Genomic DNA, 72,089 nt, shown 5'->3' on the forward strand with positions numbered 1-72,089 from the left:
CAATACATGTTTCTTAAATTAACTCAAATTGAATTGACTCACACCTAACAATTTGCATTCTAAATTTAAGAGCCAAAACCAGTCATTTTAACCCCTCTTTCACATGATCCTCCCATTAGAATCTGGTTTCCAGCATCTGCCACAAAATTGAGACACCATGGAGACTCTTCTCAAAAAGACTCAGAGGACAAAGTTATATAACATGAGAACACCAAAGGATAATGATTCATCACACCTTCCAATGCACAAAGAATTATTTAGTCTCTCTGGTAGAGGATAGAAAAGGATGAGCCAGAGCATAACTGTGAAACATTCTTCATCTTATTGCAGAGAGACAGGAGTTAAAATGTTTAAAAGGTTATAATAAGTGTCTCCTTTCCTCTTAAAGGAGTAAAAAAGAGGCTGTGTTTATGTAGGTGAACAAAGTTCAAGACTCATTGAACAATGCAGCTGGGCTGAGCCAAGTTGTTTGACAAATCAGCAAAATGACTTTCTGGCGTAACTAGGCTAACCAGAGTGAGTGGACAAGTTAATCCACCTGCAGAAGCAGCCAGTGGTAGTTGAACCCTGACCACTCTTCTCCTGGAAAACCAAGTAAGAAGAAAGCCTTTGGGGCACCTGGGTGGCTCAGTCGGTGAAGCGTCCGACTTCAGCTCAGGTCATGATCTCCCGATTCATGAGTTTGAGCCCTGCATTGGGTTCTGTGCTGACAGCTCAGAGCCTGGAGCCTGCTTCAATTCTGTGTCTCCCTCTCCCTTTGCCCCTCCCCCACTCACGCTCAGTCTCTGTCTCTCAAAGATGAATACACATTTTAAAAAATGAAAATAAAAAAGGAAGAAAGCCTTCCATTTTTGAGAGCCTTCTGAGACAGGCCGCATCCACGGCTTAATAATATTCATAAGGACCACAAACTCCCTTATGCCTCTGTACACAGGTCAAGGAAAACATGCCCCCAGGAGTAATTTTTCACAGAGAAATTCTGCCACTGCAAAATTAATGACCCAGTCTCCCTGAGTACATACAGATTCTGTAATTTTATCTTTAAATAATAATGTCTTTAGTGCTGTTTTAGAAACTACAGATTCAAAAAAATTTAACGTGCCATCAGCCAGTCATGACATGGTTTTAATATATTTGAGGAAATAACTACATGCCAGAAGAATGAAGATCAATGGTTATTTTCATTTTATTCTACAAATAGCTGTTTAATCCACTTAACCTGCTTACGGGATCATCCTATGTTCCAAATGTGGATTTCTCATGAGAGTCCAAATTCTATCCAGACTTTAAATCCTCTAATCTTGTCTGATTTCCCGATAAACTCTAGGCTGCAGAATTTGACTTTTGACATAATGCCTACCACATCCAGATATTCAGGACACTTTCATGAAACAAATTAGAAGTGTTTTCTTTTTACAAGCTCCAAAGGAACCTAATAATGAAACCACTCAATCTCTACTTCTTTGTTACTCCTCTCTCAGGATATTTTAAAATTCATTTTCTTGTGACTCTGTCCTTAATTGGCTTTTTCCCTGCTCAACCTCTCCTTTAAATGGTAGGCAAATGTAGGCAAATAGGTTCTACTTACATAAATGGGTTAGAAAAACAGCTTTGGCAAAAAGCCGCCACCAGGGGGCAAAAGCACCTGAGGTGAGCTAGCAAGATGCTGTAATGGGATCACCAGTAACTTGTTACATCACCTGCAGGAAATTACTTTCCATCTGATGCCAATACACTATTGTGCTTGAATCACAAACTCCACTTGCCCCCCAGACCCTTTGCTTCTTACACCCACAAGTTAGTGATTACTTTGTTTTCTCCACATTCATGTGTGTAAGATCTTGTTTTCTTCACGTTTACCACGTGGATAATATCTAGTGATCTCAATAAATATGGACATGAGAGCTCTGTTGGGGGCTCTTGTCTCCTCCCAGACATTAACCTCTCTCATATTCAATTCTGTTCCCGCTCTCTTGCTGGACAAGAAAGAACTCCAGGCTCATAGTCTGCAATAGGCAAATGGGGAAGACCTCCATTTTGTATTGGATTCATCCTTTCTCCACCAAATGTCCAAATATATAGTATACTGTGTGCTGAAAATGCCAACATAAAGGAGACGCAAGCACTGACACAAAAACTTGAAGTCCAGGTGGAGACACATACAGAGAAACATAAAATTTGCATTGGCAACTACAGCAGGCGAGGGTCTCCATACTCTGCATTTGGGAAAGCTAGATGGACCACAGAAAGGAGTGGTGTTCTCTATTTTTCTTCTGTTAGCAACCAATCTAAAGTAAAATTCTATTTCTAGTTCAAACTTGAAGATCAAGTCAACTATTGGACACCGATGATTAGACATCCCACAGGTATATCAAACTCGAACCATCCTTGCATTTACAAAACTGATCTTCTCAATTTTACTTTCTTTTTATTCTCTAGATTGCTCCCATGTTACCTCCCTCATTTCTTTCACTGCAATAGTTTCCTGACTTGTGTATCTCCAGTCTATCATTTATTGCCAATGTCTTCTACATTGAAATAAAAATTGATTTCTGACACACGAAGCTGATCACACCCTTCCTCATAAAACCTTCCAATAATCTCTCATTGTTCACATGAAGAATGAAAAAGCATACAACGTTTATGTGCCAAAAACATGCCAAGGATACCTACTCTGTGGTAAGTATTTACTGAATAAGCCAATACCTCCCTACTTAACTGTATCCTGACAATTCTCGTGTGCTAAGTAGAGCGATGGGCTCCAAAGATGTCTATGTACTAATTCCCAGATTGTATTCATGTATTTTTGCATGGCAAGGGAGAATTAAGGTTGCTGAATAGCTGAACTTAAAACAGGGGCAGTTACCCTGGATTGTGTGTATGGGCCCTTTGGTCCTTTTAAGTGAAAGAAAGGCAAGAGAGTCAGTGTCAGAGGGACACAGCCTGAGAAACACTATGGCTGTTGTTCCTTTGAAGGTGGAAAGAGGCCAGGGAATGTGAGCTATAAATGCCGGAAAAGGGAAGGAAATATATTCTCCCCTATGACTTTCAGGGAAACTCAGCCCTGCCAGTATCTTGATTGTAGCCCACAGGGACGATTCTGGACTTTGAAACTAGAAGATAATCAACATGTGTTGTCTTAAGCTATTAAATTTGTGGTAACTGGTAACAGCAACAATAGAAAGGTGATGTACCTCATTACAGAGCATGAACCATTGCCCTGTCCTCAAGTGTTCACATATGATAAGTCCATCTTGGACAAGAAGGCGAACTCATTCATTGTTGTCTGGACTGAAAACTGAGTCAGCTCTACAGAGTAGAACCTTAATAAAATTGTATTGGATGAAATAAATTTGCCAGGGAGGTTTTTTTGAAAAAAAAAAAAACATTTTCAACATTTTCAACATTTCAACATTTTCAGAAATTCTTAAGGATCTGATGTCAACTAAACTTCCACAAATATTGAATATAAATTTCTTATAAACATTCAAATTGCTTTTGTTCTCACTTAACTCAATTTGCCATCGTATATTCTATGTAATTTTTTCGAGCTGTATATTTTCTTTTCTTTATACATTTTCAGACTTTCATGTTTCCCTTCTTCCAGAAAGTCATAATGGGATTTAGCTCATCTTTATTCTCTTAATTCTAAGGGTCATAAGGCTCTTGACTTAATTCTACCTGTTCTGTCTTTGAACATAATCCTAGTCAACTAATTCCAACTCTCTTTTGTTGTGAATGATTTAAAGAGAGTGTGCTGTTGACTTTCTCTCCTGCTCTAGATTTTCATCTTGACCTTTGTTAAGAACATGTAGGTAAGATACAGGACACGACACACTCACTTTATCCTGGATCAGTTCCCTGAAGCTCTTACTATTCACATTGACCACATCCTCTATTTTTGCCTTGTGAATACCATTCTAGTATTCCTATTATCAGCACTTAGACTGACCCCTGTACTCTGCACCTTCTCTGCATCCTTTTGTAAGGTTTCCTTTTTGACCTTCAAAAATCTTTCCTTCTCTTTCCCATAGTATTTCAGTTGGTGTTGTCCAAATTTAAAGTTTACCCCCCGCCTGGTTTTGTTTTTGTTTTTGTTTTTAATCTGCTGATTGTGTTAAAGGTTGAACACAAATGACAACTAAACAGAGAATTACACTCAGCTCCCTTCTTGGTACTAAAATGTGAGCTTCCTCCTTGTTTGCTCTGTTATCCTGTAGCACCATGAAAAGTGTCACCATCAGTGAAATGGTGTATCTAATGGTTGGATCTAAGCACCACTGATATATAGGTAAGTTGGCAAAGGAATCTCATTGATAAGTCTTGTCTATTTGCCAATGATAAATATAGTCCTATACGTACCTTTTAATATTTTCCCCATTTCTGAACTGCTTTGTACCTTTTGAAGTAAATACCAGTCACTCTTACTGGATCATTCTCTACTTTTTATCTTCAGTTCCATTCATTTTTCCTTTTGTCTCTATTTTATATGAATTTTTACTTTGTTTCCTGTTCCAAGGATAATTTTCATAACTTTCAAATGTTGACACTTCTTTTGTTACTGCCAGAATGAAATCATTTTGAAGTAAAGCAGGGCTCAGACTATTGACATTCATTTTGATCTTTATTTGTTGCAACTCTTCAGTTTAAAATTAGGTTTCATTAGAGAAACAGATTCTCCAAGACCATACATTCACTGACCAACTGTGAGAAATATTTTCTTACTCCCATTGCCTTTCTTATTTCCTTCTCCCATTTCCACATAAAACTGTAAATTACCTTGGTTTATATGTCTTTATATATATTGGTGGTTATTTCAGTATATACTAAATTTGCCTATTTGGCAGTATGATTGAGTGAGATATCAATTTGGTCTCTGTTTTCACTGCTGTGGTGTCATTGCTTCCCCCAGTAAAAGACTGTGGCGAAGCTTTATGATGTGGCGTACAAACAGCTTGGATCTTTGAGTTGAGGTAAGAGGATGATAAATTTTATACTACAGATTATGGTGGTTTAGATCCTCCAAAATGCAGACAGCAAGACGGATTTATAAGTCCAAGTTTATCTTATAAAGCATAAAGGAGAGAGGTATTAGGCATAAATTGGAGAGCTGCAAAATGTGTTTCTCGTCTGAAGAAAGGGATGATGGAGGACTGGATAAGAACAGCCTCTGACCACAGTATAGATCATAGAATGTCTTACCTAGGCCAATGGGGCATCTTAGAACAAATAATGCCTACCAGAGAAGTCCAGCATTGGGCAGGAAGGGCCCAGATCTCGTATCCCTGCCATGCTGAGTCATTGGCAAGGAGCAGCCTGAGGAACATGGGACTCTGGTGTGAACATGGGACTGACTGGATTCTGATGGTGTGGCAGCTGAAGACTATACCCCAACCTTGCATAAGGTTCTTTATTGAAGGGAGATATGAGTGGCATTTTCCCATGGCTGACACATAGGACCCCAAGCAGAATCTACTGGCCATGCAATAGACAGTCATCCCCCAACATTTGGAAGGTGGAGAAAAGTCTAAGATGAAATATAAGCTAACCCGAGAGGGAGTGTGAAATGCACTGGGATCTGTTCTCTTACTACCAGATTCCAGGAAATGGTGACACAGGGACCTATCCTATTTCGCTCCTACATCCTAAGTGAGGGGTGACGATAAGACAGTACAGAGGTTGGACCCCATGCCAATAGATTAGCAGCACAGATATGTAACCTAGAGAGGAGTCCGCAGCCAATCCTTGGACCAGGATATCTGAGCATCTGCAGAGCAGACTCTTTCACCAGAGCTTAAGAACCAGGGTCTAAGAGCAACATCAGGTAGCAAAAGGAGAAACCAAAAGATAGTTGACCTCAACGGACACCATTTTTGTGATAGAACATAAGGCTGAGTTTATTTAAGACCTTGTGGAAGGATACACTACAAAGAAGTGCCTGGAATTGAATTTGGCACCACCCAGTATGGCAGGAGGACTCAGAACAGGTTAGACGGAAGGTACAAGGAAAGACCAGCACTGGGGGACGAAAGCGGTAGTGGTTGTGTGGGCAGGTAGTGTGGGATGTGGTCTCGCAGCAGATGCGAGGCTGCCTGGTGTTCTGCACTCTCTGCTCTGTTGACTGCTGCTGCTGGGTTGCTCCACAGTTACCTTCCTAAATCCCTGGCAACCTCTCCTAAACCACTCATTTTCCATCATTTTCCATGCTAGTGTGCTGTCTGCACTGCCGCCGACCTCATACAAATCCCTACTGTGCAGTCGTCTTCTCCCTTTCTGCCAGAAGGGTCTTGACTGTGCCTGGTGACTACCTGTTCCAGGAGGGTGTACCTCAGGAGAACCTTCAGATGTCTTGTGACACCATTTTTCTTGTTTTTGTTCTGTTTGTTTACACGATAGCTTGTCGTTCCCAGATCGCACAAACAGTCCAGGATGAGAAGCTTGCAGAATTGAGTAGGTGGCTAGTCAGGTGCAGCTTCAGACTGCAAGTGAACCATGTCAGTTACCACGTTACTGCCTCTCAACTCCAAGACCCACCTCTTGTTGCTCTAGTTTGTGATTCTGGACCTCAGACAGCCAATTACATTTCCTCTGCCAGATGGGTCAATGCTAGGCTTTGTCAACAGGGGCCGCCAGAGGGAGAGTGCCTGCCTGGAGGAGGGAAAACGGGTATTTTGTGCATGGCAATGAATGGTCATCATGAGTTGGTCCCAGCAGATGTCAAGAAAGCAGGGGTGGCTTTCACACTTCTGCACCAAGAGGACCCCAACCAGTTTCTTCTTCCCTAGAGGGGCAGATGGCATATTTCTGCACCAGCAGCCATACCTTCTGCTGAGCGGTCTCATGGTGGGAGGGCCCTCTCCTCCCTAAGTTTACTTTTCTCACAGTCCCATGGGTAGTAGCTGCTTTCTGCACCTGCCACCTTTATTACACCTTACAATTCTTTTCCACCTTTTTAAAGGTAACCATCTTTTACATAGTTAGTACTTCTTGACAGTAAGCTTTCCCTGTTCAAGTTCCTGGTATAGTTTCTATGAGCCTAAGTAACTCATGGACACACTAGACCCTTCAACACTCTGAGCTCAGCCAGCCGACCCAAAGTCTAACATTTGCCTTTTCCACCCTGTGTCCTTTTTCTCTCTCTCTTCAATCCAACTTCCTTTAAAGATCCACAGGGCATAAAACAAGTATGTATGTCTCTGAATTCCAAATGGTGGGCAGAGTTCAAAGGCATTAGGTACCATGCAAATTAGTTCATCTGTGCAACTTCTTATTTGTCATTAAACAATCCTTTATAAGTAAGTAATCTCTTAAGTAAATAAGACAAACTAACCAGCTCAAGTCCGTGAAAACCAGAATATTACGTTAAGCTCTATAAACAATGGAAATTTACTAAGAGGATATTACAGATGACTTTGCACCAATAAATTTGAAAAGTTAGGTTACATAAACGAATTACCAGAAAGATTATAGAACTCATGAAAACCAACTCGAGAAACAAAAATACTTAAAATGTCTTCTTAACTGTTAAAAATTGAGTCAGAAGAACATACTGTATAAGAAAGCTCCAAATTCAAGTGTCTTCACACTGAATACTTAAACACACCCAAAAAACAAATATTTTAATCTTACTGAAATAATTCCAGAGTACAGAAGAAGTAAGATCTCTTCCAATTCGTTTTTGAGGATAGCAATTTGAGGCTAATTGTTTGAGATGATACTTGTGAGGCAACAAGGAAACCACAGCCAATAGAGAAGAAAGATGGTACCCCAGAATAGAGAGACTGCAGAACAACAGTGTCATGCATGTAGTTTGCAGAATCTGAGCTCCAGTATCACAAAACAGAGCAAGGAAGAGGAGTTTCTGGAACGAAAAGGCAGAAATCTGACAAGGACAGTATAAGGCTTATACCTCCTAAGCACAATGATGAAAAAACCATAAACAGTGCTAAATCAAAACCAATAAGGTATAAAACAGATCATTCTTTATGATCACATAAGAATTGTCCCAGAAATGCATGATTGTGATTTAATATCAAAAATAGTTTAAATTCTTCATGTTAACAGATTAAAGAAAAAAAACCATATAATTTCAATAGATGCCCAAAAAGCATTTGATAAAAACAAAGATTGATAATGTTTTTAAAACACCCTAAGCAAGTAAAAAGTTGAAGGAACTACCTTTAATTAAGGCTATCTACAAAAACCTGCAGGAAAACATACTTAAATGGTGAAAATTGAACATTTTCCCTTTCAAAACAGAAACAGGCCAAGAAGGCCTATCACTGCCTCAGCTATTCAACATTGTACAGGAATGCCTAGCCCAGGAGCACACTAGGAGTTGTTTCTCAAAATGTATATAATTCTGTTCTCCAAGTGCAATGACCCACTTCCGCTGGGGGCCTCCCACCACTGACACTCTCAACGCCATGCTGCTTCTAGAACCCAAACCATCCACCAGGCATCATGCTTCCTGGAACCTGACAGAGATGGAGCACCTGACTTTGGGAAACCAAGTGACTGTGTAGCTGGAACTGGCCATCACGAATTGGATCCTATTGAACCAACAAGGTCAAAAAGTGGGACAGGCCCATGCAAATCCATCTTACTTTGGAAAGGGTACATCTTAGATCAAGCAGGAACAACACCACTGGTCTATACCCCAATGGCACCCATCACTGTTTCTCCAGCTTATTCCTATGGCTATATGGGGCATCCCAAACAACCAGCTGAAGGAGGAACAAAAAATCCAAGACCAATTTACAAGCACGTAAGCTTGATAGGTAAGTGCTAGACTCAGGGATGGATTTGAAAGACAATGATGAGAAAAAAACACCCTCTCGCTGGGTATAGCTTTTAGGGGTATATCTAGTCATCTACTTTATGTGGAAAGAGAAAATGGCCTCAGGTTGGAATATAATAACTCAGGGGCAGTGGCAAATAGCTTGGCCTGCTGGTGAGGGGCCTATAAGGAAAAACAAAAAGATGTGGAACAAGGGGGTCTGCGGTAGATGCCTCTGGAGAGACAAATATGTTTCAGAAGAAAATGTGACGGTTTCTCTATGACATGTTAATGCCTACCACAAAGCACTGACCATGGAAAAGGCACTAAGTGGTCAAGTAGACAAAATATTTCAGCCAGTTGATGTCATCCAGCCTCGATCACTGGCAACACCAGCGATGGTACAATAACCAAATGAACAAAGTAGTCATGGCAGCAGAGACGGATATTACACATGGGCCCAAGAGCTTATCCAGTCTTGTTTAGTTATTACTGCTGCCTAACATCCAACCTGCAAACCACACATACTAACACGGAGTCTTCAGTATGGTACCATTCCTCAAGGAGAACAATGAACCAGTCTGTGGCCACTTGGTGGTCCATTCCATGCTTGAAAAAGCTAGCACTTCATTCTCAAAAGAGAAAAATGAATTAATTTTGGGTATAGGTTTGTCTTTTTCTGCCCTCTGTGTATCAGCCAGTAGCACAGTCCTAAGGCTTATGGAATGTTTACCCACTGACATGGCATCCCAAATAACATTATAGCAGACCAGAGGGCCCACTTCACAGCAAAGGGAGGTCCAAGAGGGAGCCCGTAATCCTAGGATTCACTGGTTGTATCACCTACAGAACCACCCAGAAACTGTCAGCCATCGTTGTGACCTCCTGCAGCAGTGCCATTCTGGAGGCAACATTCTGAAAGATGAGAACCATCTCCAACATGCAGTATAGGCAAGTCAAGGACCTTTCCATCATGCTGTGTCTTCAACAGAAAGAAATTGTGGCTTCAGAAATGAAGGGATACAACCAACAGCTGCCCGAGGTCTTTTTAGTTTTTATGACTGGCAATGTCTTGCAAAAACTGAAGTGCAATTACAGCAGCAAAATTAAATTAGAGTAACAAGAACAGCCAAAAATTAATTTACTTTTATTTAAAATTACAGGGGCGACTGGGTGGCTCAGTCGGTTGAGCGTCCGATTTTGGCTCAGGTCATGATCTCACAGTCTGTGGGTTCAAGCCCCGCGTCAGGCTCTGTGCTGACATCTCAGAGCCTGGAGCCTGTTTCCAATCCTGTGTCTCCCTCTCTCTCTGCCCCTCCCCCACTCTCACTTTGTCTCACTCTGTCTCTCAAAAATAAATAAATATAAAAAAATTTAAAAAATAAATAAAAAATAAATAAAATTATAAAGAAAATAACATTTTTGACATTTGTGCTGACTACTGAGCCACTCTGTTATACTATATTAGAAAAACTTGGTTCAATACCAAAGTAGAGCCAGCTAATTTATATTTGTCAGAGTCACTGGTGATTTTCCAAAGATAAAAACAGGAAAATAAATGATTTCTCAGCTAACTTTTTCTGAAAGTTCCATTTCCAAAGAAGCATCCTGTAACGCCACTCCAAAATGCTGAGTTCATTCGTCTTGGAACCATATTTATGAGTCTATTATATTTATTCTGTTCTTTCTCATATTTGTTCAAGAATTGATAGGAATGGACCACATTTTAGCTAGGCAAGTCTGAAGTATAGAAACAGGAAGCTGATGATGTTGTGAGTATATATACACTTGTATATGTTTAATAGATATGTATGCATGCATACACATATGTATATGCACCTCATATTCCCACCCCTCCTCTCCTATCTAATCACCCCTCCACTGATGCATGCTGGGCACTCTCACACACTGACTGTGGCCTCCATTGTGCAGTGATATTGGTCTTTTTAGTTCTCTATCTTAACACATGAACTAAAATATCTGTACTCAACATATTTTGTGATAACCACTATTTTTTTTCTTTTGGATGAATGTCAAACTATGTACCATAGAGGCAAACCCAGGTTATTGGCTCTGCCGATTTTCCTAGCCTAGAATGGATTTTTGCTCACCTTCAAAATGGGGCTGATACTCCCTACCTTTAGAGTTGGTGGGGGTTTGGGCTGATATAAATAAGGTACTTCTGGGGGTTAAATGAGATAGTTACAGAAGTGCTTAGTACAGGATCAGGATGAAGTAACTAATACTATTCTTTCATGCCCTCGTGAGAACTGGGATCTCCTAATACTATCAGAAAGCCAGAAGTTCCAGAAACTGTGTAATATTGAATTCCAAGATAATCATGAGCAGTATCCCACAAAACCCCTTACTGCATTAGTCTTTAAAAGCCTTCAACATATTAATATTTTCAAATTTGAAATAAGAGTATATTAAATGCCCATTTATCCTCTGCCTATATTTAAGAGTTATCACTGAAGGGCGCCTGGGTGGCTAAGTCAGTTAAGCATCCAACTTCAGCTCAGGTCATGATCTCATGGTTTGTGAGTTCAGGCCCCATGTCAGACTCTGTGCTGACAGCTCAGAGCCTGGGGCCTCCTTTAGTTTCTGTGTCTCCTTCTCTTTCTAATTCTCCCTCTCTCTCTCTCTCTCTCAAAACTAAATAATAAACATTATTTATTTTTTTTTTTTTTAAAAAGAGAGAATTATCACTGAGATGCCTACGTGGCTCAGTCAGTTCAGCCTCCAACTCTGGATTTCTGCTCAGGTCATGATCTCACAGTTGATGAGATTTAGCCCTGTGTCAGGCTCTGGGCTGACAGTGTGGAGAATGAGTGGGATGCTCTCTCTCTCCCTCTCTCTCTGCCCCTCCCTTGTTTGCTCATGCTCTCTCTCTTTCTCTCTCTCTCAAAAATAAATTAAAAAACATGAAAAAGAATTATCATTTGCCACACTTAATTAATCTTTTCTCTCTTGCTGTGAATTTTCCTTGTTGAAACATTTGAAAATGACTTGCAAACAGCATGATTCCTCATAAACACTCAGCCTGGATTTCCTCAGGACATCTTCATACATAACTGCAGTAACATTGCCACACCAAGGAAAATTAACCATGCTTCCATGACACCATTGTAATATCCATTCTCTCTTCAAACATTCCTTTTTTAATAACAACAAAAAAGTCCAGTTATAGTGGCAAAATGAAGCAAAAATTACTAACAACAAGGGCCACAAATTCAGTGAGATTAAAATAATTTAAATTACAATGACACACAAAATAAACTTTTTTGCTATTTCTGCTATAGAGCCTCTCTGTTACACTGTATTAGGTAAACTGAGGGATTTTTCTTTTCTTCAATACCCAAAGAGATCTATGTAAGGTGGATAAAGTTAATTTATCTTTAAAAAACAAAGGCGGGGGTGCCTGGGTAGCTCAGTTGGTTAAGCTTCTGACTTCAGCTCAGGTCATGATCTTGCAGTTTGTAGGTTCAAGCCCCATATCGGACTCTGTGCTGACAGCTCAGAGCCTGGAGCCTGCTTCAGACATGTGTCTCCTTCTCTCTCTTCACCCCTCCTCCACTCATGCTTTGTCTTTCTCAAAAATAAGTAAATATTTAAAAAAATTGAAAACAAAGAAGAATAACCAACTTCATTGTGTGCCTATAAATTATAAGTGCTCCTTAAGTAATGCAACAGCTCACATCAGGGCACGAAAGCCAACACTCACAGCTTGCTGTCTTCCAAAATGAAGCATTCTGCCTTCAAAATTATAAACAATATTGTGACAAACTGCTCTGAGCGAATACTGGAATTTAAGTCAAGTCAGGAGTGAGGCACAAAACCGAGTCTTTCCTCCTCCATCTCAGAAGCACATTAATGTCCTGGATCACATGCACTTTGGGGTCCCATAGGGCTTCTCCTCAGAAAAGCCAGGCCAAGTTTACAGGCTGTGCCCTAAAGGCTCCGTTAACCCTTACCTCCACATTAGTGCAAATATGAAACCGGGCGCATCAGCAGACACCTGTTGTGATCATCTTGCAGAAGCCCACGGGGCAAGAAGGAGGGGATGTTGATCAGAGTGGTTTTGGTTTTCTCCCTCACCCAAGCACAGTTTTGACTTAATACACTTAAGCAAGATTTGGTGACTGAGATTCCCCAGCAGCACTGAGGCTTCTGTCCCTGCAGATCACAGCACTGCCCGAGGCACCTAGATTTCCTTTTGTTAACCAGACGGAGCAGAGAGCATGCCTCCCCACGTCTAACTAGATTGAAGGGAACGGAAAACAGTGCTGCTCACTAAGTGCTAGTGTTTGGCCTCTGCTGGGGGAGGTGGGAGTTACTGTGGGACTTGTTTCCTTGTTACACATGTAACGGGAACCAATTTCAGGCCACAAACTCAGGTACAAGAAGTCTTTATTTCCCCCCTAGAACTCAAGTTCATATCTGCCTTGAGAGCCCTTTCTCTGGAAATGGCAGGAACGTGGTCTCTGGTGGTTTGAAGGGTTTCTCTTATTTCCTTCCTCTCCCCATTCTGGGGAAAGAATTTTCCTGTCTGGAAGCCTGAAGGAGAAGAGAAGCTCAGTTCTCCAATTCTTGTGGTCTCTCTTTCAAATATTTTGTCTGCTGGAGTTTGGTGGACCCTACCCAAGGTCATCAGGCTTTGGAGGCCAGAAATTGTCTTTTTTTTCCCCCTGTGATTTCATCCTATCAAATCCATGCCCAGGAATGTTAGGCATACAACAGGACACAGATGCTTCAACAAGGGCTAGAGCAAATGGGGGAATGGTTCTGACTCTGCCACTCATCTCTATTCTCCTGTCATCACTGTGTCACTCAGGCTTTTAGACACGAGAACCCTGGCTAATTTAACCTAAAGCAATGTATCACATGAGATAAGTAGCTCACAGGGTCTCCAGGGAGGCTGGGAGAAGCAGACCTGGACTGCAGAAATGTTAGGATTGGCACCCAAACTTTAATAACAGAATTGGTTTCTCCCATGAAGGTACCGTCCCCACTGGGCAGACACCTGTGCTGCTGGACACCTGCCATTACAGCTCCTGGAGTTTGATGTGGCTCCTCAAGCTCCCTCTCCTGCACCCGAATGGCCTCTTCAAATCCTAGCTCCTGAGTCAGAATCCAGGCTGGGTGCCCCTCTAGAGCATCATCTAGAAGCTGGCCTCACCAGAGGACCTGACAACAGGAATGTCCAGGAAAGGTTTTCAGCTTCACTGGGGGGATCAGTGCTGCTTTCCACCATGACCCCAAAGATAGCTAAACCCCTGATGGTGTCTCTGACCCAGTTTATACCACCCCGATGTGCTCAGCACAACCTGTCCCCTGGACTCTGGCCATGTGCCTCACGTCTCTGGCAGACCAGGTGGATAACGGTTCACATTCTTCCTGTGAACACAAAGCAAGCAGTGAGAGACACTGTGCGAAGACCTCAGGCCATCATTGTCTCTGCACATCCCCCTTCTGAGCAGGACTGGGGCCTGGCACTGTCTCAAGAATGCCCAACAAGGAAGAGGACTCAGGAGCTCTGAAAACCAGTCTCCACACTGCCCTCTCCAGGGGATTCCCAGAGGGGCCACATCACACATCCCAGGGTACAAGTTAATGTCTCAGGAGGGAGATTTTGATCAATAAACACTAGGAGGTGGGAAAAATCCAGCTGATAAACTGCCTGCTGCTCTTTTCCTGGAAAACTGCTAAGGATCCGTGACTCCAGGTGTTTCTGGAAATGTCCTGTGGGGCAGAGCCCCCAACAGTGTGCTCTGGAGAAGCCATGGCCAGCTTAATAACACATCTCCTGTATTTTTTGGCTTTTCCTCCTCTCCTGCCTCACCTCTCTGCTGCTCTTGCATCCTTGGGTTTCAATAAAGTTCTAGAGGTGAGCTGTGTCTCAGTCTCTGCTTCCTACAGAATGAGCTAAGGTGCATGGCATGGGGGTGGGGGTCAAAATATCACCGCACCACATGCCCCATAGCTCTTAAAGCAAGGTCCATTTTACAGATGAGAAAACTGAGGGGTTAAATCATCTCTCAATGCTGACACTGCCAGTCAGTGACAAAGTCAGGACTTGAAATCAAATCAAAAGGAGTGTAACTCATGTTCTTTTCACAGCACTGGGTTGCCTGCCTATGCTCAACACCACACAGGCTGGTGAAAAAGGGGTGGGAAATACAGGAAGGGCTCTACATTAAAGCATCTTGAAGGGAGGTCTACGACACCAAAGTGGTTTTGTGCACATCCTGCTCACCAGGGCCTCCGATGGGTCTAAGTGCTTATCTGACCCACTTTCCCAAAGCTCTTCTGCAGGGTGGGAGGGCCATTGCATGGGTGTAGCTTTGAACAAGTAGCACTAGTAGGGAGTTAATAGGACAAGATGCTGAGCAGCTCTTAGGGCAAGACTGAAGGAAAGGAAACACGATTAAGTATAGGGAAAGAGCCTTCAGAGAGAAAGCATCATATAGAGATTTCCCATTTGGAGTGTGGAGTCAGACAGAGGCCCAAATCTTGGCTCTGCCACTAACCAACCAAAGGCAAACTTAATCTCATTGCACCTCCATTTACTCAACTGCAAAGTGGGGCTATGTGTAGTCTCATTCAGCCCATTGCTAAGTACTTGTAAATGTAGACAAAAGAAGGTGATGCTGTCATCGGAGGAAGAGCAGTAAAATGAATTCCTCATCCTTTAAGGACCCTAACCCTCTCTGAGAGACCCATACCCCATTCTGCCCCCTAAGGCAGAGTCCAGAACATTTTGCTCCCTGGAACACTTGCAGGATGAAGGCATGAGATGTGTGTTTCATCTGACATAAACATCTATATAGGACTTCAGTTTGTAAGCGAGTAGCCTAAGGAAAGAAAGAGGCTTTGAGGGGGACCTCCACCTTCTGACACAAGTGACAGGCAACAGTGAAGATGTCCTGGTCTATCTACCATTTGCCACAGCGACGGGTTCCTGGCATCCAGGGAGCAGGGAGGAGGTGGGATGGTGGGCACGTTTGGTCACCATGCCAGTGCTGAAGCGTGGCTCTGAGTATTGATTTTGAAAGCTCAGCTTAGCTTCTAGCCCATTTCTCTGACCCTTCAGTGTATTCCATGCTCACCTAGCACTTTTTTAGAATGTGCTTCTTCCTTCCTGAAAGAGCCAGAGTGTATTGTTTATTTTCAACCAGCAATCCTTGTGGAGACAGTTCAAGATATATTCTCACATCATTAGCATTTTCATTTTACAGGTGAAGAACTGGGGCTTGGTAAGGTGCAATGACAGGAGGTGTGGCAAACCACCTTTTGTCTGGCATGATGAGGCATGATTATGGCACCATCAAATGCCAAATGTTATACTTAGTCAACAATTTCATGGAGAAACCACCATTGCTGTGTGGACTCTTTGTAAGCATCACTTACTAGCAAAGAATTGAGAGGAATGACGGGGGATAAAAAACATCTTTCAGTATGTCTGAAACCTATAGCAAATAGCTAAGTACATTTTTCAGAGAAAATTCATGCCTTGATGAATTTGCCTCTAGGTGGCAAATTCACAAATCAACAAGCAAAGCACAGTGCCTCGAGCTGGAAAACAACTGAAATTCTAATAATGAACAACATAGCTGTTCTATTGTCTCCCCCTTCACTGCCCTTCATGCTAGCAGAATTATCTGCATGCAGGCATGCCCATCTTTATTACATTTTGAGATCCTCAGGGCAAATTGAGCTTTTACTTGTTTTCCAACTTTCTATTAAGGTATTTGTTATGGGAAGTTTCAAACATTTGCAAACAAGTAGAGAAAAAAATACAGTGAAGCCCTACTCACCCATCACCCTTCTCAAACCATCATCAACTCAAAGCCAATTTTGCTTCATCTGTTTTGCTACATCCTTTCCCCTCCTCTGGATTATTTTGGAACAATTCCTGGCAGCCAGTGTCATTTCCCTCCACAAATGTTTGAACACGTATCTTTAAAAGATAATCATCTTTATAAAATATAATCACAATGCCATTATCCCTGCTGGTAATTATATAATTCATTAATTTTATGAGACGTCCAGTTAGTACTCACATTTCTTTGTCTCCAAAACATTTTTTCCTGCATGTTCACTTTAATTGGGATTGTCAAAAGGCCCATAAACTGCAGTTGGTAGATATGCTTCTTTTTTAATCCACAGTTTCTTTTCCTTCCCATTTTTGTTCTTCTCTTTAGATGTTGAAGAAACTGGTTTATCTGTGTTGTGGAGTTTCCCACAGCCAGGCCTTGGCTGACTATAAGACCATATTGTCATATAAAACATCCCTTGACCCCTTGTATTTACTACAAATTAGGTCTAGAAGCTTAGTTGATACAGGTTAGAATTTCTGGCAATACGACTTGAAAGGCAGTAATACCTACTACCTCTATCATGAGATGTGTTTTTCTGGTCCTCTCTGATATTAGCAGTAATTGATGATCACTGCTTAGAATCCTTATTTCATTAGACAATTGTGTTTTTCTGCTAGGACAGCCATAACAAAATAGCATGGACTGAGTGGCTTCAACCACAGAAATTTATTTTCTCGAAGTTCTGGGAGGCAGGAAGTCAAAGAGCAAACTTTCAGCCAGTTTGGTTCCTGGTTAGAGCTCTCTCAGTGGCTTACAGAAGGCTACCTTCTCGCTGTGTTCTCACATAGCAGAGAGAGCTCTAGGGTCTCTTTCTCTTCTTGAAAGGGCACCAGCCCTATCACATTATGGCTCTACCCTATGACCTCATTTAACCTTAATTACCTCTTTATAGGTCCTATCACCAAATAGAGCCACTCTGGGAGTTAGGGCTTCTTCACTGGGGGACACACAATTGAGTTCATAGAAACATGTAAAATGTGACCTTCTGATCCTATCGTTTATGCTGCATTGATTAGCTTGAATCCCCCTCTAAGGAGAAAACTCCTCTCACTGACTATTTGGACACCCTCAGGAATAGTTTATAACAGGAAAGATGAGGATTCTTTCCCTATATTACTGGTTTTCAAAAAATGAGTTTGTGTGTTAGTTGTCTTTGTTTTCCAGTGCTTTTAAGATGTCTGACATACAGCAGGGGCTTAGTAAATGTTTATTGAATTGGGCTGAGCTACTTTCATATTGCTTGTATGGACAATACTAAATTCTTTTAAGTCCCAATTTTCTTGAGAGCAACACTTTCCCTCCCAATTTTCCTGACAGTCCTCAGATTCAGATATTATTATGGTTAGTCTTTGGATAAGATCTACTTCTGCACCTTTTAGAGCAAACATGTCAGTACATGAGGGTACATGATGAAGTTCTCTGAGGTCTCAGTCGGAATGTGGACAACAGATCTCAAGAAATCCCTGTAAAACACAGCCCTGCAACCCATCTACATAAGTTGATCAGCCCTTCACCTGGGCTAGACACAACTCAACATTCAGATTTTCACTTTATAATGTAATATTTGCCAACTTCACATCGTAGAGACTGGAGCCAACTTGTCTGTATGTCAGGCTGGGACTCAGCATGGAGGAGCCAGTAAAAACACAAGCAAATCAAGGACCATGTTTACAATGGCTCTAGTTTCAGTGAAAGAAACCAAGTAAGTAAAGTAACCCAGTAAAGAGGCTGTTCCCCAGTGAAGACAACCAGGAGGCTGGAAATGAGGATACCACCAGATCCTAGCTCTGGGAGTCCAAATGTTCCTTCTCAACTCCCCCGATGTAAACCCAGCCACAGGCACACAAACATACATACGCATTCTCAAATGTATAAATCTTCCAATAGTTTAACTGAGGCCGCATAAGGATTTCCTTTCTTTGTTAAAATTGGCACAGTCAACTATCGGACGCAGACCTGTCTGGCTCCAGAGACAAGCTCTACTGCTACAATGGACTGCACCACCATTCGCTTGTTAATCTCAGCTTCTGCAAGCTACCTCAAATACCTCCACACAATGGGTAGGACAACTGAAATTTATATACATACACATAAAATTCATTTATTTTTTTATTCAATATATACTGTAGATATATACTTGAATCTATATATGTGTCTATGTGTACGTGTGTATATATACATATACATCTATATACATATATAAAATTTTCTAATCTTCTTTGCCACTGGAGCCCATGATTAGCACATTGTAGGTGTGCAATAAATACGTATTAAATTAATGAATCCACTTATACAAACAGACCCCAATGAATTCAAGAGCAAATGAGTGTGCATATAGAAAGAATAAAACCTTGTTACTCAATTTGCCTTCAGAATTACCCACCTGAGGGCTATGTGTTTCAACAATTTTGTTCCTTCCATAAATATTCTGAACAATATGTGGTGAATGAGTGACTGCACGGCTAAAGTATGGCTAAATGACTCACTGTAGCTACAATATCTCATGGATATACAAGTATTCAAACAATTCCCATAAAGCAAACTGAAACAGGAAGCTACAAGCAGAGCATGCATTACAGAAAGCATGGTGTCCCACTGAAGAATGGTACCAAACAGTCCTGGCACCTGATCAAATTATGGGTCCTCGTGCTGTTGTTGTTTTTTTTTCTATTATGAAAGGAAATGCAACATTGGCTTTTTTTTTTTTCCTAAAAATCACTGAGACTTGAGTAACAAAATCTGAATATCTATACAGAGCCATTTGGTTGGTTTGCTTTGGTTTCATTTTATTTGTTTTAAGAATATGTGTTTTGAAGAGGTTTTATTTTCCATTCAAAAGCAAAGAGAAAAAGGGAATTTAGAGAGTATGCATCTGCCATGAATTGGCCACAATAGCAACCAGTTCCTTCCAAACCAACTCTGTCAATATATATTATTATAATCCAAAGTAAGGAAATAGAAACTCAGAGGTGAAGTGGTTTTCTCAAGGTTGAAAAGCAACTTAAGTGGCAAAGCCAAAGCCTGAATCCAGGTCTGTGGGCTTCAAAGCCCAAGGTCTTTCTTTTTTCTTTTTTTTTTTTTTAATTTTTGAGAGAGATGGAATGCAAGTAGGGGAGGGGCAGAGAAAAAGGGAGACAGAATGTGAAGCAGCTCCAGGCTCTGAGCTGTCAGCACAGAGCCCAACTCAGGGCTGGAATTCATACACCACAAGATCATGACCTGAGCTGAAGTCAGACACTCAACCAACTGAGCCACCCAGGCACCCCTCAAAGCCCAGGATCTTTCTAAACATAGCTTGAGACCCCGTCAGGCACAACCACGCTTTATTTCCCATTTGAGGAGCTCCTCAATGTGCTCAGCGTGAGCAGTGAGTATCTCATAACCACCCTGATAGGCTTCAGATCTTTTGCAGAGGCTGACTAAAATAGATATGCAGTTTTGCTCTTCCTGGGAGTGTCCTTCCTAATAACACATGGGGGAGGGGATATGGAAATAGGAACAGAAATAATATAATACAATGCAAAACTTAGAGATGAAAAAATAGAATGATAGCACAAGGAAAATATATATGTTCAAAGATCACTGTGTGTCCTTTTAAGGTCCACAGATTTATACACATGTACTAAGGGCTTTTTCTGATCACCTTAAATAGGTAAGAACACTTACCAAGCCAATCAAATGTGAATGAGTAGTAATACTTTAGCAAAAATCACCATGCCAGCCAGCTACTGACAGAACAAATGGTTTTGCTACCAGTGAAATCCCTATAGAAATAAAGCCATTTGAACTGAATGGGTTTTGTACAATTTATTTCCAAAAATATCTCAACATAATGTAATTATCCTCAGAATTATTCTTCCCCAGTGATGGCACTGTTTAATCATAGGGCACAGCTACTCAAGCTGAAGTGGGCTTTGTTGGTGTTCAAAAATCATTTGGCAGATAGTCAGGCTTTACCCTAGGTTAACTTTCTGTCAGTGAATATGGGAATGTAGGTGTCTCTATTTTCAAAACACTCAGCTCTATGAAGTCAAAAGAAATTTTTATCTTTCTTTTACCTATAGAGTACTTAGAGAATGTTCACTCGTTCATGCAACAAACTGTATCCAGGAGGTTTATTTATGTCACTCTGGCTCTTCCCACAACCCACCAGAGTAAGTACAACAAATTCCATTTGCCCAAAGTCACTGAGTGGCAGGGTCAAGACTTCACTCACATCTGTCTGAATATCAAACTATCACACTACCTACCCTGCCTGCAACAATCTACCTATTATCAAAAGACTGCGTATGAATTTTTTTCAACTAAAAACAAGAAACTAAAATCACTACCACGTAAGTGAAAACACTAAAAAAGGAAATATTATGGAAATGAGGACCCAAAAGAAATTCTAAGAACATTTTAAATTTATGATCTCTCTTTTCTAACAGTTCTTCTTCTGTTTGTTTTTTGGTTTTGGAAACATCCAGATTATAATTAGAGTGGTTAGAACCTTAGGCAGGTTTTAGGGTCCTGATAGCCTGATAGTAATCTAGCGTAACTGATAATCTAGACTAACAGTATGGATGGAGCACCTAGGTGGCTCAGTCGGTTAAGCCTCTGACTTCAGCTCAGGTCATGATCTCATAGTTCGTGAGTTTGAGCCCCACATCAGGCTCTGTGCTGACAGCTTAGAGCCTGGAGCCTGCTTCAGATTCTGTGTCTCCCTCTCTCTTTCTCTGCTCCTCCCCCGCTCATGCTCTGTCTCTCTTTCCCCTTCAAAAATAAATAAAAACATTAGAGTAACAGTACGGAATGCATTAAAGACAGTATTATTCTAGGGGCGCCTGGGTGGCGCAGTCGGTTAAGCGTCCGACTTCAGCCAGGTCACGATCTCGCGGCCCGTGAGTTCGAGCCCCGCGTCAGGCTCTGGGCTGATGGCTCAGAGCCTGGAGCCTGTTTCCGATTCTGTGTCTCCCTCTCTCTCTGCCCCTCCCCCATTCATGCTCTGTCTCTCTCTGTCCCAAAAATAAATAAACATTGAAAAAAAAAATTTTTTTAATAAAAAAGATAGTATTATTCTTTAATCAAACATAGGAAAGAAGCTTTGTAGCAAGATGCCAAAAAATATTTTTGTCCTCAATGATGATTAAAATCTTCACATCATTTTTATCTCCCACCAATATTCAAGAAAGACAAAGTACTTTGTCCCCTTATACCTACTATGCAAAAACCTGGTGTTGCCTGCCATTTTGCAAAAGTACCAGGGAACCAGTTACAAGGGAGAGGGGTGTTACAGACCATCTTATGAATAACAACTGATTTTACCTCCAAAGCAAGTACCAGCTGATTGATAGCAGCTGCCCAGAATGCTGTTCTCAAGGGAAGCACAGACTTTACTGCAGTTCAGGACACAATTAACAACTGTGATTAATTGTGAGAAATTTTGATCTTATTATTCTAAATGCTACCCTGTTTAAGAAGTCTTCCCAGGGGAACCTGGGTGAGTCAGTCAGTTAAGTTTCTGACCCTGAGATTTCAGCTCAGGTCATGATCTCATGGTTTGTGAGTTCAAGCCCCACACTGGGCTCTGGCAGTGCAGAGCCTGCTTGATATTTTCTTTCTCACTCCTCCTCTCTCTGCCCCTCCCTTGCTCCCACTGTCTCTGTCTCTCTGAAAATAAACAAATAAACTTAAATAATTTTTAAGTAAAGAAAGAAAGAAAGAAGTCTTCCCAGGTCAGATTCTTCCAGAACACAAATATCTTATAACTTGTATTGCAACAGCCACCCTATAGAACCTGACATATAGAAGACATTCATAAATAATAAAATAACTACAAGTTTGAAGATGGTAACTTAAAGTCTGCATTTCCTCTTTTTCTACCTTGGAAATCATTCAAAACCAATGATGACAACAAGAAACAAAATCACTAATCCATTTTTTGTGGAAAGGGGAAAAGCAAAAACCCCCTAAGTCAAAATAGGTACACAATCTGTCAAAAACAGTGAAGATCGAGCAGAAGTGTGAGTGGGAAGAGGGCGAGAGAGAGAAAGCCAAGTGGGACCGAAAGAACATGGAAAACAAGCTTGGTAAGGAAAAGGGAGGTGAGGGGAGGGGAAGGAGGTGAGGGAGGACAAGGGAAGGGAAGGGAAGGGAAGGGAAGGGAAGGGAAGGGAAGGGAAGGGAAGGGAAGGGAAGGGAAGGGAGCATGCCCTGAGGTATGAAATGCTTCTGGGATGACAAACTTCTTGTGATGACAGAAATGAGACGAATAAGTGACAGGAGAATCATACAGAAGTCACAGTGGTAGGCACCCATCTGTTTCAGGGACAGAATGGGGGAAAAAGGCTTTTCACTGATTATACAGCTATGTCTATACCTATATCTATATCTATAGATATATAAATATGTATCTATCTCACGGATACTCAGATCCTATATCAACTGACTTGAAAGAAGTACAAACTCACATGCACAAAATCATCAACAACTATCTCAACTAACCCGAAACCGAGTTCTGGGCCTCCTCAGGATGAATTTTAGGCAACTATATGAAAATGTTAGGGTATTTCAAAAATTGATAATCAAAAAGAACTGATACAGGATCTATCTATTCAAACCCACCACAAGAAAATAAGATAGATAGATAGATAGATAGAGAGAGAGAGAGAGAGAGAGAGAGAGAAGGCCAGATAAAGAAAGAACAAAACGCAGGGGGGGGGGGAAATGCCACCATGGAGCAGTTGAAAATTTGACCATACTTACACAAGACTTTTTAAAATTAACAAAATATTACTATTTATAAAGAAAAAGTAAGGTCAAGATTCAAGAGCTGAGATGGAAAGGAGGGAAAACAGAAGGAAAGCAGAGAGAAAAGAAGCAACAGGTGATAAAGCATGCACTGACAAAGCTCAGGAAAATAAAAATAGAAGAAAAAGTTAAACCGTCACAGAAATGAAGGCAGAACTGGGAGAGACAGAATGAAGTATATCAATAATTAAAGCAAAGGAGAAGACAAATAGTATAGAAAAAATAAAAGCATGCAAAATAGAACATAAATGTAACAAGGTTTTGAAAAAAAAATAGGTTCACTTCCACCTAGAACGTAATGGTTGCAAAAGACCATCATTCCTCTGGGGGAAAAATGAGAAAATAGCAGATAAACGGGAGACAATATACTTTTCTTTCAAGTTACTGAAGATCTGTGGAAACAAAGAAGTCTAGGTAAATTCAATCACGAAAAGGAGCCAGCATTCTGCAGGCGAGCAGAGATAAGTGTCACCGTCACCTCTGTGGAGGTATTTGCTGGGGCTGGGAGCACGGAGAAGTCCAGGAGGCTGCAGACCTGTGCAGACCTGAGCAGAAACCACCCTATCTTTCAATAGCTGTATGCTGTCTGGTGCAGTGGGACCAGATTCCCAAGGAGCCCAAATCCAGGGCTGGGCTTTCCTGTTCACCAGTTTCCTTCCACCAGACCTTGGTGAGTAAATACTCGTACAGGGACTTGTCTGGAAGACACAGAAGGATCTGACAGACTTGCACTGCTCAGATCCAAAAGAAATAAGGAATAATGGGGGAGAATTTCCCCAAAAGGATAAAGATGTTAACCACGCAGTCAAGCTTAGCAAATCATAAGCAGGATAAATGAAGGAATCCAGTCGTAGGTACATCAGAGTGAGCATTAAAAGTAAAAGGGAAATCTTATACACAACCAGGAAAAAAAAATGCCACATAAAAACCAGAGCTAGGGGCACCTAGGTGGCTCAGTCGGTTAAGCGTCTGACTTCGGTTCAGGTCATGATCTCACAGTTTGCGAGTTCGAGCCCCACATCAGGCTCTGTGCTGACAGCTCAGAGCCTGGAGCCTGCTTTGGATTCTGTATCTCCCTCTGTCTCTGCCCCTTGCCTGCTCACACTCTGTCTCTCTCTCTCTCTGTCCCAAAAGTGGATAAACATTTTAAAAAAATTTAAATCAGGGTTAAAAAACAAAAAAGAATTACAGCTGACTTCTCATCGAAATAATAGAAGCAATGGCAGAAGGAAGGTAGCTTTAAAATGCTGAAATGAGAAAACTATCAATTTTAAGTTGTAGTGAATGTATCCTTCAAAAATAGGCAAAGATAAAGACATTTTTAGATGAACAGACGTTAAGTGAATTTGTCCTCATCAGATTCATACTACAAAAAACACTAAAGGAAGTTCTTCGTGTTGAAGAGAAGTGATTCCAGATAGAAGTCCAGACCTACGGGAAGATACTAAGGACATTACAAGGAATAAATATATGAGTAAATATAAAAGACTTACTTAGATATTTATAAAAATAATGTTGACCATTTGAACCACAAGTGGCATTTAAGTAAAGAAAGGAAAGATGAATTGTTTGATAAGCAGTTTGGGAACAGATGGTTAGTAACCTGGAAAAAAATTAAGTTGGCTTTGTTTTTCATACCTTAGATTAACATAAATTTCAAATGGGATGAAACATAATGAAACCGTAGGGAACTGGAATAATCTCTGGAGAAAACATTTGTTAATCTGAATATGGGGAAGAACTTTGTAATAGGACTTTAATGCCAGGAGCATAAAGTTTTAAAGTTTGATTAATTCACTCCCAAATTCAAATTTTTATACTTGGTAAAGGCATAAAGTCAAAAGTCATCCAAGAAATTAGAGGGACATTTCTTTCATATAACAGACCAAGAGGTAACCATGGTAAGAAATAAATAAAAGGTATGCTAGAAATCAATAAGACTAAAACTCTAGTAGAGAAATAGGCAGAGTCCATGAAAGGCCATGAAACAGAGAAACACATGACAAGGGGCTCTATTTTAGATACACTAAGAAGAATGCAAATTAAAAGTACACTGAAAGATCATTTTACACCAAAAGTGGTCATTGTATATTCATCTCAGAGACCCATGCCCTTTTTGGTAAGACTGTGTCAACAATGACTTTCACCCTTCCTTACAGAGGACACAGCCCTTCTAGATGGCACATTAGTCAGTGTTCATAAAAGTTACAAATAAATGTATTCTCTGATCCAGCAATTCCATTTCTACAAAATTTGACCTATAGAAACCATCAAGCAAGTACAGATTTAGTCAATGAAATATTGTTTGTAAAAGCAAAATGAATAGAGTCAACTCAAATGCCTGTCACTGAGGGAAAAGATACATTAATCATAGTACATTCCTGTAAAAGGAAACTACAGCTGTAAAAGTGAGAAAGCAGGGTGCCTGGGTGGCTCAGTACATTGAGCCTCCAACTCTTGATTTCAGTTCACATCATGATCTCATGGTTCATGGGATTGAGCCCCATGTCAGTCTCGGCACTTAGAGTGCAGCCTGCTTGGAATTCTCTCTCTCTCTCTCTCTCTCTCTCTCTCTCTCTCTGCTCCTCCCCCACTCATGTTTCCTTCCTTGCTCTATTTCTCTGAAAAAAGGAGGAAGCTTTACAAATAGGTTGTCAAGCAGAAAAAGTTAAAAATGCAAAACAGTGTGGATTCCAGAACAACTTTAAGAAAAAGAAAGGAATGAAAGATATTTTTAATTGAATACGCATAAATATCTGGAAGGGTTCACCAGATTGATAACATTGAAAGTCTTCACAAGGGGTGGAGAGTACAGAGCATAGAATGGAAGATTGGATGAGAAAGGAGGCTTTTTATGTCCTTTCATACGTTTTGATTTTTTAAGCAAAAATTGTATATTCCCTATTCAAACCCTATGTAAATACAAGTTTAAAAAATAAACATACTATCTTTGTCATGTTGAATTTGGTTGGAAGAGTGAGAAAGGAAAGGACTGTTGCAAAGAAAGAGGGAATCTTTCCAGTCCCTTTCCTTTCCTTTTTGTGGAAGATAAATCCAAACCTCTGCAAACTGGAAAATCCTCAAGCCCTATCCTGCGTCTCTCCCTGAGAGGTTGTCACCTTCCTTCTCTCCTGTGTCTGATGCCATTCTCTTGTCTGGAGGCCAGCCACCTCGAAACAGCCCCTCGTTCTGACCTGCCCTAATATAGGCTCTCTCTTACCACTTTATATCAGTACTCACTCCTGTCTCGGCTCCAGATTCTTAGCCTGTCTCACAGACTCTGTCTACACCTCAAGTACATGTATGTCCAGGAGACAAACTCTAACCGCTCTGGCAAACCCCACCCCTGGACACGGATGGTTGGCATCACAAAACCACCAGTACAATGAGTAGGGGTGCTTATCCCCAAAAAGGAACAAATAATGGGTGTCTGGAAACAAAAGACAGAAATAAGTTAAGCTGGCAGTAGGGGAATTTAGTATAGACCCTAACGTTATTTTCCCCTGTGTCCACTGTGGGCAAAGATCATAAGATACAATTAGAAGATACCAGATAACTAAACCATAAGTTTTCTGTCTCCGTGTATCAGTTATCTATTGCTATAACATTACCACACACTTAGCATCTTCAACTACCACACATTTGTCATCTCAGAGTTTGTGAGTTGGAAGTCCAGGCATTGCTTTGTTGAATTCTCTGCAAAAAAATGTTGGCCAGGACGGGTTCTCATCTGAGGTTCTCCTGGGGAAAGGTCCACTTCCAAGCTTGGATGGTAATTAGCAATATTCTGTTCCTTGCAGACTGCCAAACTGAAGGTCTCGGTGTCTCGCTGGCCAGAGAGCACCCTCAGTTCTTTTTTTATTTATTTTTGAGACAGAGAGAGACAGAGCATGAGCAGGAGAGGGGCACAGAGAGAGGGAGACACAGAATCCGAAGCAGGCTCCAGACTCTGGGCTGTCAGCACAGAGCCCGACGCGGGGCTCCAACTCACAGACCATGAGATCATGACCTGAGCTGGTCAAGATCATGACCTGAGCTGGTCAGACGCTTAACCGACTGAGCCACCCAGGCGCCCCACCCCTCAGTTCTTTGCCACATGGCGGTCTCCACAGGGAAGTCTGCAAGATGGAAGCTTGCTCTTCAAGGCCAACAAGGAGGAAAACATCTCCTCAGGGATTGGAAGTTATATTATCCAATGTAATCCCATATACAATCCCATATCCTGACCCCTTTGCCATATTCTATCAGCTGGAAGCAAGTCACAGGTTCCTTCCTCCCTCAAGAGGAAGGGACCACACAAAGCAGAAAATACCAGAAAGCAGAGAAACTGGCGGCCTGTTTAGAATCTATCCACCACATCCAGCACCACAAGAGATTAAAAAAAATTAATATTCTCTGACCCCAAATCTTACCATTGATCTTCAAGTAGTTGTTTGACTTCTCTATTGAAATATTCATCTCCCACTAGTCTGCTCTCTGCAGCTAATTTATAAATACACTCTGGGCAGGGATGATTTGATGGCCTATTGGTTGGTGGCTGAGTTTTTTGTTGGCAATCCATACCCCATTTCTATTCCACCCTCTAGTAGTTCAGTTAGGTGTCTGAAAACTCTTAGTGGAATGCATTTCTTTACTATCAGTGTCTCTATTTGAGAGGTGGCTCTGTGCTGACAGCTCAGAGCCTGGAGCCTGCTTCAGATCCTGTGTCTCCCTCTCTCTCTCTGCCCCTCTCCCGCTCTTGCTCTGTCTCTCCCTCTCTCTTTCAAAAGTAAAATAAACATTTTTTTTTAATTTAAAAAGACAGAGAGACTGGGTATTATATTAAAGAAGTGCCTTGGGAAAAAGTTGCTGCAAGGCAGAGAGTAGGTAAAAGTCAGCCCTGTACTTCAAATCAAGGACGCTGTATTTAAAGGGGTCAGTGGCAGGTCTTATATCACACTGCTAATTCCAACATCTTATTAATTTCATCTCCAGAGTTATTTCCAGGAGTAGAAAGTGAAAAAGCTTTTGAATTTACCGCTTCCATTGGCCAACTGAGAAACCTCCTTTAAGAACCGTTTTTAATGTTGCATTTGTTCTTAAGAACTCTTAGGAATTCTAAGTTTAACTCCATCAAGAAAATGTCTGAGAATGCGACTCCTTCCTCTAAGAAAATTATTTCCAGTTTTCTCTTATGGAAACAAGACATGCCAAATGTTGCCATCAGTGTTGTTTGTTTTTAATAGAGCAAAACTCACAGTATGCTTTTCCACTCAACTGTGAGCAAAACAATAGCAGTAACGTGAATAAATCCCATTTCTAAAGCAGTATCCATACAGATTGGTTGGCTCTTGTAAGAGGCCTTATACAGCAAAAGAAACTGCTGGCTTTTAGTTTCCAACATGTACTTTTTACTTCTTGTTCTCGAAGCCCTTTACATGAAGATTTCTTTAACCATACAACTTACATCTAAAAAAATTGCTGAACTCAAACATGCATTCTTGAGGCACTTTGCACTGTAAATAAAACACTGAGCATCTAGGACAGAAGAAGCAGAGAGAGACAGAGATAGAAACAATTGTTCAACCCATTCTGTTTCTTAATGGCCATTTCTCCTCTTCATTTTCTTTCCCTTCTTTATTTCCCAACCCTTGAAGTATTACTTTGTACCTTCTCTGTCGCTATTTCTAAATTAGCTTTTTAAATTGTTTTTGTCAAACTAAGAACAAACTGAGGGTTGATGGGGGGTGGGAGGGAAGGGAGGGTGGGTGATGGGTATTGAAGAGGGCATCTTTTGGGATGAGCACTGGGTGTTGTATGGAAACCAATCTGACAATAAATTTCATATATTCAAAAAATAATAAATTGTTTTTGTCATGAAGCAGGGCTGAACATACTAACACACAAAAATGTTCATGATAGAGTAAGTAAGGGGAACAAAGATCAGAACAGTTATAGGAGTCCAGTTTTTGTGTTTATATATACATAATAAGTTACAGTAAACACATATGTTTCTTTCTGGCATTCAAACCTATTTAATCTGTTAATATATATTAATAGACTTACGATGGGAGAGAAAATAGATTAAAATGCTAGAAAGATACCTACCAAATTTTTAATATAGTGATGTGGGGGAATGACAATTGGAAAATGGGACATTCAGTTGATAGGTATGAATTTCCTTGCTTTTAAAAAATGTCAGTTACAAAGAAAAAGGTTAACGCTTTCAAACTGCATCTATTTGCACAATATTCAGTGATGCCCAAAGCTGCCCAATCTTGTTGTGCCTATTACTGATACACTGCAGGATTTTGACAAGGATGGAACTCAGTGGTGACTGTTTCCCCTGCTATTACCACAAATGTCATTGTCTCAAAAACAGACGTGCTGCCTACAATGCAGACCTACACACATGCACATTGCCCTGGGAACTTGCCCGACGTGTCCTGTCTGCACTCCATGGCACCTGTCCCCACAGAACCTCCTCCAAGAGTTCCAGCCACTGCCCTAAGAGCAGAGCAGAGCACCTGCCTGCAACTGTCAGGTTTGGGAAGTTAGTCAATGCTTCCCCTGGGAAAGCTAATCACTGTTTTCAAAACCCCAGTTATAAAAGAAATCACCACACAAATGGGAACCCAGAGAATAATCTCAAAAACAATAATAAAGCCATAAAACCTCATACTTAGCACGCTATACTTGCCCATTTCTTTTTTGATTCTCACAATAATTCTGTGAGCTAAGAGAGGCAAGGGCTTACAGAAAGTCCCTGCTTTTTGCTGCTTTGCACTTCACCCGTGTGCTCACCCAACTCCAACAAAAAACCTTACACTTTGTGTTTTGCTGATTCATTTGCTTAATCATCACCTCACCTGCAATCTCCAAAAAAGCTCCAGACCTTTGTATCTAGGGAACATAGCTGAAATAAGCATTTTTCTTCTGGGAAGAAACACAGTAGAGAAGAGCCTGACAGCTGGAGTCAGAAAGACTTCTGATCTAATCTTGGTTCTGCTACTTAGTAGCTCATGCAGTCTTGGTCACATTGCTTAACCCACTAATCCTCAACTTTCCCATCCATAAAACAGGGAACTTAATTCCTATTTAACAGGGCTGTTGTAAGGATTAGATGAGAACCTGGGATGAAGCAGCTGGCTTTAAGGAACCTCACTAAGCATTTGGACCTTGGCAAAATCCTTTCCCTGGCCCCATCTGCTGGCGATAAAGAGTAAAGTCATGGCTACAATGAAGGAAAACAGTTTTCACCAGGTAGCTGTTCTTGGACTCACATGAGTTACAGAAACTCGTAACATTGAAAAGCAGGAATGGACTGTATCAATGTCTCTGTGTGGTAGTAAAAGAAACCAAAGGATGCAAGGCAGAGTCACGCAGCTCGCTGGGAAGAGAACTGCAGACTCAGAGTCCACAGAAGCCAAACCGAAGAGGTCTGTGGGTAGAAGGAAGGGTTCTCGGGGAAATCTCTTCCCCTCCTCAGAACCCTTGGCTCCTTTCTACGCCTGTTCCATACTGACAGATACACATATTTTTGTGTTTTACAAACTTTGAGAAAGGCTTGCAGTAAGGATGCTATACATTGCTGATACATAAGCATTTACATTGATGAGTGGACATCCACAGTCTGGAAAGTTCTTCAGCAAACTGACACCAGCAGCTTCTCCCTAAGAGCCTCTTTCTGGAGACGCCAGCTTTCCACCACAGAGCTCAGACTCCTTTCTCCCTTAAGTCTCTTTTACCTCCAATTCCTTTACGATTTTCCAGAAAATGTCAATTGCCACTTGCTCCTAAGCCCTGGACCTGTATTTGCACCAGCACATCCATTAATAAGGCCCATTCACATCAAGGCCCATCCTTCTGGGTCTCACCCTTCAGACACAACAACTTTCAGAGACGACAGCTTCGTTTCTGTCTGTCCATACCCAAAAATCTCTGTAAATAAAAGGGCACAGTGTAGATATTTACAGAAGGACCAACCCTCCCCCACAGTCTCTCCCTAAACTCGCAAGTAAACCTGAGAAAGCAGAGGCAGTTACAGTTACATCTTTAACATTGCATTTTTTGTTCATCCCACTACTCAAAGAAACAATACAGACTGAGGCTGCATACTTTTGAATATTAAAGAGCGAAGTGAAGTCAAAAATGACATATCCCTAAACTCAGGAAACTGGAAGGAGAAGGTGTTGAGATGCAGGATGGACTCTTTGGTTTGGGAAGCTCGGGGTCAGAAGTCCCTGGCGTTGAGCACACGGACGTGTCCAGTTGTGCGCAGGACATGTGGGCACAGAGTAGAGGGAAGAGGTCAGCGCTGGAGCTTAGGTGACACACAGCTCCCAAGATGACATAAGAAAGATGACTAAAACAAGACAGGAAGCTGTGCTCCTCAAAGAGAAAGGGGTGCAAGGAAACAAGGAAAGAACAAAGCTCAAGCCTCAGGCGATGCCTACAGTTAGCAGTTGCTGGGGAAAAGAAAAAACAATGACACAGAAGAACCCTGAGTATCTTAGAGACTAGAAGAGCCTCAAAAGAGAATCAAAACAATGTGCTGTCACAAAAGCCACAGCGACAGAGCACTTCAAGGGAGAGTGGGAAGTAGGATCAGAGGCTCCAGGTAGTTCAAAGATAACTGCTTCACAAGGTCTGCAAAAGGGCAGGACTCTCTTAGCACTTCAGTTCTGCAATGCGTTGGGAATAAAATTCAAGTTTCAAGTTGGTAGTAGCATCAGCAACTTTATCTAACATTTACTGAGCACTTAAGCTATGCCCAGGTTGCCAGATGAAATACTGGATGCTCATTTAAACTGGAATGGGAGGCAAATAATGAGTAACTCTTAGTGTATCTTCCATTTCATATAAATAACTGTTTAGTACAGGTATGTCCAATTGCACATAAAAGAATCTGAAATTCAAATTTAACTGGGCATCCTGTATTTTTAAATCTAGGAATCCTACATACATGAGGCACTACATGAAGCATTTTATATACCTAACCCATTTAATGCTTCTAACATCCAGTTCATTTAGGAGGGCTGTTGCATTTTGTTCCTCTCTCTCCTGAGAAAGCCATAAAGGTTCTATACTGACAATAGAGAATAAGTCTAATTTTGCATATTTGCATTGATTAATAGAGCTATTTATTAAGGCCCTCTGTGCCAGGAATACAACAAGGAAAAAAACACACTATATCCTCCCTTATGGAGTTTATTATGTAGTCTTCCTCTCTTAACCCCTCATGAAAAGGAAGCCAGTATGATCACACTGTGTGTATGCATGTGTGTGTGTGTGTGTGTGTGTGTGTGTGTGTGTGTGTGTGTGTGTCTAGGAGCTTTAAAGGCACTCAAAAAAATCTAAAATGAAATGCTGACTGTCTAGCACCACACCATGTAAATGACCAGCACTGGCAAGAGTATTAGGAACATGCAAATCATTTTTTATTCCATACATAATTGTCTAGAAGGTAGAGGTAGATTAGAAATAAAGAATGGGTATTTCCATAATACCTTAAAGGTATAAAGCAAAAAACAGCAGTGTTGAATATAATTCATCTGATTCAGTGATCTTATTTATTAAAAAGTCTTGAATTTCAGGGGTGCCTGGGTGGCTCAGTCAGTTAAGCATCTGACTTCAGCTCAGGTCACTATCTCACAGTTCATGAGGTCGAGCCCCCGTGTCAGACTCTGTGCTGACAGCTCAGAGCCTGGAACCTGCTTCAGAATCTGTGTCTCCCTCTCTCTCTGCCCCTCCCCTGTTCATGATCGCTCTCTCTCTCTCTCTCTCCAAAACAAATAAATAAACATTTTTTTAAAGTCCCACATTTCACCCTACATAAGTAAGGCAAACACAGGTCCCTGAACTGGTACAACAAAATTGGTTTGAGAACTGCTGAACCCATTAGAACTTCTAGTTCACTGCCTTAATAAGCTACAATGTTAACAGAAATCTCAAAATTTACATCATGACCTGTTTAAGCAGTGGACTCTAATATACATTTTTATGTAACTTTTATCAAAGAGTCAATTCTTGATTATAGACATGCTTAGGAATACAGCAAAAGGAGCCTGGAATTAAGTATAAAACAACCTAAGAGAGTTTTCCTACATCATTACTAGCATTCTATGATTTCTCTTTGAGCCTAAATTTTCTTACCTGTAATGATCCTTGCCTATTACAAAGGGTCATTGTGCAAGCTTGTGTCCATAAAAGTGTTCCATAAATTATAAATACTATACAAGTGGAAGAAGACCTCATCATTATTAATTATGGCAAGAATAGAAGGAAATATCGTTCGTGTAACACAAATTTGATTAATATGATTTTGGAATCCACCTGATACAAACTAATTTTTCATTTAACAATGTGATATTTCAAAAGCATAGTATATAGTACAAAGCATTTTTGTCTGATTTTACCCACTAACTGTGTTAGTAATTGCCTCATATTAACAATGAGAGTCTTATACCATGGTCTTTCCAAGGTCTGTTCATCTCTATGATATCTAAATGTACAATGACAGTAGGACAAAATGGCACCTAAGCATTGGTAGGTGCTGGTGTAAAGCGAGCCTAGATTTAAATTTTTGTTGCAAAAGATTCACAAAATATTTAAATAATTCACATGTGGAACGTTAAATTAAAATTCTGAAATATCAAAGTTTTATTCCTTCTGTCTCAGCTATCTTTCTCAATAGAATTCAGCCTGATCATGTGTTCATCTTGCAAATATTTAGGAAGCCAAGTCCTACTGGGTGTTGGCAAACAAAAGTCTTTGAGATCAAGGGGTTTGTAGAGTCTAGAGTAGAGACAGTTAGAAAACTGAGTTCATTGGGGTGCCAGGGTGGCTCAGTCAAAAGCTTCCAACTCTTGGTTTGGGCTCATGGTTTGTGAGTTCAAACCCCATGTGGGGCTCTGCACTGCCAGCACACAGCCTGCTTGGGAATCTCTCTCTCTTTCTCTCTGCCCCTCTCCCTCAAGAAAGCAAGAAAGCAAGCAAGAAAGAAAGCAAGAACGCAAGAAAGCAAGCAAGCAAGCAAGCAAGCAAACTGAGTACATTATAAGACATTTTTTGCAGTACATTATTATGGGTGTTACCATGAGGATGAAGTAAGCATACAGAGATAATTCCACACCAGAGGAAAGCAAGAAACCAAGCTTTAGTAGTAGGTCAAGGAAGGGGGCCCAGAGCAAGTGATATCTAAGAGGGCAGAGAATAAGAAAATGAGTTAATCACACATGAGTGGGATGGGGTAACATTTGGAACCAGTGGGGTGTCCAGAGCAGAAAGCATAAAATAAATAAAAGAAGTATGCATTTGATAAAATATGATAGAACTTGGAAGACCATGAGGGAGAGGTAAAAGTTTAGATTGGATAGCTAAGGAAAAGGAGAAAGAGAAGGAGAAAGAAATAATATAAACCAATTCAAGAGAGTTACACTTAATGTTGAGGGCAAAAGTTGACCTTTTCACCTTTTAGCCGGGATAAATATTACTATTACTAGTATGGAGAGTAGGGAATGAGTTAGACTCTAAAATTTTAAAGAAATTAAAATTAGATGGAATGGATTTGAAGCAAGGGGGGAAATTGTAAGACAGAGAAAGGAATCAAGTGAAATAAGAGATTTCTTGCTTGCAAGATCTGGTGGATGATGGCATTGTTAATTAAGAGAGGACACTAGTCAGTTTTCACTAGTTTAGACCATGGCAACAAACAACCTCAAAGTATCAATGTGCTATGGGAACAATTTATTCTATGTTTGCATTACATGTCATTGGCTATAGGTCAACTGCCACAAATTTTCTCATTCGAGGACCCAACCTGAAAGAGACCCTGTCTGAAACATGATGCTCTGTAAACAGAAAGAAAGAACAAGATAGGCTCAGGAAGCAAGTATTAACATAAACATCATCAACTCATACACCATTGGCCAAAGCGAGTCACAAGGCCAAGCCCAATGTCTTCAAAGAAGACAACACAGATTTTCTGTGTCCAAATGATTCAGTCTAGCATAATCACCTTTCTGGTCACAACTATTTGCATACCTCTTTTATTCACACAAAATGAATGAGACTGTAAATGTTTTTCCAACCAGGTTGGAAATCCAGGATCTTGTTCTAGCCTCTATACCAGATTTAAGCCCTCCTGACTCAGACACCTATAAACAACAACAAAATAAAACAGAAGATATCTTCCCTACATACATCCAACATACCATGGTGGGATGGGACAGGATAATGATGTAGATGTTGCTATTTAACAAAGAGATTAACTGGAAGGCACAGCAGTCATTGGTTAATAGCAATGCTGAAGCCTTATGGGACTAATGTTTCGATAAACCTGTATCTTGGGGAATAGACATATTCTTGTTTAAGGCCAGGTTTTGTTATTTGGGATTAGCTCCCCAACCTATGGTTCCCCATAGTCCTTGGTTATTCCTAGGAGGTGCTCCCTTTTCCAATATCCTCCTTGGCCACACATGAAGAAGGTGTAGGAGAATATGCAGCTCTTTGGGGCTGGGCAGCTTTCTCAGTCTACCCACTGCCAGAAATAGCTTTGGGAGTCACAGCTGCTTTTAATCCAAGTTGGCAACTCTTTTGGCATCAATAGTCATTTAAAAACTTTTTATTACTATGTTATAACCAGCTTCACTTACCAGTAATCACACTGTCATTATTTCTGTGATATACATCTTTCTACATTCATAACTGGTAGTTTATCAGGATTCTACTAGACCAGTCCCTTAATCTTTGTCCACCAGCCGATTTTTTAAAACTAAAAGAATATACTGCCCCCTGCAGTACACTCTGTCCATGTGGAAGTTTTAACAATAGATAACATGGCACACTCGTCCCAAGGCTGAACCCCAATGAGCCCTTATTGCTTAAAGCATTTCTGTTTCTCCTTTTTTTTAACTAGTTGGAGAAAAAATCACAACTTCACCTCTCCACCATTCAAGTCCTAGAATTTCTCGATTCCTTCTGTTCTCTTCCATCCCTTCTTGCAAACTTCCTGGTTCTTTTCTAAGATCCTTTCTTTCCAGTAGAACCTTGGCCAAAGGAAGCTAAAAAGAACCAAGGTGCATAAGTGACATTCTGTTCCTAACCTGTTCACTTAAAACCACATGCAAATCAGGCACATTACCTGCTTGTATGTTATCACAATATTTTTGTCAAATAATTTTCCACTGAAGAACACAGGCTTCCATCTTTTGGGCCTCCAGTGGGTTTCCTTGCTGCCCACTTCATGATCCCAGAGTCAATTCCACATATTTTATTTGTTTAGCTGAATCCCACTTCTAGCGACCAAATTTGGTGTTTGCATTTTCCCACGTATTGAAGTTAAACCATGTTTTTTTCAGAGCTGATTGTCATCCGTATCTCCTCTGTGAGGTGAATGGTCTTTTCAAGTCTTTAGCCCATTTTCTTTAACTGTATGTTACTTTCTTATTTCTGGGTTTTAAGACTCTTTATATATTCTAGATCTGAGTTCCTTACCAGACATGTGATTCACAAATATTTTCTCCCAGTTTGTAGCTTGAGTTTTCATCTTAACAATGTATTTCCCAGAACAAAATACTTTAATTTTAATGAAATTCAATTCAGCACTTTTTTTTTCTCTTACAGATTGTGCTTTTGGTCCCCTAACTAAGAATTCTTTGCCCGATCTCAGATTACAAAGATTTTCTCCTATATTTCTTTTGGAATTAAAATAAAAATAAAACCATTATAGTTTTACATTTTGTGTTTAGACCTGTGGTCCATTTTAAGTTAATTTTTGTATAATATCGGAGGTATAGGTCAAAGGTCTCTCTCGATTTGTGTGTGTGTTTGCTTATGAATATCCAGTTGTTCCAACACCATTTGTTGACAACAACTATTCTTTCCCCATTGAATTGTCTTTGTACCACTGTCAAAACAAAAACAAGAAACCGCATGAGTCATATTTGCGTGGGTCTATTTCTGAACTCTTCTGTATGCACTGACCTTTGTGTCTGCCCTGTTGTCAATATCACTCCATCTTGATTGCTATAGCTTTATATTAAGACTTAATATTGAGTATTATGGGGGTGCCTGGATGGCTCAGTCGGTTGATTTTCTGCCTTTGCCTCAGGTCATAATCTCACGGTTCGTGAGTTCGAGCCCCAAGTGGGGCTCTGTGCTGACAGCTCAGAGCCTGGAGCCTGCTTCAGATTCTGGGTCTTTGTCTCTTCCTGCCCTCCCCTGCTCTCTCTCTCTCTCAAAAATAAACATTAAATTAAAAAAAAATAATATTGAGTACTATGGGGGCTCTTGGGTGGCTCAGTCGGTTGAGCATCCGACTTCAGCTCAGGTCATGATTTCACAGTTTGTGAGTTCAAACCCCACATCTGGCTCACTGCTGTCAGGGTGGAGCCTGCTTTGGATTCTCTGTCCCCCAGCCTGCCCCATTCTCTCTGCCCCTCCCCCATCATATTCTCTCAAAAATAAATATACCTTAAAAATTTTTAATAAATAAAATAGTAAAAAAATATGGAGTACTGCAATTTCTCCAACTTTATCCTTTTTAAAATAGATCTGGCTATTCAGATTCCATTTCTTTTTCATAAAATGTTGGAATCACCCAGACAGATCAAAGATCTATATTGTATCCATGATACAATACTAACAATGAAAAATCAATTTGGAAAAATGTGAATGTATGTTGAAACTTCCAATCCATTTACATGGTAAGTCTCTTCAGTTCTTTAGATCTTTTATTTCTTTCATCACTCTTTTGTAGTTTTTAGCAAACAGGTCCCTCCCTTATCTTTTTTTTTTATAACTATTATAAATGGCATCCTTGGCAAATTTTGGTTTCAAGGTTTTCATTGCTTTTTTTTGAAGAAATGTACACCTTTTTCATGTATTCACCTTGTATCCTACAATATTACTGAACTCACTTGTTAGTTCTAGGAATATTTTTGTAGATTCTTTGGTGGGATATTCTACATAAATAATCACCTTATCTGTGAATAGGGACAGTTTTACTCATTTATTTTCCAATCTGGATTGGGGTTTGGTGTGTCTGTCTGTTTCTTTGTTTTTCCTTATTTCGCTGGGTAGGACTTCTAGTAGGATGTTGAGGAAGCACGGCAAGGGTGGACATCCACCTGTGGGAAAGCATGAGGCTATCGCCATTAAGTATGATGTTAGTTGTGGGCTTCTCTTAGATGCTCTTTATCAGACTGAGGAAGTTCCCTTCTGTTCCTAGTATGCTGAAAATTATTATGATGTGATGTTGAATTTGTTCAAGTTACATTCCTTCAGCACTTGATACGAGCAGGTGGTTTTTCTTCAGATGGTTAATATGGTGGATTATACTAACTGTATTATTTCCCAAAGTCCCTATGGGGAAAATGTAGAGAATGGATTTTGGAACTTTTTTCCTAATAAATACATTTAAAGATATGACTTGCCATACAGCACAATTTAGCTGCATCCTAGGAATTCTGGTATGCTGTGTTTTCGTTTTCATTCAACATGAAGTATTTCTAACCTTTCTTGTGATTTCTTTTGTGACCTATGGGTTACTTGGCTGCATATTCTTTGATTTATAAATATTTGGTGTTACACAGGTATTCCTCTGCTATTTAATGCTTTGTTTTATTGTGGTCAGGGAATATAATCTGTGTGATCTCAGCCTTCTTAAATTTAATGAGACTTGTTTGATACACCAAGAGATGGTCCATCTTGATCAATGTTCTGTGTGGATCTGAAAGGACGATGCAGGGCAGTTGTTGCTATAGCCTTCTATGTAACCGTCACTTAGGCTGAGTGTACTGATTGTCCTGTGCAGGTCCTCCATATTCCTACTGGCTGTCTTTCTACTTGTTCTATCATTTATTAAAAAGGATCACTGCCATCTTCAAATATAACCAGGAACTTATCCATATTTCTTTCCACTTTTTCCGATAGTTTTTCTTCATATGTTGTGAAACCTGTAATTCAGTTCTTACTGTTTAGTGTGGTTATAGTTTTTTAGACATTGAAGCTTTTATCATTATAAAACATCTCTATCTCTTGTAATATGCCTTATTCTAAAGTTTACATGGTCTGAACTTAATATATCCACTGTGCCTGTTTTATAACTAGCATTTCCATAGTATGTCTTTTACAAACATTTTACTTTTTGTTTACCTGTATCTTTTTTAAATGTTTTTTTATTTTTTAAGAGAAAGAGAGAGAGACACACACACACACAGAGAGAGAGAGAGAATGAGCAGGGGAGGGTCAGAGAGAGGGAGACACAGAATCCGAAGCAGGCTCCAGGCTCTGAGCTGTCAGCACAGAGCCTGACATGGGGCTTGAACTCATGAACCACGAGGTGGTGACCTGAGCAGAAGTCAGACGCTTAACTGACTGAGCCACCCAGACGTCCCTGTCCTTTAGTTCGAACAAAGTTCTTGTCTATTCTGATAGTCACAGATGTCATCTCTGCAACAGAAACAGAGGTGGGGACATTTCAAGAACGTTAAAAAAATATCATACCCATGTGCCTTTTTAAAACCAATTAAACTTCTATAAAATGTCTCTGATTCTTTCAGAGTATGTGTTGTAAGGAGCAATGTAGGTAATGCTATAGTACTTTCTGTTTTTGGTTATAATGGCAACTACTAATTCTTTTTCTTGATAAGTTAGGTTGAGAAATTTTATTTAATGGCAACTGAAGGGCCATTTCCAACTGGGGAAACTCCTTTATATCTGTCTTCAACTTTTTTTGATAAAAAGTTGCACCAGTATTTTACCACCAGATGAAAAAAAAGAGGAATATCATTTAAAAATTAATGTGTTTAGGGGCACCTGGGTGGGTCAGTTGGTTAAGCGCCCAACTTCGGCTCAGGTCATGATCTCACAGTCCGTTGAGTTCGAGCCCCATGTCGGGCTCTGTGCTGACAGCTCAGAGCCTGGAGCCTGCTTCAGATTCTGTGTCTCCCTCTCTCTCTCTCCCCTTTCCCTGCTTGTGCTCTGATTCTCTGTCTCTCTCAAAAATAAATGAACATTTAAAAAATAATGTATTTAAAGTAAAGTACAGAGAAAAATATGCATATATCAGGTTTTGTTTTGAATGAATCTTTTTCTCTGATCCTAATGTAAAGATCTTGTGCTATAACTTTTAAAGCCGTACAAATAAGAGTGCTAAACTGTGGGCTTCAAAGTATGTGTGTTTAACCAGTATTACTTGGAAAATAAAATAGAAGATCAAGAAAGAAAGAAAGAAAGAAAGAAAGAAAGAAAGAAAGAAAAGAAAAGAAAAGAAAAGAAAAGAAAAGAAAAGAAAAGAAAAGAAAAGAAAAGAAAAGAAAAGAAAAGAAAAGAAAAGAAAAGAAGAGAAAAGAAAGAGAAAGACATTTTCATGGGGTTTACTGTCTTCTGATTTGCATAGTTTCTTATACATTGTTGTAATTCTTTGTCCCTTTGAATGCAATGTATCCTTTTCTCTTGCTATTTTTAAGATCTTCTCATTATAATTTTTTTGAAATGTGTCCAGACGTGGTTTTAGTCTTGTTTATCCTGCTTGAAGCTTGTTGAATTTCTTAGACCTGTAAGTTTAAATTTCAAGGATTTTTAAATTATTTTTTCCAATATTTTTCATGTCCTTTTCTCTTGTATCATTTGTGGAGTCCAATAACATATATTTAGATTATTTATCTAAGAGGTCACTGATATTCTGTTCACCTCTTTTGGTCTCTTTCTCTCTGTGTGCTTAATTTTGGGAAGTTTCTATTTCTGTCTTCAGGCTTACTGATGATTTGTTCTGAAGTGTCTTACCTGTTAAGTGGACATGTTTTGTTCTCCAGAGTCTAATCTGTTGATTTTTCATTTTATTTGATGTCTCTGTGTGTGTGTGTATACCTTTACTATCCTTCCTCTATTCATGCTTTCCTTTAAATACTTGAAAATGTTTATAATTTGTTTATAATATACATGCTGCTAATTCTACTGTTCTGCATTAATTCTGAGTCTGTTCCTATTAACTGACTCTTCTTTTAGTATGTCCAGTGGTATTTTCATTAGATGCTAGACAATAAATTTTATGGTATTAGTTCATAGATGTCTTGTTTTTATTTAAAGAGTTTGGGCTTTTCTGATAGGCAATCAAGTTATTTGCAGTTTAGTCTAAAGGGCTCAAGGATTGTTTTAAGCTTGTGAAGGCAGTTATAGAGTATTCTTTAGGGGTAGATTATCCCCACTATCGAAGCAGGGCTCATCTGGGGTTTTTACTGAATGTGTGCAAACCGTCAAGGGCTCTTTCTTCTGGCTGGTGGAAAAAATCAAATGATTCCATTCCTGCAGAAGTCCTGGTTCCATTCAGCTCACAATTTCCCAGTGACTCAATTTTCCAAATTCTTGGAGCTTTCATCTGATGGACTCATTTCCCCATATTCAGCAAAATATATAGAAATCCATCTTCAGATTTGTGGAGCTCTTTTCCTGTATAATGTCCTCCTTTCCAGAAATTCTACTCTGCAACGTCCAGCTGCTTCAAAGTCCGTGACCCCCGATCTCCATCTCACCAACCCAGTAGACCATTATGAAACACTTGGAACGTCTCTCTCTGCTGTCTGTTTGGGGATGTGCCCCTGGGCAAAAAGCCAGCATGGTCATCAGGCTCAACTCATTTGCTTCCCTTCAGGGATCATGATCCAATGAGTTCTGCTGTTTAATGTCTGAAAGAGTTGGTCCACAGATTTTGTCAAGGTTGCTAATTGTTTAAGACAGGAAATTAAGGGGCACCTGGGTGGCGCAGTCGGGTAAGCGTCCGACTTCAGCCAGGTCACCATCTCGCAGTCCGTGAGTTCGAGCCCCGCGTTGGGCTCTGGGCTGATGGCTCAGAGCCTGGAGCCTGTTTCCAATTCTGTGTCTCCCTCTCTCTGACCCTCCCCCATTCATGCTGTGTCTCTCTCTGTCTCAAAAATAAATAAACGTTAAAAAAAAAAAAAGACAGGAAATTAAATCCAGTCCCTTTACTCCTTCATGGCAGAAATAGAAGCTGTCATACCGTTTTTTTTATTCTGGAAAAGTATTCCCTGTTTTTCAAGAGCTAGAACAGTTGTTTTAAAATTCATGTTCAAATGGTTTGTCTAATCATCTCTTCATTACTACATTAAGATCACGTACTCTTGTCAGGAAAACTACAAAATGATTCTGTGATCCTTCAGGATATAAACCAGAAATATACCATAATATACCGTAGTAAAGTAACTCATTGTTTATAACATATATTTATTCATAATCATAGGTTGTAATTATTCATAATCGCAGGTTCAGACCCCATCTTTTTTCCTGATAAAATCTCTTTTTCCCAAATAGTTGGCCTTTTTCTGTATTGACTCAACTCTATACAGTAGAAGAAATATACATATATTTTCTAGATGGTTACATATTGAATAGAAGAAAGAGATATTTACATATTTTTATATATAATATAATCCTAAAAATATCATTTATGCAGTATGATAAATAGTATGTTTTAACATTTATTATACTAGAAGCTGATTTTTGCTTTTTATACTTTCCCTATACAAAACCAAAAAAATATGGTTCATATTTTTATTTGACCCAGGTGATTTCTTTTCCCACTCTGTGATTCATAGCCCTTGACAGATAAGAGGTTCTCAACAGTCAGTGTATGCCCCATTTCCCATGGCAGTTTTCATTAAAAATTATAAATGAGGATACAAAGTCTCTTAAAAGCATCACTGAATAATGGAATCAGATAAATTGCTCAGAGATCAGCTGCTATGGTTTTTATACTGGAAAAGGGAAAATCATTTAACATAGTACTGTACCAAGTACAGCATTTTCCTTGACTAAACGCTGGTTCTCTTATGCACCCTCTTCTCTCTCTCTGAGCAGGAAGATACCCTAATGCCCCAGTGGCAAAATCAAAAACGCTTGATTCTGAGACCCATGTTCTGTTTCAATGCTAATCTTGCTTATAGCTAAGGTTTAATACAAGGCTAGCCCAACACTGTTCTCTTTGCCAGTTCTAACACTGGTTCCAAAAGCACACTGAATTCCCAGGGATACGCTGGAGCCACTTCATGACACAGTGAACCCCGGCTGCATATTGCAGCTAAGGATCCCAACTATGCAAATGAAGCTGTGACATCTGTAATTAGAAAGGATCTCACTGTCAATCATTTGACATGAATCAGCATCTTCACTGCACTTCAGGAAAGGCTTTTTAATGAACAAGGTCTAATAATTTTAAAGCTTAATGAGCAATTACGCTAAAACCAGTGATAGCACTAAGAAGATTCCTCATCATTTATTGTTTTTTCTCAGATGTGATTTCTAATTATAGCATAGGCAAGATCGTGATTGAGGTTCTACCCTTATCAAGACACCATCTCCATTACAAAATGAATCTACCCTTTACCTAATGCTATGTATTCTAACTAGTGGGAAGGAGAAAAAAGAGAACTGATATTTATTAAAGATCATTACTACAAAGACTCTCTTTTATATTAACTCATCTAATATATATCCAAATGGCACTATATGATAGATATTATCATGTGTCTTATTACGTTCACATTTTTAATATGAGGAACATAGACTCAGATATATTCAGGAACGTCTCCAAAGATTAGAAAGATAAAGAGAAAGAATTTGAGTTGGACCCAGAATAACAGACTTTAAACCTAATACCCTTTCCACTGTATTACACTGCCTCTCTTTTATACCACTGTAGCTACATACTGCCATTAATTTGGGGTCCAAGAGTAGTAATTTAATTCCTATTCCTGTTTATGCATTTTGATTAAAAATTGATATATTAACATGCCTCTCATTTTTTGAAATTTTTATTTGAGGTAATTTTATCTGATTCCCATAGGAGATACTATGGCTTTATTCAGTCAGCAATACCTTGCATGTCTGATGCCAAGCTAATTTATAAATGGAAAGATGTGTAAATAGCTATCCATTATACTTCTGTTTACACCTGCTTCTGTCTTCATTGCACCTATCACTTCTGCTCAATGCCTGAACAAATGGGGCAAAGATGGTTTTCCTGAGTCTCATTATATCTACCAGTGTCTTGTGATGCTCTGAAATCCCTACACTCACTTGTTTTTCTTCTCATCAGGAAGCCATTTCATTAATTTGTCCTATGGGCAAAAAAGTTTTGTTTGCCTAAACACAATGGAAACATGTCCACGTGTGTAATTAACAACATTAATGCCATTTTATCTGGGGCTTAAGAGCAGAAATTAGTAGCAGTTCCTAGCTCAGAAAAGCCCATGTCTTTGTTTTTGTTTTGTTCTGGTTTTCGCTGTCTCTTGTCTATTTCGATCACAGTAGTATTAGTTAAGTGAACTGAATAAATCTGAGAAGGCCCTCATTTCTTCTTTTTAAAGTTTATTTATTTGGGAGAGAGAGAGAGAGAGAGAGAAAGCACCAGGTGGGGAGGGCAGAAAGAGAAGAGACATTGAGAATACCAAGCAGGCTCTGCACCCGCAGCATGGAGCCAGATGCGGGGCTCAAACCCATGAACCTTGAGATCATGACCTGAGCCAAACCCAGACACTTACCCAACTGAACCACCCACGTGCCCTCAACCCTCATTTCTTCTTGCCTTCTCACCTGGAAGGCTTGTATTATAAAACCAAACTACCAAGAATCCCAGAACACTTAATTACTGCTAGTGATGATTTACCAGAATCAGTATTTTAGAACCTATTTCTATCCTAACTGAAGTCTTCCAAACCACGGTCATCAGAGTAATAACCCTGTAAATAAAATTTTCATTGTTTATTCTGTCTTTGGGGGCAGCTTATGTAATGTCAATAAAATGACATCTGAGCCTGCAAGGCTATATAGAAATAACTGGAAAAAAAATACCAGAAGAGATTCATTTCCAAATGCATTCTTTTCCCCAGTGCCAAGCACAAATGTATCAGTTGGGGAAATCTAATGTCTCCAGAGGACCAAGGTCACCAAATGTTGTGGGCTCTATGAAAAGCCCACATTTTATTTCAAATTGACACATTGCCCCATCTAGTTGAAACTCCACAGCTCAAGTACAAGTACAGTTTAGTTTAGGTTCTTATTAAACTGGCTCAAAACGCTTTAAAATGAAAGCTTCTGAAAGGAATTAGAAAATGTGCTCTGGAAATTAAAATGGTAAAATAAAAACAATGGATCTCGTATTTGCAACAAGTCTGAGAATCCAGAAAGAAAGTCTCAAGGGACAATATGCAACATTAACCACTGTGTTAACAGCTCCCCCACAGTGACGACTAATTGAAAACTAGCCAATCCATATTTCTACTAAATGAATACATGGTATTATTGGAAGGCAGAAAGTTAAACTCTCTTCATCCAGCTCCGTATTAATAAAAGGAAGCTATTCCTTCACCATTTAAAAATGTGCCAAGATTTCATATAAGCCAAACTATACATGTTTAAAGACAGGGACTATTAGAAAGGAAACTTAGATCTTAGACCCTGGGTCCACAACAAGAAAGACAATGAAGACCTGAAGAACAGCCTCTCACCTGATGTCTCTCTTGCCCTGCTTTCTCATCTTCTCTCCCTAGTTTATTGGTATGTGTCAGTTAATGGACAAACACTGTTAGAAAATAAAATTAAAATAAAAGAAGACAAGACATGGTCCCTCATTTACTTTCTGAATTTTATAGTTTGCAGGTAAAAGAGAGAAGGAGAAAAAGCTAACATTTATCCCTAGCAAGAGGAAGTATTGTAGAGTAGTTAAGGATATCGGCTTCCAGTCCAGTCCACACTGGGTTCAAATCCCAATACTACCACTTACTGGCTCTATGACCTTGAGTAAAATACTTAACTGTGCCTCAGTTTCCTTACCTGTGTAATGGACTGATAACAGGATCCTTAGGGTAAGAGAAATAAGCAAGTAAATACATTTATTAGCCCTCACTAAATATGAACTGTTGCCATTAGGTATTCCACATCAACTACCATACTAAGTGATTTTGAATACATTCACTTTTGACCTTTCCATCACCCATTGTAATAGTTACTCAATTACACAGATGAGAAAATTGGCACGCAGAGAATTCAAATTCATTGTCCAATGATAACCAGTAAGTGGTGCTGTGAATATTAAGACTCGGATCTAATCGTAAAGCTTGTATTCTTTCCATGACATGTGCCTATCTGACTTATTTTGAGGCATTTTACAAGATGCCAGCTTTGATACTTTTTAAAAGGGTCAGAGGAATCCAATCGATGATTCCATTTTCAAAAAAAATACAAAACCTAACCTGACGCTTTTAAAACTCGGCTTAACAAGATTTCCCCTTCCATTTAAGATACATCCAATTAACTCATGTCCTAATTAACTATCCTGTAAGTGGCCTGCAAATTAATCTGATCTTCTTTTCTCCACATTGATCACGTTCCTTTCTTCTTATCAACGATACCTTCTTATCGGGCACCTGGGTGGCTCAGTGAAGCGTCCGCATTTGGCTCAGGTCACGATCTCACAGTTTGTGGGTCTGAGCCCGGCCTGGGACTCTGGGCTGAAAGCTCAAAACCTGGAGCCTGCTTCAGATTCTGTGTCTCCCTCTCTCTCTGCCCCTCTGCTGCTCAGGCTCTGTCTCTACCTCCCTCTCAAAAATAAACAAACATTAAAAACTTTTTAAAAGAATACCTTCTTATAACAATTATAATTGTTCATACAAATATTTTTAGAAAACTGAGTTTTCAAAATCTGCTGTGTCCAGAAAAAAAAACAGAACTCATTCTCCCATATAAGATCATGGATATGACAGACCACCCTAGGTTCACAGAGAATGACTGACATCCAAACTTATATTTACTCCTGCACCTGCGTCTTGACCCAGATTTTTGTACTACTTGTCAGTTCCTCCATCCCTCAGTCTCCCCAGCTGCAGACTGAAAAGATGTGAAGACTCTAAATCCACTCATTTATTTGCTGAATATATAGTGATTGATTACTTTCATTGTTCCAAGCACTGGAGACTGGAACACTCTGTTCCAGCTTCTGGAGAGGCTACTGTAAACAGAAGAAAGTACCTGCCTGCATGGAGATTTATTTCCTAGTGGGAGAAGAGATGCATTAAATTGATAAGACTATCCAAGGGTAAAGAATGCAATGGAAAACAAACAAACAAACAAAAAAAACATGGAAGAAAAAGATAGTGTATGTATATGGTTAAAGTTGCAATATTGAACAAATTCCTTAAGGAAACCTCACTGAAAAGATGATATCTGAGCAAACACCTGGAAGAGGTGAGCGAGCATATCACATGATATATGGGGGAGAAACATCCCAACCAGAGATAACAGCAAGTATGTAGACCTTGATGCTAGAAGATGCCTAGCATTTGACCGATGCAAGCAAACCACAGTGTCAAGAGGTGAGATCAGAAAAGTAATGAGGGACCAGACCATGTAGTGTCTGATAGAGTACTACTGTAGTACTCTACAGCTACCTGAGTGACCTGTGAAGACATTGAAGGTTTTGGAGCAGAGAAATAATGAGATTTTACTTAAGTTTTGAAAGGATTCCTTTTGTTGCTATATTAAGAATAGATTGTACGGTATTAATGGCAACAACAAAGATAGAAATAAATATTTTTATATCTGTAGAAGAAAATTAATGTGTTTCATACAAAACAGGAGAGAAGAAAAAGGAAGTAAGAAAGTGCAGCAAATGTAAGATATGACGTTAGGTAGCAAGAATAAGGCCTACTATATCAATAATAACAATAAATATAAATGGGTGTAATTTTTCAATTGACAGAAGAACTCAGATTAGGAAAATAAAGAAAGTCAATAAAACATTGTGTACAAAACAACTTGGAAAAATTTTATATGTTGAATATGAAAAAAATTTTAATTATTAGGCAAATATGAAACAATTTTGAAAGCAATATTGTTATCTGACAAGATACAAGGAAGACAAAAAGTGGCACAAAAGAATATTACATGCTGGCAAAAGGAACAATAGAGCAAGATGACATAGCCCTTATTAACATCATTGCACCTAAGAATGGTGCTTGAAAATATGTCAAGCAGCAACTGACATAAGTAAAGAAAGACATATATATGTGAATAATATATATTTATATTCATTTATATATATTCATATATATGAATTTATTCATATGTTCATGAATATATTCATATATTCATATATATTCATATATATTATAAATATATAAATGAATAATAGTAATTGGAGATTTAGCACACCCATTTCTGAAAATGATGGAAGAGACAAAAATAAACATCAGGATTTGAACAATATTATAAGTATGTGGGTGCTAACACACACACACACACAGGCACACGCACATAGATAGACAAATAGACACACATACACACACACACACACACACACACAGAAAGAAATCTATACCTAACATAAAGAGTACACCTACCATATGAGCACTGAGTAATGTATAGAATTATTGAATCACTATAATGTACACCTGAAGCTAATATAACACTGTATGTTAACTATACTGGAATTAAAATGTAAAACTTAATTTAAAAAAAGAAAAAGCAATCTATACCTAAGAAAGTAAGATGCTCGTGGAACATTTACAAAAATAGACTGTATGTTAAGAAAAAAAAAAGAAAGCATCAATAAAAGCCAAAGTATTCATATTACGTAGACTATATACACCGACCATAATGCAATAAAATTGAAAAATAAAAACAAAGTAGAGCTTAAAATTTATATATTTGAAAAAACTAGGTGGAATATTTCTAAAAAAATGAAAAGGAAATCATATTGGAAATTCAATATGTTGATGTTAGTGATTATGGGGTTTTTTTTGGTTTTTACTTAAATTTGTTTATTTGTAATATCTAAAAAGGCAGGAGGTAACAGCTAAAACAATACACCTTCTGATGCTGATGTTAGTGATTATGAAAGCAGTGTATTAAAATTTGGTGGAGATAACTAAAAAGTAAGTTATGTCTTAACTCACAAAGAGCCAATTTTTACCCTTTTGAGGGTGTTATCACCCATGTTGAGAATGCACACCATAAATAACCTACCAATTTACATGAATTGAAGTGCACAGAGGGTCATATTAAATAACACCACAGGGATGTAATCAGCAAAAGCTATAGATTTTATTAATATCTAAGCACTATATATTATATATATTAATATATAAGCACTATATGCTTATAGTGCTTATATATAAATATATATGTAAATGGAAGGATAAAATATTTAAAATTTTTTAGAAATGTTTATTTTTGAGAGACAGAGAGAAAGAGTGAGAGCAGGGGAGGGGCAGAGAGAGAGGTCTACACAGAATCTGAAGCAGGCTCGAGGCTCCAGACTCTAGGCTGTCAGGACAGAGCCCTACATGGGGCTCGAACCCACAAACTGTTAAGATCATAAACCGAGCCGAAGTCAGATGCTTAACCAACTGAGCCATCCAGGAGTCCCATAACAAGAACAAGTCCCATAACATGCTTAAGTGTAAGAAGAGAAATCTAATAAGGTAGAAAGGACAGGGATATAAGTTTATTTTGTAAAATTGACTCTTTGCAACTATTAATTTTCAAAATTAAAAGCAAAATTAAATTTAAAGACGAATGACCACAATTTGAAAGCAAAAATGAAACAAATTAACTTGCAAGGCAACTTAACCATAGGGACTACTCAATTTCTTCACCAAGTATATAGCAAGAAAAAAGTCAAAGGGAAATGTATAGACCAAAAGTAACTTAAAACACAGCTCACAAATTGTGGTGTTGGGAACATTTTTTCAATACTGATTCAGAAAAATAAACTGTACCAAAAAAAATTCCTCAGCCAAGTGCATAAATTTATTATTAAGATATCATTCAGTTTTGATGCCACAGAAAAAAAAGCGATCATAAGAGATTACTGTGAATAATTATATGTCAACAAATTTGATAACCTAGAGGAAATGGACAAAGTCCTAGACACATACAAACTACCCAAACTGAATCATGAAGAAACAAAAAATCCAAACACGTAAAGAATTAACAGCAACCTTTCCCAAATGCTTCCAAAAAATTAAAGAGCAAAAGATACTCCCAAACTCATTTTATGATACCAGCATTACCAAATTAGCAAAGGCATAAAAAGACTGCAAGAAAAGAAAACTCCAGGTCAATATCCTTGATGAGCAGACATGCAAAAATCCTCAACAAAATAGGAGCAAACCAAATTCAAGAGCATATTAAAAATATATATATAGCACGACCAAGTAGGGATTTATTCTTAGGAACGAAAGGAATATGAAAACCATTCTTTGGGATATGCCATTTAACAGAATGACAAATGAAAATCACATGATCATCTCAATAGAAAAATTGTTTGACAAAATTGAGTATTTTTTCAAGATAAAAACTCTCAATAAACTGGGAATAAAAGGAAATTACATCAACATAATGAAGGGTATATAGGAAAAACTATAGTAAACATAACACTCAATGTTAAAAAATGCAAATCTTTTCCCCATGGATCAGGAACAAAACAAGGATGTCCACTCTCACCATTCCTGTTCATCATAGTATTGGAAGTCTTAGCCACAGAAATTGGGCAAGAAAATGATATAAAATCAAACAAATAGGAAAGAAAGAAGTAAAACTGCCTTTGTTTACAAATGACACGATCTCATATGTAGAAAACTCTAAAGATTTCACCAAAGCACTGTTAGAACTAATAAACAAATTCAATAAAATTGCAAGGTACAAATCTACACGAAAACAACCAGTTATGTTTTTTGTTATTTTTTTTTAACATTTCTTTTAGTTTTGAGAGACAGAGCATGGGCGGGGGAGGGGGCAGAGCGAGAGGAGACACGGAATCCAAAACAGGCTCCAGGCTCTGAACTGTCGGCACAGAACCCGACACTGGCTCGAACACACGGACTGTGAGATCATGACCTGAGCTCAAGTCAGATGCTCAACCGACTGAGCCACCCAGACTCCCCACCATCAATTTTTATACTCTAATAATGAACCATCCAGAAAAGAAGTTAAGAAAACAATCTCATGGATAATTCATCAAAAGAACAAAATACTTAGAAATAAACTTAACTAAAGAGGCCAAAGACTTGTACACTGAAAAATTGCAACACAGTGATGAAATAAATTAAAGACACAAATAAATGGAGATATCCAATGTTCATAGACTAGAAGATTTGATATTATTAAAATGCCCAAACTATCCAAAGAGATTCTAGATCTGATGCAATGCCTATTAAAATTTCAATATTTTTTTCCCGAAATAGGAAAAGCAATCCTAAAATTCATATGGAACCACAAAAGACTTCAAACAGCCAAAACAATCTTGAGAAAGAACAAAGCTGGAGACATCATATTTCCTGATTTCACAATATATTACAAAGCTACAGTACTTAAAACAATATGGTACTGTTATAAAGACAGACATATAGACCAATTGAACACACTAGAGAACCCAGAACTAAACCCATCCATATTTAGTCAACTGATCTTCAAACAGGGGTGCCAAGAATACACAACGAAGAAAGAGCAGTGTCTTCAAGAAAAGGTACTGGGAAAACTGGATATACACATGTGAAAAAATAAAATTGCATTCTTATCCTACATCATACACAAAATCAAATCAAAACTGATTAAAGACTTTGATGTAACAGTTGAAACTGTAAAACTTGTAAAAAAAAAAAAGGAAAAAAAATCTCATGACATTGGTCTTGGCAATGATTTCATGGATATAACAGAAGCATAGGCAACCAAAGAAAAATGAACAAGACTACATCGAACTAAAAAGCTTCCGCACAGCCAAGGCAACAATCAACATAAGGAAAAGGCAACCCATGGGATGGGAGAAAATATTTTCAAACTGTGTATCTGACAAAAGGTTAATTTCTAAAATATATAGGGAACTCCTACAACTCAATAGAAAAAAAACAAACAACCCAATTAAAATGGGCAAAGCACTTTTGAATAGACGTTTCTAAAAAACCTAAATAAATGGTTTAGGGTGAATCTTCTGCTATACCAACAGATAGAGCATAAGATGCTCAATATCACTAACTATCAGGGATATACAAATCAAAACCACAAGGAGATGTTACTTATAAATATGTTAATCGGGTAGATTTCATGTGAAGTATCTTTTCTGAAGTGAAATGAAATAATACAAAACAATAAAAAAAGATATCACTCAGTTTTTTAAATTTTAGGTAGGATAATGGCATTGTGGTTATATTTCAAAAAAGAATCCGTATATTTGGAGATTACAGTGTGGATATTTATAGGTTAAATTCTAAAATGTATGGGTTTGCTGCAAAGTGATCTGGAGGGAGAGAGACGTAGACAAGGTAGAGGGGAGATGAGATGGTCCAAACTGTACCTGCTGAAGCTGCGAGCAGGCATATGGAACATCACTGTTGCATCCTCTCTACTTAAATAAATAAATACACACACACACACACACATATATATATATATATACACACATGCACACATACATACATACTATTTTATAAACTATTCCATATTTTACATTATATGATATATTTCATATATTTTATTATATAAAATAATATAAAATTGCATATAAAATAATATATATTGCTATATAAAATAATATTAAACATACAAGTATAAAATAATAATATACAAAAACATATGCATGAAAGTTGCAAAACAAAAATTTTTCTAACAACTAGTATTCATCTCAAAAATTTGGACTTAGAACAACCAATCATAAATGCCCCCCCACCAAAAAAAGAAACAAGGGGGGAGGAAATAATAAAGTTAAAAGCAGAAGATGAGCAAAACTAAATGCTAGTTCTTTGAAAGATGAACCTAATAAGCAAGAAATACCTATAGTAAGATTAAGATTAAGCAAGAGGAAAGGGGGGAAGGATATGGTTAAATCAAATTTAATTAAAAAATGAAAGTAAAAAGATATCAGTTATTTAAAAATGATAAAAAGCTATTGTAAGCAGTTTACACTAATCAATTTGAAAAAAGACAAAATGAAAAAGTTCTAAAAATGTACAAAACACAAACACTGGTGCAAGAAAGAGAATGTTTAAGGGCCCCTGGGGGGCTCAGTCAGTTGAGCATCTGACTCTTGATTTCAGCTCAAGGTCATGATCACACAGTTCATGAGTTCGAGCCCTGTATCAGGCTCTGTGCTGACAGTACTGAACCTGCTTGGGATTCTCTCTGTCTCCTCTCTCTCTCTGCCCTTCCCACATGCTCTCCCACTCTTTCTCTCTCTCAAAATAAATAATAAATGAACCTAGGGAAAACAAAGAGAAGTTTTATAGAGCAGTAAGTATTAAAGAAATTAAAATGGTATTAAAGATGTTTCTCCCCCCAAATCCAGGCTATCTTGGTTTTGCAGGACAATTCTACCAAATTTTCAAGGAATAATGCTTTACTATTTTACATTAAGTATTTCAGAAAAAATGGAAAAACAGATGCCCAATTAGTGTAATCTTTTTCTCAAATTTTTATTTATTTAAATTCTAATTAGTTAACATATAGTGTAATATTGGTTTCAGGAGCAGACTTTAGTGATTCATGAGGTTAGTGTATTCTTGATTCCACTGTCATAACCTCGGGGAAAGAACATTGTAAGTCCATTTCATTTATACATGTAGTAGAAAAGATCCTTAAATAATATGTTAGCTAGTAACATGTTCATTAAACAATTCTACAAGTCCTCTAAAAAAATAATAGCATTAAGCTGCAGAGGGTTTATGCAAGGAATGTAAGAGTGATTTATCTCAAAAATATTACAGTAATGTCTCATGTCAATAAACTAAAGGAGAAAAAGCATGATTATTTCAGCCAATGCCCAAAAAGATTTGATCAGATTTAACATGTGTTTAAAATCTTATTTTTAAGAAGAGCAAGCTAAATTAGAAGAAAATCCTCTAAGTAATGAGTAATACTATTATAAAATTTCATCTTCAGCAGTGGTTACTATATCAGACACTATGCAATTGGGCTTTATAAATCTCATTAAATCCTTACAGAAATACTATGAATACTAAGAAGTACACGTAGAGAGATTAATTTATTTGCCAACAATCATAGAACTGAAAGGTAACGAAGAAGAGTCTCAGAACTAGGGCTGCACAGTGACAAAGTCAAATGATTTTTCCATACACCCCACTGATTCTTGTACAAAAGCCAAGCCAGTTGTGTTGTTTTCCATAAAGTCCTAAAGCTACCCCATAATGAAGCTTTTTGTCCCGAGTAGAGGTCAGTGCTCATGATGATGTTTCATCACTGCATCTATATTTTATCTTGGAAGAATTACAAACAGCCCCAAGATGAAAATAAGCCTTATCCAAAAACTAACTTAAAAGGTAACAGAGACAACACTAAATCGACGCAGATGAGCCTGAGTGTGGTGAAACAGGTCCAGATTCTGCAGATATAAAGAGCCACAAATTCGCTTTGATCAAAAGAATGCGGAGATGTAGTACACTGATTTCAGAAACAGTGACCATGGGATGAACATACTGCTCATAGACAGCCATAAAATTCACCACAATTTACATAATAACTGTATGTCAACCGACCCTGTGTAACAATTAAACTTCTGACTAGAGCAAAAGAATAGAAGCTATGATTTTTCTGCCTGATGGTAAATGCGGGCAGATGGCAGCCAAGGTCAGAACATCAGAGTAGAAGGCTATAAAGGAGTGCCAGGAACTCTCGTTGTATCTAATCTTCCCAGCTCAGCTTGCCAAAACTCACAGAGGTGGTCTAGGGAGCTAGGGAAATTTGGTCCTGGAAAACTTACCTTTGACAGCCCTCTGAGTAAGTGCTCTGAGAATATGCTGAGGTTGCATCTTGTTGGCAAGCAGGAAAATGGGTGAAAATCTACAGAATAGTCCGGAGATGGCAGGAGTCCACAAACAAACCAAAAGCTCAAAGAAAGGTAGAGGGCGCTACTCAAGGGACCAGACAGGATTCCTGTCCCAAATGATGGCAACACTTTGGGAAGGGCCTGAAGACCAGGGACAGTTGGTACCCTGGTTCTAATTGCTTCTGTCTCTCCTACTCTAAGTAATATCTATCTGCACATTCTTAGTTATATCCTTTTCCTATATTAAAGGAACTTGCTTTCTTCACCAATATGTATTAGCATCTTTCTGTTAATCATATCACTATCCCATTACAACAACATCATAGGAAGGGAAGGCTCAGTGATCTCAAGGTCACTCAACCTCCATTAGGTTTTAACAAATAGTACTCATTCATATTTAGCTTCTCCTACTCCTGACTTATCTATAATGCTACCTTATTAAAATATCAAGTTTCTTATAACACAAAAAATATCTATGGTATAAAAGAAGGGATTTTGAAGTATTTATTGACCATTATCTACCTAGACAATGTATATTTATTTATAATCCTTGTAACAAAGCATTCTATAGAAAACAAAACTTTTACCATGCATATGGCTAAAAGATTACATTTTTCAGATACATTTTCAGTTTTAGGGGTGGCCATGAGATACGTTTGAGCTGATGATATACACCAAGGTGCTGTATAAAACTTCTAGAAAGTCTCCTTAAATGGAAGGGGGTGTGTCATTCTCTGCCTCCTCCATTCTGTTAATTGATGTAATGGCCGGAACTCCAGCAGCCATTTTTGGATCATGAAGACAAGGATCACACCACAGAGTGGAGAATCACAGAAATGGTTCCTATGCACATCATGAGGATTCTATTCCACACCCCTGATCTTCTCCTGTATGAGAAAGATTTTTCAATTATCATTTAGCCAGAAGTGCTTTTGTGTTTTCATTACGTAGGTAAAGCTGATCCTAACCAATAGAAGAATGTAACATTCCAAGTTCATGTATCTTTAAGTGATAAAGCCAGGATTCAAACATACTCCAAAGTCAAACCTACATGATTCCAAAGTCCAAGAGCTCTAGAAAATCATCCAGTGAAGAAACATGTTTCTTAGATTTGGTTCTCCAGAAAACAGACTTAGAGCTGGAAATTGGAGATTTGCATAGAGGAAATTTACTGAAGAATTCTCTCAGGAACCACATCCATGAGTACTGGACAGAGAGAAGCTGAACGGTAAATGAGTTGCAAGAGACCTTATTCAGTCCCATGGGTGCTTCAAAGCAAGGATGGCCCTTCAGAGAGGTCTCCAAAGTGAGGTGAGGGGGCAGGGTCTTTGAACTCCACCTCTACCAATCATTGTATGCCAGATGTCTCCAGGTAAGGCCCATACCTTGGGTGAAGTCATTTCTCAGAAGGGGCTCAGCTATGAGCCAGCACTGAGAGCTAACATTCCCAGCTGCAGGAATGAATGCCTTGGTTCTACAGTTTCTAGATGTTGCTAGAGCCTCCACTGTGATGCGTTTATCGTTAAGGAGATATCAAGAGGACTTAAATCTGTTTCAGATATGATCTGACAACATCTGTTGTCTCCAATGTGGTACATAGTTCAGCACCACAAGGTGCTATGCTGAGTGCCACAACAAATAGGAAGATGATTTAAATATATGTCCTGTATCAAGAGGTCAATATGGAGATGGCAGTGACCTGATGATTAGCAGGGTTGAGTATGTCTTTTGTAATAAAAGAAATAAGTGCATGTCCTGAGAATTCAGAGATAGGAGAAGTTATTTCCAACTGGGGATTTATTTCATGAGAATATCGGCACATGAGCTGGACCTTCAAAGTGAGTAAGATTTGGACATATGAAGGTAATTAAGTATGGGACTAAGAGAGGTACTGCCACGTGAGGAAGTAATGGGACCATAATGAATAAGAAGAAACAAGTTTCATTGGGTTGACGTCTAAAAGCACCAAAAGGAAGTGGGAAAACTCACAGGACAAAGGAGTTTGAGGAATATTTCGCTGAGAGTCGCAAATATCTGCAATTAATTCCAGAAGCAAGAGTGACCTACTGAAGTACCGTGAGCTCCAGAATGACACAGCAAAAGCTCTATTTCAGGAAGATTAAACAGAATGAGAGGAAGGACCAGATCTTCAGAATTGCTGTCATCTGCTTCAGTGAAGAACAAACATCCAAACTGTCTTTGTCAGGCAGTTTCTTCACATAGTGCACCAAATGAGCAAGGCCATGCCTTTTCGTGAGACAATCCATTTTCTTCCCACTGTGTCAGTATTTCAGTCCCGGATTCTAATTTTCCCTCAAATAGACACTGTCTTTAATCAAACTGCTTTGTTCAGTAATTAGTCTGATCATACACTGTAACCACTAGGAAGAGCACAGGGGTCTCAATCACTGATGCAGTCCAAGATCTACGAAGGGTCAAGGACGAAACAGAGACCCAGAAGAGACAAAACTAGCATCACAAGGAGTCACAGAGGTGGGAGAGGAACGGATGAGTCACCATGGTGCCCCCAAACTTGTTGGAGAAAAAAATGTACTATTATGGGTATGCTAGAAAATTGCTAAGTATGTTTACTAAGTAGGTTACCATTCTTTTATTTCTGTAGCAGGTGAAAATAAAAATAGACCAAAACAAAACAAAAAGGGACACTCTAATTCAGTGACGATGACACTTCAGTCTCTTAGGTGCAGTGGTTAGACATACAGCCTCTGGAGTCACATCCAAAATACAACCTGTATTACTTGTCCAAATTGCTGGACAGCTCTATGCCTTATTTTTCATTTGCAAAATGGGGTCACTAATTGTATCTGCCTTGAGGACTTTGTAAAGATTAAATGAGTTAATGTATACCCTTATAAAGTGCTTGGCACAAAAAGCATCCAATAAATGCTAATGATCATCATCATTACCACCACCACCATCATCAACATCACCATCATCATCATCACCACTACCATAATCAACATCATCATCTTGCTAATGCAAGCTCTACTCATACAAGTTTTTATGCAGATAGATGCATTTACATAGCTTTGAATCACGTGGTATATGCATTTCTTACTAGCATTCAGTTATTCAATACAATGCCTTGGTCAACTATTTTTCTTTCTTAATAATAACTCATATTATTTTTAAACAATATAACAACATACACATGAAAATACCTCTTTTTTAATCCCCAAAACCCCTTAGTTAGTTGTACTTCTCCAGCAGCATCTTTCCATCTACTGCTGTCTCTCTCCCCTCTCCACACTTTGTTCAGAATTAATGCAACAGATTAGGCAGAAGTCATCAAAATTCCTGAATCCCAAAAGAGCTCTGTCCTAATGTAAAACCCACAGACAGCACTCAGGCCAACACTACCGCTGCCCTCCTAGCATGGTTCACTCCCGTGAGGTCTGTGCCACCATAATGGAGATGAAGTTGGGTACAAGGAGGAAGGAAGGTTAGAGTCATCTTTGTCTGCGTGGCCTCCTCTTTCTCATGCTTCCACATGGTATGGTGGTGCAAAAAAAAAGCCACGAAGGACCAGAGAGTCACCCAAAGGAAAGGCATGAATACTCATGTCATTAAAAAGCAAGGGAAAGGTATGATGCTCACAAGCTGTCCAGCAGTGTGCCTCCAGTCGGGAGAACTACTTAGTGGTTCCATTAGCAAGGCCAGAGCTCACACATGCCCCCTTCTAGGCCCCTTGCCAGTTATGTGGGACCCCACAATTTCCCTCCCAAGTGTCTCCAAACTGCTTCCAGGGCCTGCTCAGTTCTCTTCATGAGGTCTGACACAGCTATTTATGCAGCATGGACAGAGCTTGGATGTGTGGGCCACAGTGTCCGCCTCTGGGAATGCAAACCTCCATGTGGTGAATGGCACAACCGAGGGCATGCAGAGGATGGAGCAAGCTACAGGCCTTGGCCAGGGGCTAGGGGCTAGCTCCCCATTGCTGCCACATTCCAGCACAGATCTCTGAGGAAGCCAAGCGTTCTCAGCTCAAACTTGGCCTTCCAGCCATCGTGAAGACAGAAATAGGATAGACAGACAGAATTTAAAACATTTAGTTTGGTTAATCAATTTTTAAATATTTACACACATGGGTCCCCATTTGTACTCTTGTGCCACATCATGCACATGACAGCACGATCATTTGTCCACCTCCACCTCCACTCCTTAAGAACCACTTGGGAGCCTACAAACGTCGGTGGCCCAAAGGCTTTGGTTCATGGACCACGACAGGTTCATCCCAACGAACAGTACTGAGACCGGTAGGAACAGGCACTGTAAAATGCCTAGATGGTTCACTCAAATACCTTTGTAACCCAGCAACCATCAAATACTTGTTGAATGAAAAAGGAAGGAGTGGGTGAGCCCAAACTTTCTCAAAGGGCCGGGAAACTTGAGAAACTTAAATACAGCCTTCCTCTGGGTAGCACCATTACTGCTGATATGGACAGGTGCCTTGTGCATGAGAAACAACAAAGCTGATGAACAATAGCAAGGGCTGTGAAATTGGCATAAAATGCATATAGAAAGAACCATTTTCTGCTTTTTAACAACACACTGAGGTACCCACATGTGTAAACCAGGGATGTTACACTTGGAAGCAGGTGCCACTTCGGCTCAGCTCCTTGATTACATATTCCAATAAATGTACACAGCTTTATTTGAATGTGTAATCCTATGTGAATGGGAACATTCAAACAAACTCATTCGGTCCATTTATGTAGACGTCTGATGGCTCATTCTAGGAAAATGCATGTACTTTCCCCATTTTGCTTTCTACACCATTAACTGGAAGAAATACAATTTAAAACATTTTGTTAAACTAGTATGAAGGATGGTGGGTTATGTTTTCTTTCTTTGTGGAGCAGTTACACTGAACTGTGATGCGTAGAAATATAGGTACGCATCTCCAACAAAATGAATGTATATTATATACGACCTCAGTAACATTCTACTGCCTAAAATGTCCTAATGTATAGCAATATAGGTTTTTATGTATAAATGGGAAAAAATGGATTGCACTGGAAATAAAGGGAAAAGACATTCTTTCTTGCCTCCCCTGCTGCTTTGATGATTGTGGATTGCAGGGTTTGGATGGGGGAAGATGGAAAGTAGGACTTCATCATTATATAAAGGGTTTTTTTTTAATACTTATAATTGTGCTCCAGGGTCACTAACGTGGGGAGTCCTATAAACCTGAGTTTCCAGAAGGTTAATCTGAGAGCAGTGTGTAAAAAAGAAGGAAGAAAGGAGAGGCTGGGAGGGAAGGCATCTGTCCCTTAAGAGGCTCAGAAAGAGTAACAGGGGCATGGAATGGGATGTGGTAAGGGAGACTGGGTTGTTCAGCAAGGACTGGTCATGGAAGGAAGAACAAGAGGACTGGAAATCTAATGGCTATCATTGCTTCTGCCCTTGCCTAAACCACAGACCCTCATTCCAGTGCATGGATGGACCTAACACACAGGCACCTTTCAGAACTCAAAGTCCTCATGGTCCACCAGGACTTACAATCTTTTCTACTTGGGTCTTCCACACGGTGTGTGGCTTTGTGAAAATCTCCACACTCCTAATAAACATTCTCTGACACCACTTCTCTGGCAAACCCGGGGTCTTGTTCTTTAGTCGGTCTTTCTGAGTTTGGTCAAAGAGAAAATACGAACATGAACGTTTGACGGGAGAGGCAAAAATTATAAACATCTCCCTGCTGCCTGTCTTGTGGGCTTCTCTTGGTTTCTGTCTGGCCCCTTTCAGATAGAAAGATAACACATAAGGTAATTTATTTTGGAGGGATTCTTAGCTCTGGGATTTGAGAGGGGCCAGGATGGGCCCAGGGGACTGACTTGGGCCAGTGGAAGAGTGAAAGGGAAAATATGAATTTGAGCCAAGCTCTCCTCAGAAACAAAGTGTGTGGGGCGCCTGGGTGGCGCAGTCGGTTAAGCGTCGACTTCAGCCAGGTCACGATCTCACGGTCCGGGAGTTCGAGCCCCGCGTCAGGCTCTGGGCTGATGGCTCAGAGCCTGGAGCCTGTTTCCGATTCTGTGTCTCCCTCTCTCTCTGCCCCTCCCCCGTTCATGCTCTGTCTCTCTCTGTCCCAAAAATAAATAAACATTGAAAAAATAAATAAATAAAATAAAAAAATAAAAGAAACAAAGTGTGTGCCTGGCTGCAGCAGTAGGTAGGCTTACCTCTGAGTATGTGCAGTCTGAGGAGACAGGGCCATTATCAACACCAGGAATAGGTGGAAGAAGAGAACCCCACCAGCTGGGAAGCCTCATCTCCCCTCGCATCTGCCCAATGGAATCTAGCTTCCTTTCCCATTATTTTATGGAAACAGCTCTGGTTAATGGGCTCCATCTTCAACTCATGTGGACTCTCTACCTCATGCTGCTTGGCTCTCAGCCATGGCTGCCAGGTGCTCTTGTGTCTCTGCCCTCTGGATGGTGTCTGGCTCACCTCCACTCTCTCTGGCCACTCCTGAGAAGCCTACCTCACCAGTCTTACGCAACTGACTTGCCTTTGTGCCTCTTCTCTTCTGGGTATTTTCTCCATTAGAAATCTCATTTTATCTTATGGCTTCAAACTCCATATTCACCCAGTAGACTCTGAAATCTCTATCTTTTGTTACTGAAATGTCACCTAATCTTCCCTTTCCGGTTGTTTAGGGGTCTCCTAATTTTGGCTGGCTTCTCCAAGTGAGTGCCTCAAAAATGAAACTCACCTACCTCCCTCCCAAACCTATTTTTTCTCCTGAGTTCCCCTACAACACAATTCTCCCAGACACTCCTACTCAAGGTCTAATTGTTATTTACTCATTCAGTGAAAAACAAAAACCCACTCAAGCATCTGTCGTGCACCAGGCACTGGGGACTGGGACAGCTGCTGGGCATCCAGTCTTGGCACAGTCACCTTTAATGCCTTTTTCCTTGATCATGCAACCCATCGCTAGGTCCAACCAACTCATAATATCTTCCAAATCCATCCTGTCCTATGTGTTCCAGATTCTGCTATCCAAACTCCAATCTTTTTTTTTTTTTAACGTTTATTTATTTTTGGGACAGAGAGAGACAGAGCATGAACGGGGGAGGGGCAGAGAGAGAGGGAGACACAGAATTGGAAACAGGCTCCAGGCTCCGAGCCATCAGCCCAGAGCCTGACGCGGGGCTCGAACTCACGGACCGCGAGATCGTGACCTGGCTGAAGTCGGACGCTTAACCGACTGCGCCACCCAGGCGCCCCTCCAAACTCCAATCTTAATGACTTCCAAGATGGATCTTTGCTGTGGCCTCTTAATGGGCTGCTTTCTGTCCTCCATTCTAACTCATTTGACAATCCTGTACCAGATTAATCTCAAAGCACATTTATCACTAATCAGAAGCCAACAGAGAGAGGTAAAAAGACAGGGCCATCTCAACGGGCTGTGTGAGCCTGGGCAAATCACTTAGTTTTCTGACTCTGTTCCTCCCTCTGTAAAATGATTCCTTCCTCATTGGGGTGTTGTCAGGATTAAGAAAATGGTAACACTGTTTAAGCTCTTTATGCATAATATTTCACTAAATCCATGCCACAACACTATGGAGTATATACTATTATTATCTTCCTTTCATAAGTAAAGAAATTGAGGCACAAAGAAAAAATAACTCAACTAAATTCATAGTTCTAGAAAGAAGTAAAGCCAGGATTGTTGTAGACCACTGGATTAAAGCCAGGATTGGGACCCAGACCATTGGATTCTAGAGTACAGGCTTTTCCCAGACACATAGTAGGTACAAAACAAAAGTTTACTCTCATCACCTTCCCAGATACATGAGCTAATTTTTTCCTCTCTGCATTATCTAGACAGAGTTAGGTTTCTAACACTTAGAAATGAAAGAATCTTAATTAATATGACTGCCAAACTCATGGAGTTTTCACCAATTTATCTTTGGTGAATATTAGGGAGGCACAGGATAGTTTCTACATACCAACAAATCCAACATTATATGCAAAACATGTAACTTTTGAATCATCTCTTTCACATATATACAAAGCATTCTGTTTAATGGAACAAACATAGAAAGCTTACCCAAAGCATATTTCTCCTATGTTTTCAAAGCAAACACTCAGATGTTTACTCAAAAACATATAAAACTTCTAATTCTCATATTTGTAGTTTGTGTAGAGTGCACAGGTCAGATTTTGAGCCTCCTTTTATCCTGATTTTGCTAATATCTCACCTAAAGTGTCAACGGTCATTAAGCAAATAAACTAGAATTTACAGGTCGTTCGTTTGTACTTGTTCCTCCATTTCAGGTGGCTTACTCATTTAATCATTAGTCAACTATTTGAGCAGGGCTTTATATTCTATTAGATAATAGGCTGAAGAGCACAGCCACCAGCCCAAGAGTTGCTGACCATGCCTGGGGCATCTTTGCATCACCAAATACATACTCCATTTATTCAGTGTTGTCTATTTCTCTTCCTACCACCCTAACATCAGACTGTACTTTTAGTTCTCAAATCCTCCCCTCTGCAGCTGCAGAAGGGACCCAAGCCTCAGCCCCAGGAATGCTCTCAGTATGTCTTCGTGGCACAGGACTTAGTCTAGGAGCCAGCACCTAGACTTAGCTCAGGTTTACCTTTAACTTTACATCCTCAGGCTTTGCATATACAGAATTTCTCTTTGAAGCATACATTTTGTTAAACAGTTTCAGCTGTGCTTGGTATTTTAAGCACTGAATCCATCACAGGAGAAATGACTGTTGAATCATTTCTCATAGAGTAATTGTCAATAGAGCTAACGAATACTGGACTAGCTTTACAAAAATGTTGTACATAGGGGCACTTGGGTGGCTCAGTCGGTTGAGTGTCCAGCTCTTGATTTTGACTCAGGTCATGATCCCAGAGTCATGGGATCAAGCCCCACATTGGGACCACAGTGAGTGCAGACCTGCTTAAGATTCTATCTCCCTCTCCCTCTGTCCTACCCCCAGTAGTGCACACACTCTCAAAATTGAAAAAAAAAATTTAAATGTTGTACAAAAATAAACCAAGTAAGTGCGTATAATACAAATCAGATAAAACAATACACTTGGCTGTATCTAATTTTATAGGGTCTTTATAGTTCATATTGTGTTTTCAATGCTCAAAACAAAAATCAATCACTCAATTAATTAATTAGATAGATTAAACAAACATAAGTCCTGAAGTTTGTGCATTAATGTATAACCAATGTCGTTATATGTTCTTTGTGGCTCCATAAAGCTGAACTGGATGCACTGTTTGGATTAGAATTATTCTTTGGGCAGGCAGACAGCTTTTCATTTTCATACATTATTTTTGAACTTTTTTCATCTCTCAAGGCAGCCTTGATAAGATTTAAGAGCTCTGTAAATACTTCCAAAGGTTTTTATTGAGCCACAGAGGTGTCCAAGGAACATTCAATCTCAAGTTTAGGGAAAAAAATAAACAGGTAACTCGGGTCCCTTCCATAAAATCTGACAATGAGAGAGTGAATGTGTCAATAAATAAGCCCATCCTCTTTTTTAAGATATCTGCTATTTTTAAATTTACTTAGCTGCTGATAATAAACAAACACATCAGAAGGAGGAAGTATCTGATTGAACAGTTCCGTTAAATCTCCCTTTTTGTCTCATAGGGGACTCAAGCAAATTTTGAAGGGGGGGCGTTTAAGTAATAATACACTGTTTATTAAACATCAAAGTCATTCACTGCTTAAAATCCTTCCCAACAGCTTCTAATAATGTATAGAATAAAATTCAAATCACTTACCCAATAAATTATTGCTGAACACCCCTACCCACACTCACATCCCATTGTGGCCCTCCTTGTGGCCAACCTGTGAACCTTAGAAACTATTATTCTTCCACCTAATCCACCTACAACCAACACAGACAGTGAATGTTCCATGGAAAATTGAAAATCTGAGCAGGTCAATAATGAGTAAGGAAACCGAATCACTAATCAAAAATCTCCCAATAAAGAAAAGCCCAGGACCAGATGGCTTCACTGGTTAATTCTACCAAACATTTAAAGAAGAATTAGTATCAACCCTTCTTGACCTCTCCAAAAAAAAAAAAAAAAAAAAAAAAAAAAAAAAAGGAAAGAGAGAAAAGGAGAGGACACAAACTCATTTTATAAAGCCAGCATTACCCTTATACCAAAAACAAACAAGACCTCTGCAAGAAAAGAAAATTATAGGCTAACATCCTTAATGAACATAGATGCAAAAATTCTAACTAAAATATGAACTGGGGCACCTGGGTGGCTCAGTCAATTGAGCATCGGACTCTTGATTTTGACTCAGGTCCTGATTCTAGGGTCATGGGACCAAGCCCCACATCGGGCTCCATGCTGAGTATGGAGCCTGCTGGAGATTCTCTCTCCCTTTGCCCCTCCCCTGCTCATGCTCCCTCTTTCTCTAAATTAAAAAAATAAAAATTAAAAAATATATACATATAAACTGAATTTAACAACACATTAAAAGGATCATAAACCATGATTAAATGGGGAATCTGTTCCAGGGTTGCAAAGATGGTTCAACATTCACAAATCAATAAATGTGATACATCATAACAGAATGAAAGATAAAAATTTTATAACTATCTCAATAGATACAAAATAACTTAAAATTCAAAACTCTCAATAAATTTGGTATAAAAGGAATTTACTTCAACATAATAATGGCCATATATGACAAGCCCAAAGACAGTATCACTTTCAGTAGTCAAAGCTGAAAGCTTTTGCTGTAAGATCAGGAACAAGACAATGGTGTCCACTCTCACCACATCTATTCAACATAGTATTGGAAGTCCTACCAGAGCAATCAGGAAAGAAAAAGGAATAAAAAGCTTCCAAATCAGTAAGGAAGAAGTAAAATCACCCATTTGCAAATAACATGATCTTATTATATATAGAAAACCCAAAAGACTCCACCAAAAAATAAAACAAAGAAAGAAAGAAAGAAAGAAAGAAAGAAAGAAAGAAAGAAAGAAAGAAAAGAGATATAAACATATAAAAGACATGTTGCTACTATATTTACCATGTCACCGTATCTTAAGGGAAAATCCTGGCAATATGCCATTCCGTCCATTCCAAGGATCTACAGTAGCTGCACTTAATCAGCTGTATCTACTGCAGAGTCAGTTGTTAGGGCTTATACCCAGGCCAGGGATCGGCCTCCTGATTGCCAGTGGGGTGTCAATGCCTTATGGCCTTGAGAGGTAGACCAGCAGCTTTAGGAACTTAACCTGGTTGTGCATGCCATACATGCTGGCAGGGGGAAGCAGCACTGTCAGGCATGAGGAGATAGAATGGGGCAAAATATGCCAGACCAGGACCCCCATGTTCTCCCCTCTTTCAATGGGGTGCGCTCCATTCCAGGTATAGTGCATTTCAACAGGTCTGGCTTTCAGCAGAACAGGATCCCAGTAGAAACTGAGGAGATCCCCCTCACCCAGGGGTACAAAGTAACTCACCTATCCTATGAGATATCCCATGGCAAATTCCAGTAGACAACATCTTTTGGTGTTCTCAGCAGCATAGCACATTCATCCACAGTGAGAGCTGGGGCCCTAGGTGTCTCCCTAGACTTCTATATCTTTATAGTATTGGGTGCTTCAGCAGGGGTCCCCAGTCTGGCATCGGGGACCACAGACCCTACTGCTTGATCATTCAAACGCATTAAAGCCTGTGACAGCACATTAGTACACCTGGCCAAGGTGGTTTTCCCTGTTAATAATTTAATCTGCTGCTTTAATATTCCATTTTTCCTTTCTACAAACCAGTGGTTTATGAGCCAGGACATGGAAAACAGTGAGGATCACCTCAGGCTCTTGCAGGTGAGCCCAAATGTCTTTCCACATAAGCTGATACCACAGGGCTTAATTATGACCATCTGCCCTTTGGCATCCCAGTGTCTAAATTCTAGGTTAATTTCTTTAGAACAACCCACCTGTCGGTCCAAAGGGTTAACGGCTAGAGCTCATGAGTGATCACCAGTGAAACTGCTCTGAGTTCAGCCCAGAGACTGCTTAGCTTGTTCCTGTTTCCATCCAGATGGCATCACTAATGGGTTAAATAGCAACTTGAGTTCCTCTGTGTGTCCCCAACTATACCTGTCTGTATATTAGGCATGAGAGCGAATTTCCCCCATTTCCTCTATAGGCCACAGAGGCCATAACACGAATAACTGGGGGCATTTGAAAGATCTACATATTCTATAGGACCCATTAGCACCCACATTTCTGGAGACAGTGGGCTGTACATGGAAAATTATAAAACTTTGATGAAAAATTGAAGAAAGCAGAAACAAATGAAAGATATCCTATGTTCATGGATCAGAAGAATTAATACCATTGAAACTCCCATATTACCTAAAGCTATCTATAGGCCAATGCAATCTCTATCAAGATTCCAATGGCATTTTCACAGAAGTAGGAAAAAAACAACACTAAAATTTGTATGGAACCACAAAAGATTCCAAACAGCCAAAGCAATCTGAGGAAGTATATAAAGCTAGAGGAATCATACTTCCTGATTCAAATTATATCACAAGGTTACAGCAATCAAAACATTATGGTACTGGCATAAAAAAAGACACATAGGCCAACAGAATAAAGAGCCCAAAAGTAAATCCATGCATATGTGGTCAATTAACTTACAACAAAGAAGGCGAGAATATACAATGGGTAAAAGACAGTCTTTTCCTTAAATGGTGCTGGAAAAACTGAGTAGCTACATGCAGAAAAATGATATTGAATTCATATTTTATACTAGTCACAAAAATTAACTCAAAATAAAGACTTAAATGTTGTACATGAAACTGTAAAACTCCTAGAAGAAAACCAACAGGAAAAGCCCCTAAACATTAGTCTTGACAACATTTTTGGATATTATACCAAAAGCACAAGCATTAAAAATTAAATAAACAAGTGGAACTACATGAAATTAAGAAGCATTTCACAGCAAAGGAAATTGTCAACAAAATCAAATGTGAACCTACAGAACGAGAGAAAATATTTGCAAATCATATATCTGATAAGGGGTTAATGTCCAAAATATATAAAGAATTCACATCACTCAATAGCAGAACCCACAAAAAATCTAATTTAAAAATGGGCGAAGAACTTAAATAGACATTTTTCCAAAGATTTTTTCCAAACACCCACAATGGCCTACAGGTACATGAAAGATGCTCAATATTACTAACATCAGGAAAGTGCAAATCAAAATCAGAATGAGATATTGCCTCATACCTGTTAGGATTCTTATCATAAAAAAAGACAAGTGAAAACAAGTGTTGGTGAGAATGTACAGAAAAGGGAACCTTTGTGTACTGCTGGTAAGAATATAAATTAATATGCCCACTATGGCAAACAGTATGGAGGATCAACCAAATATTGAAAATATAACAACCAGAGTACTTGGCTGACTCGGTCAGTGGAACATCGGACTCTTGATCTCAGGGTCATGAGTTCGAGTCTCACACTGGGTGTAGAGATGGCATAAACAAACCAACAAACTTAAAAACAAATAGAACTACCATATGATCCAGCAAACCCATTCTGGATGTACAACCAAAGGAAACAAAATCAGTACCTCAAAGAGATATCTGCCCCTACATGCTCATTGCAGCATTATTCAAAATAGCCAAGACATGGAAACAACCGAAGTATCCACCAACAGATGAAAGGATAAAGATGTAATATATATATAGATACACATATAGATATAGATATAGATATATAGATATATCACATGAATATGATGTATATGAGATATTATTCAGTCATAACAAAGAAAATCCTGTGATATATGACAACATGGATGGACCTTGAGAGCATTATGCTTAGTGAAATTAAGTCCGACAGAGAAAGACAAATCTTGTATAATACTACTTATTGATGAATCTAAAAAAGTCAAATTCACTCATAGAAACCAAGAGTAAATTGGTGATTGTCAAAGGCTAGAGATGGGAAGATGTTGGCCAAAGCACACAAGCCTTCAATTATAAGATTACTAAGTTCTGGGGATTGTGTAGCATGGTGACCATGGTTAACAGTACTGTATTGTGTACTTGAGAGTTGCTAAGAGTATTTTTACCACCACCCCCCAGCCCACATACAAACAGGTAACAATGAGAGGTGTTGGATGTGTTGACCAACCTTACTGTGGTAATTATTTCACAATACATATGTGTACCAAATCATCACGTTGTACATTTTGAACCTACATAATGTTATTTGTCAGTTATATCTCAATAAAGCCAGAAAGAAAAATCAGGTCGAACATTTACTTATTTATACAGCCTTTCTGGGACCCTTTTCCCACGCAGTGAGAGTTGACTCAGTTCTTCTGTTCCAACCATACTAAGCATATGTTCTAATAATAACACTAATAACATTTTATTACCCTTATTTACCTGTATGCCTATCATCCATTAAGAGATTATAAGCTCTTTGAGGACAGGGACTATTTTATTCATCTTTACTTACACCTTTTGTGACTAAAATACAGCTTTACATAATTAGATTATAAGTGGGAAAAATTAGATTATAAATGGGAAGTGAATAAATAAACTTTGTTTCTCCAATAAAAATTCAAACTGGAAAAAAATTGATCTAGGAAATTTGGCTCAAACTTCTCAAGCATGCTTTAGAAATTCTATTTGAGCTGAAAACAAGGTATAACTTTTTTAAAAACCAAGAGGGAAACAAGAGGTTGTAACATATCCTGAGGTCACTATGCCTACACATGTAATGCCCTTAAAGTCTGAGGCAATGAACACAATAAAAAAAAAAAAAATCTGTTTATTCTCTTGTGAAAAATAACTCTTTACACAGATGACTGATATGTTTTACACGGGAATAACTCCTCACTTTTAAGGAATTTTCCATTTAGTAGGGTGCTCGTTAAAAACTCAGATTCCTAAAGCCCATGCCAAGCAAGCCCTACAGGATCTAAGTCTCTGAGCAGGTGCTACTTTTACAATGTTCCCAGATGTGTCCTGACATCTGACCATGGCTGGCTTCTCTACCCCGGGTTTACTGTTGGGAGGCCCAGGTTCTACTCCGGGGGGCTGGGCTTGTTTTCCCCTCTTTCCTGACAATTCTCAGAACTGGAGATTTTCTCCTCTGATGCAAACCTAATGCCCCAATTATATATGACTTTCTGAACCCCAAATCTTATTATTGCAAAGTACATTTTTGCTTTGAAAATTACTTCAAAAAAAATTAAAAAAAAAAAAAGGGGCGCCTGGGTGGCGCAGTCGGTTGAGCGTCCGACTTCAGCCAGGTCACGATCTCGCGGTCCGGGAGTTCGAGCCCCGCGTCAGGCTCTGGGCTGATGGCTCAGAGCCTGGAGCCTGTTTCCGATGCTGTGTCTCCCTCTCTCTCTGCCCCTCCCCCGTTCATGCTCTGTCTCTCTCTGTCCCAAAAATAAATAAACGTTGAAAAAAAAATTAAAAAAAAAAAAAAGAAAATTACTTCAAAGTGACAGACAACCTAAACATTCACTGGTTTATCTGATTAAGAGACTAAGCCCTTCTGATTTCATCACACCTGTCCTCTTCCCTCTGCACTAGCAGCATCCAATTTGCTTCAGTGCACAGGTCTCTGGGCTTGAATCTGATCAAGCCTAACAGCAGAGCTGCAGAAAATATACATATATGTCATTATGTGGTCATTAATATCAGTAAATGAATCAATATAAGATTTTGTGATAGTAAGTTATATGTGGTACCTATTGGACATATGTGGTACATTTTTTCTTATCAATCAAAGCAATACTATTATGGTTATTTTCAGCAAATTTTAACAGTATAGAGGTTAATTAACAATTAGTGATCCTCACAGATGCCAATTTACCAAGATATTATTTTATTCTCTTAGCAATGGAACTATAAAGCCCTCCAAATCAGACAACAGATTATGTTATGATTTCATTGTTGGTCTCATGAAACTTTTCCAAAAATCTATCAGGTTTTCTGAAGATGTTAGAATTACATCCATTTGAACAACAGAAAGTATATGGGTTTCTATTTATATCTATTATGTTCAAATGTTCAATCAATAGCTTTTTCTGAGATTAGTGCCACAACTGCAAAATAATCCATACCCAATGAAGCCCAACAGAGAGAATTCCTTACATTCTTTTCTTATCAGAGAAGCAGACTCTGCTTTGAAGGTGGGGCTGGGTGTTTTTATCTGCCTTTTCACTAATTTGACTAGGAAACAATGCATAGTTTATTTCCACATATAAATTCACAAAGCTGTAGAACAAAGGAGCCAGAAGGGACTTCAGAAGTCAACCTCCTTGTTCAAGGTCAGTGGCAAAAATGAGACTCTTTCTCCTGTTCCATAAATCCAATTCAGTTGATTTAACATACGTATGTCAGATACCAACTTTGTATAAAGGAAACATCTTTTGAAGCATAATGTTTGTAAAGAACAATTGTCCCAAAATACCTGCCACAAATCTCTTTGATATGACACCGTCTCTTGACAAAGTTTTTGTTAAAACAAAATGTATAACCAGTAGCAATAACATAATCTGAAAAGAGAAATTCTTTGTCCACCCATGACTCATTCATTTGTCCAGTCAATTATCAAGCATATAGCAAGAGTCTTACCATGTCAGGCACAACTAAGTCTAAGGGTAAGTAGATCAACCAGAGATGGTTCTACCCTTGAGGAATTTACTGGCTAGTGGGGAGAGACAGAGATATCAACTAATGGTTAACAAAATACAAATTAGGATCAAGGCAAGGAAATGTTGAAACAGTGGTTTAACATTT

Source organism: Prionailurus bengalensis, chromosome D1, assembly GCF_016509475.1.
Source record: "Prionailurus bengalensis isolate Pbe53 chromosome D1, Fcat_Pben_1.1_paternal_pri, whole genome shotgun sequence".
Taxonomy (NCBI): Eukaryota; Metazoa; Chordata; class Mammalia; order Carnivora; family Felidae; genus Prionailurus; species Prionailurus bengalensis.